This window comes from Spinacia oleracea, chromosome 6 (assembly GCF_020520425.1).
Source record: "Spinacia oleracea cultivar Varoflay chromosome 6, BTI_SOV_V1, whole genome shotgun sequence".
Lineage (NCBI taxonomy): Eukaryota > Viridiplantae > Streptophyta > Magnoliopsida > Caryophyllales > Amaranthaceae > Spinacia > Spinacia oleracea.
The window spans coordinates 106,611,250-106,681,073 of record NC_079492.1 but is presented as its reverse complement, the minus strand read 5'-3'; the positions used below and the strand labels follow the sequence as shown (position 1 = coordinate 106,681,073).

Below are 69,824 nucleotides of genomic sequence, written 5' to 3'. Positions count from 1 at the left end.
ATGAGGGATGACGGACGGAGCTTGGAGTCACTAAACCTGGTGTTGGCGATGTATCTTCGAGGTGCACTAACCGTTGATTTCCTGATCGGCACCAAGTGGCAGGACCAGTCGTATGCATAAGATAAGCTAAAGTTTAGGTCCCAAAGTTTCAAGTATTACTTAGTCTAGACTTCGACTCTCTCTATTGGTTTTTCACTCTTTCTTATGTTGGTACACTTTTTAGTTCTTTCTTTTGGTCATTCTTTGAATTTTCGAAACACTTACCCGTGTGACATTCATAATTATTAGCATGTTCGGTTTTGGTGCCGAGCATTGTCGTCGTAGGAGGCCTGACAACAACGTAAAGAGTTATTCTTTTTTATGAGTTGCTTTTAGAATCGAGTGCTTTTCTTACGCCCTCGCAGCAATTTTTTTACGAACGGTTTTTTGCTACGTGTTTTCTTTTTTCGCGGGCACCGAGGCTACTGCGCCTAACCAGAAGGTCAAACAGCAACTTCAGCGCCCAGCGTCGGGCGTGAGAAATTCTGGCGCCCAGCCAGGGGCGTTGAAAATGCGTCCCTGGCTGGTTCTCGTTTTCTGTTTGCGTCTACTTTTGTTTATGCGACTCCGATTTTGCGTGCTTTCCTAATAACGTCCTTTACGCGTTGTGCAGCGTTTGTGGGATTCGTTACAGGCCATCCCGAGCGTCGCTTATTTTTGTGGCGATCGTTCGGGTTTGCGGAACACGTATTTCGGTATAACTCTTTGGCAAATTGGTTTATGAATGTTTGGGCAATTTTTAAGGTCGTTGGTTTTTCTAGGATAGTTTGTCACACACAATCATATATTTTGCTACACATAACTAACATTCCATCATGAGGCATTAATAATATGTCATGTAGTTTATGATAGGCTTCTATGGGTAGTTATTTGCGCCTGGCTTGGTACCGCTTCTATCGCAGATCCAACACATGCCCCGGTCGGGGTAGTGCTTTCAACAGACGAATTTCGTCCCAGAAGGCCAACCCGCAAGTGCAAGCCAATGGGGCATGCAGGCGAGAGGGACCTAATGAGCGAGCGATTGGGTTTGGGACAGGTGTACTACTAGCGAAAGTGCCGAGTGGACCACATTCAAAGCGTATGCACCCCCCAGTTGGCGATGGGTATCCTTAGTCCCAACTCGCGAGATGAAACACCAAGGGAGCCAAGATTCGTTATGCGGTTCTGTCCGTTCACATTAATATGCTGATTTTCAGGTCGTCCCAACTTGATTGGGAAATAAACGCGGGGTAGGATCGTTTCACCCTTCGGCTATTTTGATTACCTACAAGCACGAGTATTTCCTTCACTATCCCCAGCGGAGTCGCCACTGTGAGGGGGTCGAAAAAGCACGAGGCTAATGCGTGACCTCGTCCCTCGTGGGTGTGACGCTTCAAGTGTAATTGGATTTCCTGTGAGTTTACACCCCATTGACTAGTAATATAGGAGTCGCCATTCAATTTTTAACGACAATGAGAAAAACTGACAAAACCCTTTTATCGTGACATAAAGGGAGTGCAATTATGTTTGACCACGACGGCCGTAGGTTCCCTTGTGATCCCTGGTGGTGGGGATCGCTCAACGTACACCCGCAGGGTAGAGATTGGGGGTTCGGGGGACTGTAACTACCGAGAGGAGTACTCGATCTTTGATAACTCCAGAGGCAGGATATCCTTACTAGCTCAGCATAAATAATTGAAGGGACATGCGTTAACTATTAAACTAATCTGAGTTGATTTTATCAATATGCAACATATAGTACTAGATCGAGCGCGATTATCTGATTTAGATTGTTTTAAGGGACCTAGCATGATAATCCAATTTCCCAAAAATATCATATTTATTAGGCATGATCGAACAATCAGATTTTAGTTAGTTTAATAGATCATAAAAGGGCGAGGAAAGCAATTAAACCATGGAAAAGGGACACATTACGACGCACCCTTGAGAGGTGCGTCACGGTTCTCAGAAAACTAACCACTTTGACTTTGCTATTTCTCCTTTTATTTAACGAATCTCAAATTATGGGACGGGATACGTTCTGTTCGATTTATGGATCGATTGCGACAGAACGCGTGATCAGTTTTGCAGCGTGAGGCTTAGGCTTAGGGGTTTAGAGTCAATACTCAGAATAATAATGGTGTGTTGTGTCCTTTTCACGTCGAACTTAAGGCCCTATTTATAGAAAAGAGTTCGTGGAAAGATAGAATTGCAGAACTCTAATCCACGAGGAATTAGGAAAAAACACGTACCAGGTATTTTCAGCGCCCAGGCCTGGGCGCCGAAGATTTCGGCGCCCAAAGCCAGGCGTTGAAAATAGGATCTGGGCTGTTTTTCTTAGTCAGATTCAGATTCCTAGAATCCGTAGTATTTGAGATTTAATTGAGGCTTTTAGTGCGTATTAACCTTGTGACGGGATGCGTCTGGGCCCGTGACGAACTCTAGGCTCGTTAGGATTTTAATTAATACGTAACTCTTATTTTCGAATCATATTAGGAATAGGATTCTCTCGCAATTTCTATCTCATTTAGGATTTATGTTGGAGTGCAACTCCTAATTCTGACAGGCTTCTATCTTTTATGACTTGCCACTTTTAACAACTACCCATTACGACAGTTACTATTTTTAACAGGTTTCCATAAATAGCAGGTTTCTATAAATAGCAGCTTCGGGTGAAATGAAAAGGAGAATTAAGATTCGTTATTTTATAGGAGATGCGTTGTCAAGTGGAGATTTACGCTTTCATCATCGAACCTTCCCTTTCGGGAATGGGGACAAAAGTAGGTGTCTACAGACGTTGTTGTAGAATTTGAATATTGGCTTCAGCATGGATAGCCTAAGCGTTGGTGTAGGACTTGAATACCTTCTTTAGCATGGATAGCCTAGGCGTTGGTGTAGAACTTGAATACCTGCTTCGGCATGGATAGCCTAGGCGTTGGTGTAGAACTTGAATACCTGCTTCGGCATGGATAGCCTAGGCGTTGGTGTAGAACTTGAATACCTGCTTCGGCATGGATAGCCTAGGCGTTGGTGTAGAATTCTTCTTTGAAGTAGAGGTCCTTGGCTAAACCTGTATTGACACTGGGGATTTTTTGAACTTTGATTATTTTTGTATGGGCTAGTATAAGATAGCCCCCAGGCTTGTATGTTGATTTTATTTCGAATGCTTTAGCATGCCTCGTTATACTCGCGGGAAGCTCGCCAAACGACAGTTCGAGTGGCTATGGAGGATGCTTCGGATAATGAGGCGGCGGCGACGGACGTGCCAGCGCCGGGCATGGTACCACGGGAAATACCCACCTTTGAGGGCACCGGGTGGCAACCCTCGGATCTCGCATTTCGACCAGAGTTCAATTTGTCCCAGCGGCCACGCGCTGGCTTTGTGAGTTTTATACTGTATTTTGAACTTGTTTCTTGAACTTGTATAGATCTGAACTGATCCACCCACTTGTAGGCTGACGGGGAGGCGATGCGTGCCTATTTATCTTTGAGGGATCTTTGTACCGTTTACCCAATTGTCTACGACGTCGAGGAGACTCGAGCGATCTGGACTCAAACGGGTTTGGTTCCTTTCTGGGAGGCTTTGAAAGGCGTCTAAGGGAAGACAGGCGTCAAAGCCCGACTGCAGGCCCTGTTGGAGCGGTGGTGGGATACCACCAACACTTTTCATATGGTATAGGGGGAGATCACCATCACCCCTTTCGAGTTTGCTATGATCATGTGCCTCCCTTTTTCCGAGAGGGAGGTGACTTTTGATTCCGACTTGAAATGGAAGTCGGAGGACGTCAGGGATTTGATTGGCCATGTCGCTGATTTGATTATAGATAGCGGGTCTTCCGCTTCCGTGGAGGTGATTTTGGTTGGGATTTGCAGGACAGACATTTCCGCGGAGCAGAGGGTTCGTCTCTTCCTCCTGGCCCTTGTGAGTAGAGTGATGGCTCCTTGCAGGAATAGTCGTGTGCTGGTTGGCTTCCTGGGGCCTTTGAGCGAATGGAGGGCTGTTTCAAGGCCTCAACTGGGGTGGTCTGGCATATAGCCACCTTTTGTATGAAATGAAGAACGCCTTGCGGACTGCATCGGAGAGCAAGGCGAGTGTAGCTGCTTTGTGGAGCGTGCTAGAGGTATTTGGAACTCCTTGTATTTTGTATTAGGTACTTGTATGTTTGTATCTTAAATTTTGTAAGCATAGGACTTGACTTATGCCTTTGCTTGTTTTTGAAGATTTGGGCGTACGAGCATTTTCCAAGCTTGGCGTCGGCTCGCCCTAGGGGTGCGGCTTAGCTGTTTGCTACCTCTTAGGAAGGAGCGGTGCGTAGAGATGTGTCTTTGGTGACCTTCCGCAGAGCTTTGCGGGTCTTGCCTATTGGACAGGTATGCTTTTGTACTGTTCCGGATCTTTGTATTTGTTGTATTTGTATACTTGCCTGAGCTGTATGTCTTGTAGGTGATTTGGCGTCCTTTTGATGATGCGCCTACACCCGCTTCGGCCATGCGGGCATATTACTTGTCTGGACGGCGAGTCTTGCTCCTGGGGGTATATCGCCATATGTGGTATTTGGGGAGCGGGTGTCTCTTCAGCATAGTGCGAGAGACAGGCTCGTCCCTACAGATCCTCCGGAGACCATGCTGGCGAAGGTTGAGGATGTTGCCAAGCTCTATTCGGATGCTAAGGAGACTGGAGGCGAGTCTATTTGTCTCCCTTGGGAGAGTTTTGTAGATAGGAGGGGCCGTTATGATGACCTTTTGACGAGACTCGCTCCACCCGTACGCTTCGTACCGCCGGTGAGCTTTGAATTTGAATCTTGTATTCTTGTATTCTTGTATTCTTGTATAATCGGATCATTGTATGAGTGCTTGTAGGAGGAGGAGATCGACCCAGAGGATGTTCCCTATGCTGACAGGGTTATGCATTATGTTGACTCGGATGGAGAGCAGGTGGAGGTTACTATTCCGGTAGCTTCTCCTCCATATCGGATGGCGTACGATGCTGTATCGGAGTATTATGCAGCTGTAAGTACCTTTGTTTTTTCTTGAAATTGATTGTAGTCTTGTATCTGGAAATTGATTTTGAATTTTGTATGTAGGCGCCTCGGGTGAGAGTGCGTCGCTGGATGCTTGTGATTCATTCCCTGAAGAGGCATTGCGATAATCTGACCAAGAAGCTTACTGCCCGGGATAGAGAGGTGCATTCATTGACCGTGAGGGTTTTGTATTCTTGAAACTTGTACATGGATATCTGATGCTTGAATTTTGAATCTTGTATAGGAGCGTCGTCGAGGTCGCAGGAATTCCGTGGATAGAGGTCCCCCGGTGGATACTCCGAGAGAGCAGTTCGGGCGGAGCTTAGGTCAGGGCCCGTGTACTAGTGCTGGTGCCCACCAGAGGCATTCGGATGTTGATAGGGGAGCTATTCCCTTTACATATGCTGAGCCTACTAGGCATTCGTACTCTGCTGGAGGTATGGGCATCCAGGTGCCTTTCACACCTCCCCCTGGTTCTTATTTTGGAGCGAGTATCTCCCAGCCATGGAGTGCAGAATCTTGGGCTTACTGGCATGGGATGGAACGGATGCGCCAGGCCTATGATTTCGAGATGCAGCGCCGGTTTATGGCGATTCCACAGCCTTATCAGTATCCTCCCTATCAGCAGGGAACTCAGCGGCCTTCCGGTACCCTTCGCATTTAAGAGCAGGAGCCAGCTACCCCAAGGACAGAGCTAGACCAGGATCTGGAGGGCTATATGAGCCGGAGCAGGAACAAGGAGCATGTGATTGACAATGTTGCTGATGATGACCAGGACTGATCCAGCATGGCAGCGAGTTCCAGCTTTTCCTTGATTGGATTTTTGTATGAGGATGTTTGTATGGATATTTGTAGCTTGTATTTGTATTTGGATTTGTATGGTTGGATTTTGTATGATTCGAATTTGGATTTTGCATGATTTGAACTGGTATAATTTGAATTGGTATGGTTTGTATTTGTGTGGGTTTGTATTTGTATGGTTTGAATTGAATTTCGTACGCGTTGTGTGTGCTTTTGAAATTTGTGGCTATATGTACGCATGCAAAATGAAAAAAAAATTCCCATTTTTTCGGGTGTACATACCCACTATAAGCCCCCACTTTGACTGAGGTTTTTTGGTTAGAAAAAGCGTAAGTCAAAGTATATTCAACTCTTGCTTATACACATGCTGAATCTAGCAAAAATTTGCCTATTTTTTCGGGTGTACATACCCACTATAAGCCCCCACTTTGACTGAGGTTTTGTGGTAAGAAAAAGCGCAAGTCAAAGTATATTCAACTTTTGCTTATGCATATGCTGACTCAACTTAGGACGCCGATCAAGGACTAGAATGCTTTAAATTTTGAACAAATTGACCCAAAATTGACCCGAAATGACCTGAGATGACCCGAGATGACCCGGGAGCTGATTCGGACTGCTGGAATTTGCGCGGCTTGCGGCTTTTTGGAATCTTCTAAATGAATTATTGGGGCAGCACTTAGCTGTCCTAAGCTATAAAGAGCGCGTACTTGGAATCATAAAGGGGACGTTGAGCTCGTCCTTGTTGTAGGCCATGCGCCTGGTGCAGGCCATGGCGCCTGTTAGGGGGGAAAATACCCTCTTGGTGACGTGGATAGACATGGCAAGAGAAGCCTATGTGGCTGCCAGCAAGGCGTGTGGTAGCATCTTTCAGACTCGCCCCCAACAGATGGGATCAATACAGCGGTTACAAACCGTTGATGAGCAGATCATCATTACGCATTCATTGCTCAATTATGTGTAATTAAGTACGAACTTTACATTCTTCTTACGAAAGCCTATAAAATGGCTTAATTATGTCAGTTTGTATATACGAATGCTAAGCAATAACAATACTCTCATTCCATGCTCTTACAACTTGCTCTCGTTACTCTAAATTATCTTGCTCAAACTGATTGTCAGCACCATCATCAAGGCAAATTCGTCTCTAAGTAGAATTTGCCCAAAACAATTTGGCGCCCACCGTGGGGCTGACAATCAAAAGCAACTTGATAATACCATTCCAATCACCATGGCCGAAAATGCTAGCTCATCCGACGATATCACTCGTCGCTTTGAGGCCATAGAGCAGCGCATCAACATCCTCCAAAAGGAAAACGAAGCGTTGCACTCCAAGGTCAGATCCACCGCCTCCATCGCCACCGGGTCAAGGTTACAGTATCGGCGAGACACCTCTGGTCTAAACAGCCGCTTAGATCTCGACGCTGCTCCGGACCATCCCCTTCATGTACCCTTTGGCGGGCCAAAAGGCCCAATCCTCGAACAGATCCGCGAGTTCGACCCACTGCCAAATCAGCCCGCTCTAACCCGAGTTGGCTTCCCCCGCCTCCAACTCAATCATCTTCTACAGGTACATCGGTGGCCGCCGTCGCTACAACGGTTGTCCGGGTCGCCCCATCTCAAGTCGGCATGACGAGATCTACCATGATGTCGGCTCCCGCCTCCAATCCGGTATCTTGTGCGTTACAGCCCCCAATGGTAACCATGTCGATGCCCCTACCCGGCGCAAGGACCGACACCGACGACTTAAATACCATGGGATCAACTCTTCTCTCAGCAAGTCGTTCAGCATGTTGTCAACCTAGTCACTTCGGCACCATGAGCGCCACCCCAGATGATGACGGTCCCTTTAGCCAGCCAGGCGCCGCAAGCAGTGTTCCCGAGCACCCTAATGCGCCCAGACTCTTCTCGAAACTATTCTCCATGCACTCTTCTTAACAGGTCAGTCGTTCCAGTTAGTCATGGCTTCGTAACTCCTTTCCCTTACGTTGCAGGTACCCATGCTACCCAAGGAACTCCCCCTTACATACAACAAGTGGTGCCGCAGTTCACTCCTCACCAACCTCACAGCATATACCCACAAAACACCTACTACTAACACCTCCAAGCCAGCCTCCCCGAAACATTCAGTCCCCTCGTCCCAGTGCTCAACAGCATCTGTGAAAACACTAATTATCAACTTTAACAAATTATGACCATGATAAACAAAATCCCAGGAGTAGCAACACCAATCAAAGAAGCCAGCCTAGATAGCTATGCCGACTCACCGTATGCCGACCCCATCGATGTAATCAACATCCCGAAGCGATTTTGCCTACCTAATATGCCCATGTATGACGGAACGACCGACCCAAGGGAACATATCTTGACCTACAAGAAGCGGATGATGACAATTCCAGTTCCCAAGCACATGAGGGAAGCTAATCTCTGTAAAGGGTTCGGTTGACACTGGTTGGACCCGCTTTGAAGTGGTTAACTAGCCTGCCGAATGGATGCATCACCTCCTTTGCTCATCTCGACAACATTTTTAATCAGCAGTTCGCCAGCAGCAGGTGTTTGGAGAAGCATACAAGCGACCTGTATCGTGTGGTTCAACGACCAGATGAACCTCTGAAGGATTATATAGCTCGATTCATCAGAGAGAAGGTAACTGTACCTGAGTGCGACGTCCCAACAGCAATCGAAGCGTTCAGACAAGGATTGTATGGTGAAACGATCTTTGGAGGGATTTGATCAAATACCCCTGCAAGACGTTTGAGGACGCTCAAGCCAAAGCAATGGCCCAAGTCAGGTTGGAAGAAACTCTCTATTCCCGGAAAGGAGCTAATGACTACACACTACTACAAAAACACCTTTTCATGTCGCCTCTAAATTGCCTTTAGTGTCGCCTATGGCGCGACTCTGAAGCTAGGGACTCTAAAACTTTTTGGTGTTTTGGAGTCGCCCCTTTGAGGCGACACGAATGTTATTATACGTGTCGCCTGTTATGGAAGAGGCGACACTGAAGATATATTTTTCAAAAAATTTAATTTATTAATTAATCATTCAGAGTCGCCTATTATAATAAGAGGCGACACGAAAGGTACTTTTTAATTATTTTGAAAGAATTAATTAACCTTTAATGTCGCCTCTAATCTCTATAGGCGACACGGAAAATAATTTCCGGAATAATTTTTTAAATTTTTTAAGTATACGAGTCGCCTCTAAAGTTTGTAGGCGACACGAAAACATATTTTTCGGACATTTTTATTAAATTTGTTAATAATCGAGTCGCCTAATATACTAAGAGGCGACACGAAAGATGTTCTGCACAATTATTTTTATTAAGCTAATTACCTTTAGAGTCGCCTCTTAATGTTACAGGCGACACGAAAAGTAATTATAGGAGGCGACACCTAAAGTGTGTATTATGTTTTTTGTTTATTTTTATTTTATTCTCGCTAATTTAAATTATTTCTACGTACGTTATAAATTCACAAAAATAATTAGAGCTGAGAATCGCATAATTCCGAAAATATTTTTGTATTAATTCAAACAAGAAAGTTGGTTTAACAATTGTAAATAATGGTATTCCAAAAAATAACCTACAATTTTTTATAGTTTAATTTCTATCTTTGAAAACTAGAAAATGACTACAAACAACTACTAATAAAATATCTACTCCTTTTTTCTCGAACATCATCGATCTCCTCTTGAGTGTACGGGTTTGGAGAAAATATCTGCACTTCAACAAAATAATGTATTAATTAGTAATGTTTAGATAAAAGCTAGCGCATACATAGTAACAACTGAGATAAAATAATAATACATGTACACATATCTCTTCCACATTACTAATACTTTGTAATCCAAGTAAAACTATTTGATACATGTACTTCATGACGAAATAGCCACATTCAAGCATTTCCGGTTCGCGAGAACACTAAGATACAAATATAATACCACATTAAATTAAAGAATAACATGTATATGAATAAATTACGGTAAAAATAATAATCAAACTAATTAAATCTTACTATAATTTCTTTCCATCTTAGAGACTTTCGAGATCCTTTGTTGTTGGCTTGCCAAGTCCGATAACTCCTAAACATGAGCACAATTAATTTGTCACTAACAATAGCAAGTAGCAGGTACATGGTACAGTTACAGAAATCAAATTTTGAGGAAAAACAGAGTAGCAACACATCTGCCAACAGGGCAACAGGTCTGCCAACATGTACTACTTGTGTAATAAGAAAGAAAGAAAGCTTATGCTTGAAGAAAGAAAGAATAAGTCTGTCAACAGGTACTACTTGTGTTTAAGAGTAGCAACAGGCCGGTATGCCAACAGGTACCGATATGCTAACAGGTACAAATACTATTTCTAAAAGTCTAGAATTTATAGTTTCTTCTGGTTGTATATAATTTGAGAATCAAGTTTTGTGTACATATGCTTATCAACTTTGACATTGCAGGACACTGGTTTTTAACCTAAAATTCATTTTGAGAGCTATACAACTGCAAACTCAGCTCAAAGTAACTATCTCTAGCATATAATTTACTGTTGATGAATGTCAATTTCTTCTAGCAATTTTATAGAAATTTTGCATGTCTGGTATTCTTGTCACTAAACAATTATGTGCCCAGATTTCTCTAGTTTTGTGGTTTTAAATCATGTTTTACCATTTTCATGCAACTCTTGTACAATTCAACACGACCTTGTGTAAATACCTGCGGGAACTGATATCCATCTATTCTCTTTTGTAGAAGTTGACACAATCGAATGGTAATCTTACCGTTACAAAGGGCCTGTGAGTTTTTTCTTAGTGTTTCCTTTACCTTAAAGCCATAGGGTAACATAATATCAACTTAATTTCAAGTTTTTACTAATGAAGCGCTAAATTTGGTCAGTGTGAAATTCGATACTTCCTACAGTAGTACATAATTTGACAGCAATTCAACTCTTGTATAAATGAAGTGAGGTCATATTATTTCACAATTGCGCCTCAGAAGGTTTAAACTAAGCAACATTCTAAGTTCAGTCAGTGAATTTGTAGATAACTGGATACTCGTAAAGTTTGACAGCAATTAAAACAATCCTCCAAATGCAATAAATGAGATAGTCAGAGATGCTAATTACATGATAGTACGCTTAGTAGCATATCATCACAGCCTTCAAATACTTAAAGGCAAACAGGCACACTATTGAACTGTACAAGAACACCCTTCTTATATCAGAGCAATCCTATTAAAATTATAGCTTTTTGAGCGGAGAGGAGTAGAATTCACATATTCAGTAGAATTGTCTTGATAAGGAAAGCAGTAACACTGCACTTAAGGATAGTGCTAGAATAGTGGATGGACGATAAGTCAAGAATTGAGAAAGATGGAAATCCTCGAGTGAGGACATAAAAGATTGAACTGGTGATCTCTCGCCCTAAAGGTGGGTCATCCACTAAGGCTTTCTCCGCTTCTTTTTGGTTGCCAGAATACATAGAATCGAAACAGAAGCAACACATAGCAGCGGGGGAATATATATAGTTGCAGAAGCCTATCTAAACTAGAGACTTAGTCTACTCTCTTAGCTATCATGTATGAGAAATACTTACTATAGCCATCATGTAGGGAAGGTAAGCCACCAGAAAAATAACAACAATTTCACGATCACTGGAGTGCCTGATGTTTAGCCAATTATCACGAGTTTAGCAGTTCATATACCAGAAAATGAAGTCAGAAGATTGACAACTGACAAGCAAAATCAATTTATTTTATTCAGTATGAAACAGGGGCTCTATATATGACTCTATGAGCATACTAGATTTCGATGCAGGGAAAAGTAGTACTGATACCAGCCACAAACATTTCAGTTTCAGTCTCCACTCTATAAAATATTTGGACTTGTGTGTTAGGAAGATAATCTAAGAAAGTCAACTTACAGTGAAAATTAAACTGGCTGCTATGTACACGAGAAAATCAGGCAGTGCATCACCTTCAGCAATATATGTATCCCAAAGTAGTTGACGAGGGAGAATGGGATCTAACAACAAATGTATTCCGTTAATTCACACCAGAAAGCCTGGACATTGTCAAGATTAAGGTTAGATTACTCAGGTAACATGATTTCGAACAGTGTCAAGATTAAGGTTAGATTACTCAGACAACATGATTTCTGAAATACAACTCTACCTTTGTCTCCTTAAAACTTAATCCATGAAAAAATTGTATTATCAGACTCATCTCTTTAACGGTATATGTTCATATCAAAAGTAGCTTTACAATCTACCTTTTTAGTAGCTGAAAAACAACACAGTAAATCCATGCATTTCCCTAGCATAAACCATTTCAGTGATTGTGGATAAGTAGGAGACTCGGGCATTGGACAATAAAGAACACAACAAGCATTTTATGATAGCTAAGTTGCTTCTAAATATATTTCACCTCAGGCAAGAATCTATCTCCCATGTGCTCAATGTCAAACTTAGACCTCAACCGGTATCTACATGATTACGGCAACACAAAATGTCAGACGGTACAAACTAGAGCTAGAAAGAAGAAAGTTCTGAACCAGAGGCAACAACTTCTAAATAAAAACTGATCCATAAAGTCGCAAACCCAATCAAATGACACTATATAGATTTTTGTTATGACAATAATCTTGTAGTCTTGTTTCTTCTGATTAGAATCAGTTATTTGAATAACCATAGCTTTAGTAATAGACCATACTAATTCATTGATTAATTCCTAAGTCATAACTCTTTCCCTGATACAAGCTCCAGAATGCATAACCAGAAGAAATGATTAACCTGCTCCTTCGAGCCTTCAACAACTTTTAGACATCAATTACTAAAGCTCTGTTGTAACACCCCCGATTTACTAACTATAAATAAATAAGAATATAAAAGACTTTATAATAACATTGCGGAAGCTTACACCTAAATCGGAGGTATCACCGCCACACTTGACCACATTGTCAAGTGCTAAGGCTTACAAAACTTAAACTATTACAACTCGGTTACTAGGTGGTCTATTTACAACTGAAAAACACTAAACTGTCATACAAGAATAAACGATAATACTGGAACTCCTTTAACTTGTAACTGCATCCTTCACGATCAATCTGCTCCAGTCAATCTTGACTGCTCACCATAGAGGACAAATTCCAAAAGGATCATCGCAGGGCCACCATAAGAAAAAGACATGGCCGCAAACACACATAACAAATAAACACACACGTCAGCAAAAGCTGAGTAATCATCGCTTATTGAATAACCAGACATATAATAATAATAATAATAATAATAATAATAATAATAATAATAATAATAATAATAATAATAATAATAATAATAATAATTTAACAAACACATAAGTACAAATTGATGAACAATTCTTATAAAACTAGTACCTATAACCATAAGTAACAAGGGTTTATTGTTAATTTCTTATAAGTTTACCATTATAGAGATGTGGATCGAGTCCACCACCCAATAGTATATATTGAACTATTGGATGTAACCACCAGAAAAATGTGGATCTAGTCCACCACCCAATAATATTGGACTATTGGATGTAACCACCAAATAGGTCTTAGTCCTTAAGTGTGCACACCCTCCCAGTGAGTGTTTTTAACTCAAAGGAGTAGAATAAGCCTAGGTCGTGCTAGTTAGCTCCGACTAAAATAATAAGCACATTGTGCTATTCCACCGAATATCAACACCTTAGAGGATCCTTCCTAAGACGATTTACCAACCAATAATTTTAATAGTTTTATAATGATCACCTGTTTAACCATGTACACGCCACAATCGAATCTTATGACCCTCTACCAAATTGAACCCGACAAGTCAAAAATAGTATTCGAATGAATGATGCTCAAGCTACATAAATTGCTTACTGCATGAAATCAATTGACAAAATTTATCATCAGTAAAACTCAAGGCTCGGTCAAATAACTATATGAAATCAAATAACATGGAAAGCTAATTAGGAAAACAATTAACAAACAAATTATAAGTTTTACTATCTATTCTAATAAGATAACATCTATGATTAATATATAATACAATATGATTTAAAGAAACCAAATCAACAATGTGAGCAATGGTTAATACGCAACGCAATATCGTCACATAGTAATACAATATAAAACTTAGAATCCATACAAGATGCAACAAACAACTCCAAGAAATCAATGACGTTTGACTACACATGATAACTACGGTCTACGGAGTAATATAACGAATAATTAGTAGGTCTTAGTGCACGTGATTACAACTAATAATATACACAAACAATTAAGAGGGACTAAGCGTGATTACCATCCGACGTGATAATACTAATATCACAAATTCACAATACATCGCCACCCACGACACACGATAGTTGGAAGAGCTGATTAGATACGAACGGCGGTGGTGGATACGCAATGTTGACAAGAAGTAATGAAGTATATGGGTTTGACAAAAGCATTAACAAATTTGAGATGATGAGATCATCCCATGGAACATGATGGAATATTTTTATAAAAGGCTTATGGAGATTAACAATCGAAAACAAAAATGGATTTGATAAAGAAGATTAGTGGGTCTTACATGAATATCATATGTACAGTGATATTGGAGAAAAGATCAAAACTTGATTTGATCTAAAAGTCTACACGTAGAACCATAGAAACGAGAAGGCGGAAGAAGCAAAGATAGAATAGGACGGCCAGATATTTAGGGTTAATGGGTTATATATAGGTACTCGTAATAAGAGTCCTACTAATTTTAAAATAGCGTTTTTAAACTTCTGAAAATATTAAAAGAGACTAGCTAAAAACGGATATAATTATAGTTTGACTATAAAATATATTTTACAAAATTATAAAATATTGGGGTATTACAATCTATCCCCCTTAAAAGAAGTTTCGTCCCGAAACTTAAAATTAGAAAGATATAGATTATTAAATATACCCTCTTTAAAAGAAGTTTTTCCCGGAACTTAAGTTAGAAAAACTTTGTGACTTTAATTTCAAACGCTAATTAAAGACTTTTTTTTTTTTTAAAAAAACGAAAATATATACTAAACTTTACTACATAAAATATTCGGGATATTACATTCTATCCCCCTTAAAAAGGAGTTCGTCCCCGAACTCTAAACTAGTCACATAATCACATCACAAGTAGCACATAACTAACACATAGAAAGAGAGACTCTCTTAAAACGGCTTGTCCTACATCTTTTAAGCTTAACTCTTGATTAGTCATTTTAATCCTAAAACTCAAACCAGACACTGGGATATGAAGATCCCTGTGTAAATCCAAGACCGAAAATATATACCAAACTTTACTACATAAAATATTCGGGATATTACATCTGTCACCTCTATTAGATATAAACATTAGTTATAGTTAACACAAAAAGAAATAGTGCTGAAATTCCGTTGTAATACTCTTCATGTCATTGCAGTCACTAAATTACTTGTGCTCCACTATCAGCCACCCAGACAAAATGTCATTGTACTCCGTAAAAGCAAGTATCCTACCAGGCACTACCATAACTCTTCTACTCATGTCAATAGGTCTACATTCTAAAGCAATGCACAACTAGCACTTACACAAATCTTCCCCTAAAAATGAGCATTTATTAACCAAAATCTAATCTCCAGATACCAATCCTATTACTACAACATCTGGAAGTTTTGATGGAAATATTATTACTCTTTCCATCCAGAATTAGTTGTCACCAACGCTTTTTCAAGGTGTCCAAGACACAAACTTTGGGCATTAATTATAGAACAAATCAATGTTATACAAACTTCCACAGGATCAAATGTATCAACAACAAAAAGAAACACGAAACCTCTCACAAGAATTTCATCAAACACCTTTTGAACACCAAACAAAATCGAAAAGAAGGCAGATTCTTCACCTCTTAAGGGTCTCAATTAGCTCATCCACCATCGACCCATCAACACCTATACACCCATCGTATACAAGTCTATTCTAATCTAAAACTTAATTTAATCATATCAATTCAATAATTTTTAGATAAAAAAACAGTTGATGAAAAAAATACCCAATTTAATCATATAAATTCATAATTTTTAGATAATAAACACAGACAATAAAGATGAATACTTCAATTTTATAGAAGTTTTACGAATTAAAGAAGTCCCTTACCTTTTTTGTTGTGTTTGCTTTCCGTAGAAAACCAGAAGTTATTGCGCGCTTGTGAGATGATGAACATACTGCTCGAATTGATCTTGAGGGAGGATGACCGGTTGTGACCTTGTGAGAACTGCGGGATTACGAGAGGTTTTAGGAGAGAAAAATTGTTGTGAGATGATGAATTACGAGAGAAAGATTATTTGGGGAAGGAAGATGATGACTGGGGTTTGTGTGAGAACGACGGGATTATTAGGAGAGGATTGAGAGTAGGTTAAGCCCGAGTTCAATTCCTTATAAAATTTTAGGAAATCTTTAGTTTTGTTGATGGGAAAATGTTTAGTAAATATTCGCTCCGCAAAAAATTAATTTTTTAATTAGTTTCTCGGGTTTTAATCCCCCAATTTTATTTTTTAATTGTTTTTTTTTAATGTAATGTATGCTAGAAATTCTAATATATTATTGTTTATTATTTCTTAGAATAATTAACAGGCGGCACTAAAACTATTTCGTATGAATTTTTAAGAAGAAAAAAAAATTAAATTAAGGAGGGATAGTTGTCGCTTGTTTTAAAGTGAGACAGCAACACTTTTAGAGTCCCATTTTATATCACAAGCGACACTAGAAGTATTTCATTTCATTATTAAAAATTAAATAGGTGTCGCCTGTTATCAATGTGCGACACCAAAACTTTTAGAGTCTAATTTTTGAACACAGGCGACACTGGAAGTATTTAATTTTATTTTAGAAAAAATGTGGAAAAGAGAATTTTTAAGAAATAGGTGTCGCCTGTTACTAATGTGCGACACCAAATCATTTAGAGTCCCATTTTAAAACACGCGCGACACGCTAGTCCCTTTGGAATATCTGCTAGCAACTTTATGTGTCGCCTGTTATATAAAATGGGACTCTAAATGTTTTGGTGTCGCACATTAATTTGAGGCGACTCTAAAAGGGCGACTTATAAAGGTGATTTTGTAGTAGTGACACCAAGACGGACAGGCGATTGCCCTACCCCAAGAGAAACAGTGATCGTGCTGCCCCTTATTCTCGACCTCAACATTTAGGAGTGGTGGAAGAAGACGACGACTCCGACTGGAAGAAAGCCCAGACTTGCCTCCAAGGATTAACGATTTTTTTTTTTGTTGACACTGTAGGGCTGATGAACCACCTCTCGAAGATGGAGAAAGCGGTGCAGTTGCCACCAAAGTCCAGCAAACCCGAATCAAAGAAGGATCCCTCAAAATGGTGTGGTTTCCATGCCAACATCGGTCACACCACCAACGACTGCGTTGTATTAAGGAGAGAAGTAGCCTACTTATTGAAGAACGGATACCTCAAAGACTTCATGTCAGACAAAGCCCGTGGTATCGTCAACAAAGACAACTCTAACTCTCCATCTCGACCTCCTCCACCTCCTCCTCATACTAAAACTGTAAATTTCATTGCTGGAGGTTCTGACATTTGTGGTTTGACTTATTCTGCAGCGAAGAGGCATGCTCAAGAGAATGAGATAGACAGACCGGCCTGAGCCATAGCCGCGAAGTATCTAACCCCTATATCTTTTGATGAATCTGATGCAGGGGACATCTCGGACAAACATCACGATGGCTTGGTGATATCCATTCCTATTGGAAACTGCATGATCAAGCGAGTCCTAGTCGACAATGGCAGCTCAACCAATGTGATGATGCTCGACGCCCTCAAAGAGATGGGGCTCAACCCAGATACAGATGTCGTCAAAAAATTCACCGTGCTGATAGGATTTAGCGGCGAGGCAAAGACCACCTTCGGAGAAGTCACCTTACCTGTTTACGCTCAAGGAATCAACCAACAGGTAAAGTTTTGTCTTATTGATTGCCCTTCGTCTTACAACATTATCTTGGGCAGGCCCTGGATCCACGACATGAAAGCCATCCCCTCGACATACCATCAAACCATCAAATTCCCAACTCGATGGGGGGTTCAGGAAATCAAAGGAGATCAGCAAGAGTCCAAAGAATGTGACAAGGCAGCTTTAAAGCCCTCAGCCACCAATAAATCCTCATTATAGAAACTACAGTCCAGTTCTGACCCAGCAGGCTACAAAGAGCCCAAGTCCGAGCAGCTTGACGAAGTCATCTTAGATCCTGCGAAACCAGAAGAAGTCGTTTTTATTGGATGCGACGTGCCCGACGACATCAGGTCGGAACTCATCACATTTCTCAAAGCCAACGCAGATTGCTTCGCATGGTCCCACGATGATATGCCAGGCATCAGTCCAGACGTCATCATTCACAAACTAAGTGTTGACCCACATCACAAGCCCGTTAAACAGAAACGGCGGAAGTTCGCTCCAGAACGCAACCAAATCATCAACGACGAAGTTCAGCAACTATTGGATACCGGAAAAAATCAGAGAAGTCAAATATACCGATTGGTTGGCCAATGTCGTCGTAGTCAGAAAGAAGAACGGGAAATGGCGTGTCTGCATAGATTTCACCGACATCAACAAAGCATTCCCCAAGGATTCCTTTCCCTTACCCCATATCGACGCCATGGTTGATGCTACCGCAGGGCATGAAATGCTCACATTTATGGATGCGTTCAATGGGTACAACCAGATTCTGATGCACCCGGAAGATCAGGAGAAAAATGCCTTCATCACGGAGCGAGGAACCTATTGTTACAAAGTCATGCCGTTCGGATTAAGAAACGCTGGTGTCACCTACCAACGCCTAGTTAACAAAATGTTCAGAAAACAGCTAGGCGACACGATGGAAGTCTACATTGACGACATGTTGGTAAAGTCTAAGAAATCCTCAGATCACATCTCACATCTCCAACAAGCCTTCGACGTACTACGAGAATACAACATGAAGCTCAACCCCACCAAGTGCTCGTTCGGAGTCTCCTCTGGGAAGTTCTTAGGTTACATGGTTACTCAAAGAGGCATCGAAGCAAGTCTTGACCAGATCTGTGCCATCATCAACCTATAATCACCTCGAAATCAAAAGAATGTACAAAGGTTAGCAGGCAGAGTGGCTGCTCTCAACCGCTTCATCTCCTGGTCGTCCGACAAGTGCAAATTATTCTACGACATCCTCAGGAAGAACGAGAAGTTCAGTTGGACCGATCGACATAAAGCTGCATTACAACAACTCAAGCAGTACCTGTCGAACCCTCCGCTACTGTCCAAGCCAAAAGACAATGAAGAACTACAGATATACCTTGCAGTCACAGAGTCGACCATCAGCGCAGTACTAGTACTAGAAGAAGACGACAGACAGGTACCTGTTTACTACATCAGTAAGTCTCTACTTAGCGCCGAAATGAGGTACTCCCATCTTGAAAAACTTCTCCTTGCATTACTTGTTGCTTCCGTTAAATTGCGCCCTTATTTTGAATGTCTTCCTATAACTGTTAGAACTAACTATCCCATGAAGTCAATCATGAGGAAACCCTAGTTATCTGGCAGGATGTCCAAATGGACAATACAATTAGGTTGTTACGATAACAAGTACGAACCTCACACAGCCATCAAGTCACAAGCTCTAGCAGATTTTGTGGTTAACTTCAACCCAAGCCTCCAACACGAAGTCGGCCAAGAAATCAACATACTAACCGATGGTGGACTCTCATCGACATGGACTCTGCATACTGATGGCTCCTCCAACATACGGGGGACAGGCCTAGGCATTGTGCTAAAGTCGCCACAAGGGGACACCATAGTACAGTCTGTCTGTTGCGAGTTCAAAGCTACCAACAACGAGGCGGAATACGAAGCCTTGATCCTGGGATTATCACTAGCACTCGACATGAGTATCCGCCGACTCGAGGTACGTTGTGATTCATTATTGATTATCAGTCAGATTAACGGTTCGTATGCAGCAAAGGACTCAAAGATGCAAGCTTACTTGGAAATAGCGAAAAGGCTCGTCAACAAGTTCGACTCATGCACCCTACAACAAATACCAAGAGATCAGAACACCCAGGCTGACGCCTTAGCCAACCTTGGCTCAAATATCAAACCCAAGTTCACCACCATCCCCGTAGTCCATTTAATGTACCCAACCATCACCAAAGATAACCTACCCATCACCGAACAAGCTCCACTAACTCAAGTGCCTTCATGGCGCGACCCCTACATACACTGGCTCAAACACCATACCATCCCACCTGGAGTCACCCACGAAAAATCCTTCTGCATGAAAGCTTCTAGATTCATCTTAATCCATGGGATACGAGATCGAGTCGACATTGTGCAACATACATGATGGCGAATGTGGAAACCACGCCGGAGGAAGAAGCTTAGCCCACAAAACTCTTACCATGGGATATTATTGGCCCACCATGAAGAAAGACGCAATTGCCTTTGCCAGGAAATGCGACTCTTACCAGCGGTTCGCATCCATCTCTCACCAACCTTGTGACATCTTGTCCCCTTGGCCCTTCATGAAGTGGGGGATGGACATAGTGGGACCCTTACCACAAGCATCAGGGTAGCGCGTCTTCATGTTGGCAATGACTGATTACTTCTCCAAGTGGATCGAAGCGGAAGCATTCAAACGAGTTCGAGATACTGAGGTCATCTCATTCATAAAGCGAAATGTCCTTAGTCGGTTCGGTATCCCTTCCGAGATCGTCTACGACAACGGTTCTCAGTTCATCAGCAACAAAACCAAAGAATTTTGCAGGAGGTACAACATCACCTTGCACACCTCAACACCAAGGTACCCTCAAGAAAATGGCCAAGACGAGTCTAGCAAAAATCATCATCAACAACCTCAAGAAGCGCCTTGACGACGCCAAAGGAAGATGGGCAGACGAATTACCTATGATCCTTTGGGCTGACAGGACAACACCCAAGACGGCGACTAATCATACTCCTTTCTCCTTAGTCTTTGGTTGTGAGGCAGTCATCCCTCCCGAAGTCGAGTTCCCCACAACAAGAAGCAGTTTCATGGCACCAGGAATGAACGATTCAGTCTTGGCCTACGACATCGATACCGTCGACGAACTCAGAGAAGCGGCATTGGTCAGAATGACTTCCTACCAACAAGCAGTCGCGAATAGTTACAACAAGAATGTGAGAGTTCGAGTATTTCAGCAAGGAGATTGGGTTCTGCGCAAAGTCTTTCCAAATAAGAAGGATCCTCGACACGGCAAGTTGGCTCCGACATGGGAAGGTCCTTACCAGATCATAAGACGAACAGGTCATGGCGCATACGAGCTGGTTGATAAAGACGGTACATCTATCCCAAGGAGCTGTAACGCGACGCACTTGAAACTGTACCATTTCTGAACACTTGAATCTTTTCTTTTTCTAGTTTTTCCTAACACACAGGAACTCTAGCACCCATCGCTATTATGTCGACACCCCTATAAACGGTGTGGGAATGACGTATTACGAACCTGAGAGCATCTCAGATGTTACCATGGTAAAATGCAATTACGAAAAACAAAAGAAGTTCAGTCCCTCATCTCTGTCTTTTTTACTTCTTCCTTTTTCGAATCGTATTATTATCATTACTAACTTAGGCATCAGAGGGCCGTTGGCTCCACCAACGGCCAACCTTCACGTCATCATCTCGTTTTGCAGGTAACGACACTATGCCAGCATGAACACGCATCTAGAAGGAATGGCGAACACATGTATACGTCTCGACGTCGTCTAGTACTCCTTCTGAACCTGTTTTCCTTTCTCCTCCTTGTCGCAATTTCGTTTCATTTCATGTTACTCTACACTGACTTAAGCATCGGAGGGCCGTTGGCTCCACCAACGGCCAACCCTCACGCTCTGCTATCTTGACAGTATGATGTTCACATGATGACGAGTTTGAAGGAAATAGTGCCCTTGGTCCAAGTATGCATATAATATTAAGTCTAATAAATGCCTAGCTAGTGAGCTGAATGCCTAGCTAGAGGTCGCTTCAGTTCAAGTGGAATTAATTATATTAATCCACAACTTACTCTTGACTGAACCCGTAGGGTCACACAAATAGTACGTAAACGGATCAAGTATTTAATGGAATTAAATACTCCATCTATGGATATTCGGAATCGACGGAGCTTGGTTTCAGTGGGAGCTGAGATCGTCACAAGCAAGAAATGAATACTCCGGAAACGATAATATTGCCGGAAACGGAAATATGGATCGTATCGGAAATATAAATATTATCCAAGTTGTAGATGTTGCCGGAAACGGAAACATGGTACGTATCGGAAAATATTATCGGAAATGGAAATATTGCCGGAATCGGAAATATTGCCGGAAACGGAAATATTGTCAGAATCGGAAATATTATCGGAATCGGAAAATAATTCCGGAAACGGAAATATTAAATATTTGTTCGAAACGGAAATTAATTCCGGAATCAGAAATATTAAATATTGTTCGTATCAGAAATGAATTCCGGAACCGGGAATTTAATCGGAAGCGCATCGTACGAATTAGCATCGGACGAGGCTTGCTAGACGAAGGCTCAGCACGAAGCCAGGCCCACGCCCAGCAAGCCGAGCGCCCAACACGAAGGCCACAAGCCTGGCCAGGCCCAACAAGGTTGCTGGCGCGCGCGGTGAGCGTGCTCGTGGGCTGCGAGGCAGCGCTCATGCGTGTGGGCCGCAAGGCCTGCGCGGTGTGTGCTTCCCTCGTGGTCGTGCGACGCTCGTGTTCGTAACGAATCCTAATCCTATCGGAATTCGTGCATTGATTAAATCCTAATCCTAAAAGATTAAATTTAGAGTTCTAATAGGATTCTAATTAATAAATCCATATCCTAGTAGGATTATAATTCCTTTCCATAAACTCTATAAATAGGTGCCTAGGGTCACATATTTACATCAAGATTTGAAGTATTCAAAAGGTATGATTTTCAAGCAAAAATCAGCCAAACACTTGCAACCCAAATAGCCGAAATTCCTAGTAACCTTAAGGGCGATTCTAGTTGGTCAAGCTTAAGGCGGATCCGGACGTGCTGTGGACTATCTACGGAGGGACGACACTTGGAGTCCTAAAGACTTGTTCTTGTTCGGTTCGGGCGCAGCTAGGGAGGGCACGCTACAAAGTGTATGCATCTGAATTATGCTAAATGATTATGTGTAAATAATATGTTTCCTGGCTTTATGGTTTTTCCGCATGATTTATGTTTATTCATATGTATCATAACCTGACAGTGGTATCACGAGCCTCTTATTATTTACATAATTTAAATTGCATGAACATGGTTAAATTTTACAAATTTGCAAAGAATTAAAGGGGTGATTAATTTTCGTAATTAATTGCAAATTGCGTTTATTTAATTATATGTATGCAGTTTTTTGGCAGTTTCTTCGTTACTCATCCAAATCAAGTGATTTTTGTGTCAATTCCGAACCCAGAATTCCCAAATTCGAAGCCTAACTATGACTTTTCGGAGGTTTTAGTTTTTCGAACGCAAAAGTTTGTAAATTTAAGATGTTAAATTAAGTATTTGCGATTCTTGTTGATAAATCTTGAGTTTTTGATTGACCTACTGTATATGTTTAACAATTATGAATGCCTAGACTTGTTAAATATACAACCTAATTTGTAATTATGATTAATTTGTTGAAATTCGAATAATTTAGAATTGATTTGATTTTCATAATTAATTAATAATTTAATTAGGTATCCATGATTAAAATCCACCATAAAAATTGTTAATTTATGTTAAATTTTTAATTTTTATGACCTAGATTTGAATCCATGTTAATCGGAAATTAATTGATTAATAAATTTTCGATTTTTCACCCCAAAATTATGAAATTAATATGTTTTATTAATTTTTCATTAATTTTGAATTAAAAAATTTTAAATTTTATGAAAACGCTCATGAATGTAGCACGCACAAAGCAATGGAAGCTACGTGTTATCCTTAAGGGGTGTTGTATAGTGCGGGCACGCGACGACGAGAAAGGGAGCTCGTCGCCCGTGCGGTACGAATGCAGCGAGTAACCTAGCGCATGGCGCGCGCACGAGGCAAGGGAGCCTGTGCGTGTGTGCTGTGTGCTATGGGCGATGGGCGAAGGGCGATGGCGTGGCACATGGAGAGGCGCGCGCGCGAGGGTGAGAGCTGGGTCGCCCAGCGATCGCTGCTCCGCGCACCAACACGCGATGCCTCGAGGGCTTGCTTGCGCGCGAGCGAGGGAGCACTCCTTCCGTAGCTGCTGCGATGCATGCGGGCAAGAAGGCTGCGCGCAAGCGTGGCTTGGCTTGCTGCGTTTGCGCGTGGCTGCTGCTGCGATTTGCCATGGGCCAGCGATTGGTCGTGCACTCGACGAGGCTTGGGCGCAAGCCCAAGTGCTCGTCGTGTTACGATTGTCGCGTTTTAAATTTTAATTTGAGATTTTAAGTTCATGTAATTTTAATTAATTTTAAAATTAATAATTTAAATTATTTTCTTGGATTTTAATTTTGAATATTTTAATTATTATAAATTTTAATTTATTCTAATTATTTTACTAAAATTAAAAACCTTGATTTAATTTAAATCCAACTGAAAAATAAATTAAATAAGTGGATTCAATTATAAATTTATATGAGATTTAAATTTTAATTAAATTTGTATGTTTCCGGTTAGACTAGAAATACATTTTTATGTTTAAAATTAGCAAAGCATATGAATTTATTGGTTTAAGTGGGAGCAATTTTATTCATAAACTCTTGATTAGGTCTACAAATCCTTTAAGGTTAAAACAACTTGATTTGAATTAATAAGGACTGAATAATTGGTAGATTATTGGTGCCCTTAATTAATTGCTGCAAATATTTATGTGATGCATACAATGTGTTTTCACTAACCAATTATGTGGGCCATTCATGATAATGAATGGATGAATGGTATATATTGTATATGTACTGTTTTGCAGGTTATGAAGTGACTAGTATGGCCCAAATAGGATAGAAAATATGGTCTGCGTACCATTAATTTGAATGTAATTGGTCTAAAGCACCAAATTTATTTTTTCAATTCAAATATGGTCTGCGTACCATCAAATAGTTGTAATTAGTTTAATTATAGCTTATCCTATTTGAAGAAAATGGCGCCTCCCACGGTGAAATTCAAGACGAAGTTTCCAATCCATTTTCAAGACAGACTTTGAAGTTGAAGCTTCAAGATGAAGTCGGGCCATACTAGATCACATTTATCTTATGCATGTTTTAGGTTATTTATTGCTTTTAAATATGTCTTAAATATGCATGAGATCAAAGCTTGATTATGTTGCATGATTAAGGATTTTAGTTCACTTAAAATCTAACCAACATAGTAAGAGCCTTAAGTTCCAAACTTAAAAATTGAGTTAAAAGGTGCCATGCCAAAATAACACTTACTTGGATATCCTTTACATCGATCTTAGTAATAGTTTTCCGCCATAGCGAGGTGTTACTTATCGATACTAAAGGGGTAAGGTACACAAATAATTGTGAGTACATGTTAGTTTTGGTGAAACTCAACGATATAAGTAAGGAGTCCTTTTATGTCGTGGCAAAATCGATAGGTTTACCTAATAAGTTCTTAGACGTACCTATCAACCAAGAGTAGTTTCTAGACTATTAGCAAAAGGCTTTTGCTTACCTAAAAGATTTTAGAATTGAGTCTAAATAAATAATGTGCTTAATTCTTCAATGGTTTTTAGGATCTTGGAATAATTTTATTCACACCTGCCGGAACAATAAATTCGAATAAAATGCTAATAACTTGTTTGAATTGCATGATTGCTTTAATTTTCAAGTTATTATTCATGATAAATGTTTAGACTTTGCATGCTTCAATGTATATTTTAATTATTGTTTATAATTAAATATCTTGCACTGCAATAAATCCTTTTAGAAAGGTAATAGTAAATTTCCTCGATTGGTAGTGAATCCAAGAACGATTCACGGAAATGAGAGAAAATGAGCAATTTAAAATATATGTTTCTTTTAGCGACTTTTATGGTTGTTTTCGAGTATCAAAGTCGAACGGCGAACCGATTGGTGCTTGTGAATTCAAAATACACTGTAGTTTTGAGATCATAAAGCATTGAGTTTAAAAGCTCAGCTTTACCAATGGTTAACAGCCTAATATCTTTGTCCATTTAATTCTCGAATGAGTCTAGTCCCTAGACATTCGAATAGATTGATGCTTAGAGAACTTTAGAAGCTTCTGGTAAGATCATCTAGATGAAACTTAATATTCAACATAAAATGGTAAGAACTTTGTTGAAGTGACATTGGACTTGTCTAAACAAGGTATAAAAGTTAACACTAGAGAATTTAATTCTTAAGGCTATTGGAAAGGGTACAAGAAATAGGAAAACAAAGGAACAAATGAAAGGAATTTACAATTCCGTTTCTACCTATATGTTTATGTTTAAAGAGAAGTGACCTAGCGATCAAACTTCCTTGGTATCATATACCGCTTGAGGTTCTTACTTCGGTAATAACTCAAACAATGGAAGCTAGAATACACTAATGACCTACAAGTGGGAAATAAAGCATGGCAATGCTACATTAGTTGTAGGGTCATCTAGTTTGTTTTAAGTCCTTTCAAAGGCTGGAACTTAATGGCTATTTTGTTCCATAATCAGCATACCTAAATTTCTGCTTCAAACACAGAAAGACTCACATTCAGAAGAACGAAAACAATGTTTGTTTGTTTGTTTATTTGAATGAAATGGTCATTTACGGTTTGAGTCAATATGCTTGATTAAAACAAACAACTCTTTAACAATAAAAACTTTACTAGGTTCAAATCAACCCCTTGATTTGAGTTCTACTAATCTTTGGCATTATTGCTTAGACCATATCAACAAGTTAACATTCAAAAGCTCTATTTTGATGGACTTTTGAAAGTTGATTGATTTCTAGATCAATTCAAGACAAGCTAGTCTTACTTGTTGAAAGTAACAAAAGATATGAACTATTGTTAGAACGCCTAGACAATAGAGTTCAAAGCTAAAGAAAGGTTTTATGACTTTATTATTTCACACAGATTTGAGTGAATATAGGTTTATTTACTCAAATGTGATATAAGTTTGAATCTGTTTGGCTAGTTCAAAGATTCAAAAGTATAAATCCCACTTGGTAAGAAATCATAAAGATCTAGGATAGATCATGTTAATGATTGCTTGAGACCAAAAATGATCTTCAATGATTGTGTGTTGTAATTTCACAATCTAGCTCCATGAGATATGGCATATCTAAGTGGAATGATCGAAGTCAATTAGTACTTGATTCGATCAATGATGAATCATAAAGACTTTTACTATAATTTCTAAACAAAATGCTCAACTACCACCAAACTAAACCAAATTCGTCAAAGCTATTGAAAAGAAATTTCAGAATATCTTTTCATAATTATATATCTAAAGAGTTGCTAACACTACAAAAAAACGCGGCACATTGTGACGCTTTTTGGGACAAATTGTGACGCTCTACAGTGTCGCTATTTCACATAGCGACGCTTTGGGAGAGGGTCGCTATTTTCATTGCCGCTATTTACCGACGCTTTAGAGCGTCACAATTTGCAAAATATCGACATATTTCTCCGTCGCTATTTGGGATATAGTGACTCTATAGAGAGTCGCAATATTTAGACTGTATAAAGCGTCACTATTTGCACGTTTATAGACACATTTTTCCGCCACTATAAACCACATAGAGACGCTTTAGACACCCGAAATATATAGACTCTTATTAGAGTCACTATATGTTCACTTTCGTGCGAGGTCCCCCCATTCCCTCCAAAATAATTTAGACCCTTTGGAGCGTCACAATTTGCATCATATTATTTTTCATATATACATAATAATTTAGACGTTTTGGAGCGTCACAATTTGCATCATATTTTTTTCATATATATATATATATATATATATATATATATATATATATATATATATATATATATATATGTCGACCATAGATAATTAATCATAATCAAATACATTAACTTACTACGTACGTACACTATATATCTTAAAGCAACATATTAACTTGCTATGATTCATATATACTTAAGTAGTTAATTTAGGAAAAGTGATAAAAATCATCTATACATTAAATTAATTCGCAGAGTCTAGTCAAACTGAAATAAAAGCGATATTTTAAAACAAAAATAACTTTCTAACTAGCATTATCATTTTTTCTACAAGATAGTCCAAAACTAAATAAAAACAACTTCCTGACTACGAACAAGTAAACATATCGTTATGCTAGCTTAGCTTCAAGATAACTTGTTCATCTCTTGATCTACATTTACTATTACCACTTGAATCATCAATAATCTGCAAAGAAAATTTAATGTCAAATATAGTATGATGAACATTCCATAAAATCAAGGGAAAATTAACAGTAATTCTAACCAGCTTGATCCTAACTACTAGTCGTCTTCTCAAAATAATATCAACTATTAATCAAGGGAAAAATGCATGACTATTAGAAATATAGACATGAACAATGAATATATATATATATATATATATATATATATATATATATATATATATATATATATATATATATATTATTGGTAAATTAGCTAACTTAATTACCAAAGGAAGAAACCCAAACAACAACCAACAGAAAACAACAAGGGAAACAAAAGCTAAGGGAGCACAGCCCGCACCCAAGCAAAAACAAAAAACACTAAAACATTCTACAACGACACCAGCCAAACTCGCAAAATTTGATTTATAAAAGGTCATTTTTTACAAATTTGCAATGCTTGTATAATAACACTTTAAACATTAATATTTGATTTTTGCCTTGTTTTTTCCCTGTATGAATTAAAGGTTAGTTCCTACTTCCTAATCAATGGCGAAGAGACAAAAGTTAAAAGTGCTAAGTGTACTTGACGTAGCAAAGACACAATGGTACCACTTGAAAGTTTTCATGATTCTTGGTATGGGCTTCTTTACTAATGTCTATGAGCTTTTCTCCATATCTGTGGTGACCAAAATCTTAGGCCGTCTCTATTACACTGAGCCAAATCCAACTAGCCCAGGGTTTATACCCATGAATGTGGCCTTGTGTGGTACCTTTGCTGGGCAACTCATCTTTGGGTGGTTAGGTGACAAGTTAGGAAGGAAAAAGGTATATAGTCTTACCTTAGTCATAATGGCTTTCTTATCCTTAGCCTCTGATGTTCATTAACTTGCTGCTTAAACTGTGACTTTCTTTAATTATCAGGCTTGCCCATTTGAAAACCAAAAAAAAAAAAAACAAGACACCAGCCCAACAAGCTACACAGCAGAACCAGACTGAACAACACAAGGTTTGCACAAAAGAACTGCACAACAGCAAGCCAGCCTGAGCAGAACAGTATGCCTGACTGACTGCAAACCTGCAAAACTACGCAACACCAAGACTGAGCAGTAGCAGCAGCTACAACAGCAGGACCTCAAGAACTTTCAGTTTTCAGATTCAGTAGCAGTAGCAGGACCTCAACATCAGGACCCCAACAACAGTAGCAGTAGCAGCAGATTCAGTTTTCTCATGTTATCAAAGCTGTAGATTCTTAATCTTTCGAGTTTAGTTCCTCTTGTCAGTTATAGATTTAGATTAAGACCCCAAGAACTTTCTTTTTTCCTTTGATATAATATTCAGGCGTGATGAGAAGCAAAGCAAGTGATGCTTACAAGTACAATAGCTAAAGAATTTGTACTTGGTATTCATTTATTGGTAATTGGTATTCATTTCTTATGATTTTCTTTTTACTGGTGATATTAGATGGATGAGGAAATGCTAGAGGAGGAAGTTGGGGAAACAGAAGAAGAGACAAGTACCAAGAATATGTGGGAAAGTGTGGAAACTCTCACTAAATATTATAAGGAGGCTGTTTAACTGAGGATTATCAGACCATTACAGAATAGAGATCGCTGTTTACCGACTAGAAACAGAAAAGAACGAGTTGGTTGAGAAATTATCAACTTTGACAGAAGAGATAACTTCTGGAAAGGATAGATTTATCCGCCTGCAAGCTGACTTTGATAACTTTAGAAGGAGATCAGGTAAAGAGAGACTATCAGTTCGAAGCGATGCACAGGGAGAAGTAATTGAGAGTCTTCTTCCAATGGTGGACAACTTTGAGAGGGCGAAGCAACAGTTACAACCAGAAACGGATAAGGAAAAACAGATTGATACGATTTTTCTAAGATAGTACTATGAGTGAACAGACCAAAAATGAAACAGACTATAGAAGTCAATCAAACAGAAAACAAGCTTATACTATGAGCAATTTCTATGGCAACTAAAACTTTTTATAGTAGTTGATTTCAGACTTATCTCTCACTCATGGTCAGAGTTCGAATGAGGTTTTATCAGGAGAGTAAGTCGGAGTCGCTGCTGTCTTGGATTGACATTTAACACTGTGTTTTCTTTACGCGTTACAGAAGGAGCATCATAAATTAACTAACAGAAACCATAGTTTGTTAACAACCCAGACCTAACACCAAACTCGTGTTTCAGCTAATATCAACATAATACCTTATTATGATAATACTAAATCTAAACATCTACCTTCTAATCTCACCATCATCCATAAATAATCGACAACTATAAAGCTTGTTTCAGCTATAAGTTTATCTATAAAGCATGAAATGCAGTTAATTAATTCCATATGAAATTACCTTGCATTTGGCAATAGTGTCAAAGTCTCATTTCTCGGCCTGGTTGTCACCATTGCCACCAGAATCATCAGTAATCTACAAAAAGCATTTTAATATGTAAATTAGATATGCCACATTTCAGGTAATGATACATGATGCTCAATCAGAATATTTTCCAGAAATAACTAACCATATTTATTGCTGATTCCGCACCATCTAAAAGGTTCGATGAAACATTCCCTTTGCGTACTTCCTTCAAAACTTGTCCCAAAAAAGAAGCAATCATTTTAAATGATTGTGTTGTTTCTTCAAACTTGGTGTTTAGAACTTGATTTTGTTGCGCAAGGTCCTCATTTTGCTTCTTGACAACTGATATTTCACCTTTCATGTTCTCCACTTCCATAGCATTGTTGTTAACATAGCTTGACCCTTCTTTCCTCAGCAAACCTTCCACTCCAAAGATGTCGCTTTGCTTCACTCCAAATCCATAATTCAGAGGACGTTTAGGTACTTCACCTTTATACATGAGCTCATTAAAGACTGCATTCTCAATTTCAATTACGGGCTTTGAAGAAGAGGAACTCGCAAGATTTTCTTGGACCTTTTTGTTGGCATCCTCCTGTTATATAATATGAAAAGATCACTCAAAATCTATTAACCAAGAATACTATGTACAAGCAAAGAAAAAAATAAATAGACTTCAAGAGACAAGATTGATTTATAGAATTAGCTCAATGCAATGATACCACAAATTGATGAGGAAGTGTGCCCTCTTTAAAGCTTCCATCTTCTTTGGCGTAAACTGATTTGAAAAATGCCAATTCGCTAAACACTCCTTTCTTCTCTTTCTGCAATTTCAGGAAAAAAATAAATTGAAAACTAAAATTTTGAAGTTCTTAAACCGACTATCACTATATTTGTTTAACACTTTGAGTTGTTATCCCCGTAGTAGGGTTGCTGGGTGCATTGCCACTTTGCAAGGGGTGACAGAGTCGGCAACAGAGGCAGTGACATCAGCAAGCTCTCTGCTAATTGTGTCAGGCTAAGGGGAATTCAGGAGTACGTTTCCTTGTAGATGCAGGGAAGATAATAAACAGAAGAAATATCAGCCAATAGTTGCTTTATACCTGTATTCAGTTTGTTTTGTTTCTGTAACAAGTGGCAAATATTAGTTCTAGTTATTAAGATATTAGGTAAATAAGTTTTTGCAAACTTGTTTGCAGGTACATTTTCTTTGCATTGTTTTTAGTTTATCTTACATGATCCAATAATTAAAATCAATATGGACATTGATGAATCCCATGATCTCAGCTGGCCTCTATGCTTTTGACAGAGGACTAACAGATAATCTGTCGATTCTTATAATCTGATAATGTAAACATTGACAGATAATTTGACTACTAAGTGAGTAAATAAAATGAAAACCCAGACCAATTGGACGACTTCGACGCTGTCCCACGGGCACCATAGGGTTCCGATTTCCCCTCATAAGAAGGAGAAGGAGAAGGAAAAGCCTAACTCTTTGAAGGTTGTGAGGGCAGCGCCGAAGGCAGAGTCGAATACCGATGCTAAGAGTGGAGTTCAGAAGTTTAGGGTCAAGCTGTTGCCTGAAAGTGGTGGCCAAGAGTGTCATGGATGTTCTCTGTATGGTATGTTGTTCTTGCAGCCGTTTACATACGTTTTATTCTGTTATTGTTGTGTTTATTGATTTTGGCTTCTGTATATCCTTTAGCGAGCTTGGATTTCCTGTTGGTTTTCAGTTCTAGAACAATGTATTGTCATCATGAAGGGGATTAGAATTTCCTGGAACATATATGGTTTCCTGAATGAATACTTTATTGGTTTCGAGTCAGATGTTTGGGAAAGAACCGGATTAGTTGGTTGTTAACTTTTTATGTCAGCTAGAATTTAGCTAAATTAGTGAGTTTTAGTGCTGAATGGCTTGATCAATTATCAAAAGTTCTAGAACAATGTATGTCATCATGAAGGGGATTAGAATTTCCTGGAACATATATGGTTTGCTGAATGAATACTTAATTGGTTTCGAGTGAGATGTTTAGGAAAGAACCATATTAGTTAGTTGGTTGTTAACTTCTGATGTCAGCTAGAATTTAGCTAAATTAGTGAGTTTTAGTGCTGAATGGCTTGACCAATTATCAAAAACTCATTTTAAAGGATCAAAGACATTATTTCGGGAATAAATTATATGGTGGACTGGTGGTGGTGAGGTGAAGCTTTGTTATTTTGGTTGAAATGTTAATAGAGAAAGGAATGTTGTTGGTTGTTTGTTGATTGGATAGGTTTGAATTTGTGTAATTGATTTACTCTTGAATTAGTCATGTTTAGGCTGTTGTGCTTGATTAATCTCAAATTAGAAATAATAATGGTGTTGATTTGCAACATTTGCAGCTCACAAGGCCGCACTTCACATCATCTCTAATTTTATTTACATTATGCTATGCTCTTATTAATGCTGGTTTTGATGTCTCAGCCTTACTTCAATAGCTGGGAATATCATCAACTGAAACAAGTGAGAAAGTTGGGACATTTTCACTTGCATATGCAGCTCACAAGGCCGCATCTCCGATAAAGTTTCTGCCTACAGTTGCCCTAACTCCATTGTTGCTTCCTGGATTTCAAGAAAGTAGATAAAGATAACTAATCCCAGAATATATGACTACTCTGTATATGACTTTTCTTCCATTTGTGTAATACCAGAATATGTTATTGGATACGTAGCAGAATCAACTCTTTGTTATTTCATTGTGAATTTGCATTTTAGTGTGTTCAGAGCAAATGCAAGAACCATTAATTGCTGGCCTATCTCAAACATAGATCTCCATAACAATTTATCTGTTAACAGCTACTTACTTGATCTGTTCTCACTAAGACCAACAATGTAATTTACAGGCTACACCTACAGACTAACAGCTAAACATGTTTCGTTCACAATTAATTGATTATCATTGCAGGGTTTTTGTTGTAAAAATGCAGATCGAATAATGATTAGTTATGCTTAATTATGCATAATTTTTATTCTTTGTTATTGAGTTTTAGTTAGAACTTTGTGAACAATTTTTTATCGCCTTAAGTTTATGGGGATAATGTAATAGAATGAAATACTGCCTTTGTTGTTTAAATTGAATAGTTTTTGCAGCTTCATGCACTGCAGATGGACTTCATTGCCTCTGCTTTATGATTTTTTCTACTTTAAACTTGGAGTAGCCACGCACACCCGCTCCCATCCCCAGACCACCCTCCAGAATCATACTTCTTAGTTCCTGTTAAAAAGTTGACTCTATTTGACAGTAATAGTGTCAGGTAACCCCGTTTCCTGATCCTAAAAGCTCTAAGTTCATGAGAATCTAGGACAACTATCTCCAAAACGTTTGAAGAGTCACATAATGTATACTTCTGCAACATGGTTTATAACAGAAACGGAAAGTAGGAAGATTTTCCCAGCTGCTGCTTTCAATTCCATTTGCCCGCATAGCCAACTTTTCTACATTTCTCTACTTTAACATTAGAAAACTAAAGAATGTCCTTATGTGTGAGATTAGATATGCATATACGAGTAAATATTACTCTTATTTGTTTATGAATTTTAGACTTTTATATCACTCTTATTTGTTTATGAATTTTAGACTTAGCACCTATAGCAATTGAAATGCTACAAACCAAATAGCTAGGTTGAAAAGCATACCATATCAACTCTTCGATTAGCAAAGCTTGTAGCACCACTGTTGTGCTTATTTCCTTGTAAAGCTCGAGCATTTTTTCCCATTTCAGATTTTTCCTAGTTTCATGAAACCAATGTTAGCATATATAGGTGAAACAAATAAAACTTACTAAATTTAGGATATTTTGGGGTCACAAACCATGGCCTCTGGTAAAAGCCAATAATCTACCAATTCCGTCCAACTCCTAGTGGACACTCCATCAGGCACGTTGGCATAGTTCTCTTCTCGAGATTTATTCACTGGAGCGAAAAAATCCCTCTTCAATTTGTATCGATGATTGTTCCATGGTTTGTCAATACGCATCACTAGTGCCTTGTTAACTAGAGGTCCATCAGGTAACACAAAATGTTTCTTCAAAAAAAAAAAGGAAAAATTAAGTTACAATGTTAACAAAATAATTTGCCTAGCTAGTTCTGATCAGATCAGATCAGACTGATCTGTCTGATCTGATCAGCACTGATCTGATCAGAACTAGCTAGGTGAACTTAGTGATTCTGCAGAAACTTAACCCGGGGTCGGAACCCCCATGACCAAATAAAAACCTGAAAAACGGGCAACTGATTGATGAACATAGATGGAAACAGAATAAATTTAAAGCTAATTACACAGTTAACCAAGCTAAAATAAAACTACAATTAACATAAGTGTTAAGAACAATAAATCCACATACCCGAATCATTGTAACAACATTAGTTTTTAACTGATTGTTCACAGCACGCCAACTTGGGACTCCCACTGGACAAAGTGAATCATTTTTTGCAATATCTCCAAGGAAGCTCACAAGGATCTTCCCACCTTTTCGAATAGGTTGGTTGAATTCATTGAGCTTGACAATGTATCTGAACCCCTTTGCATCATGCCAAACGTCTCGAGGCAGAACTGGTCCCTTTACCAGATGTCGTATTCCATCAGCATCTGTCACAGGAGCTAAATCAGACTAAAAAATCACCAAGATCGATAATTTACAGTTTGCATATTTGATATAGAGACATGTTTACCTATAGCTATAGCCTCCACCTTCTCATCAAACTCCCTCGATTCTGGCCAATTTGGAATAATGATTCGATGTCGAAGTGTTGCTTTCTTCACAGCAGTATCACTTCCTTCTCCTTGATCAAATTCATTTTCACTCTCAGAAGCCGATTCTTCAAATTCGTCCCAGTTGTAGTTTGGCATAACTTCACTCTCAACCTGATTGGATGGAGGAGATCGCAGAGGTTGAAATGCATTCTCACTCACATGCATGTATGTTGGAGGCAACTGACCTTCTTGCTTCCCGGTTCTCTTTTTCATAGCCATGGTGTCTGGTGGTGTAGGAGATTGTGACATCACATGTTTTGTTGCTCCCAAAGGTGCAACAAATGCTCTTTTCTCTAAATGTGGTTTGACACTTGTAAAAGAAGATACCGGCTGTTGTGTAGCTTTTTGAGGCTGTTGTGTAGCTTTGTGAAGCTGATGGGTAGTTTTTTGAGGCTGATTGGTAGCTGTTTGAGGCTGTTGGGAAGCTTTGAAAGGCTGCAAAGAAGGCTGCAAGGTAGCTTTGAAAGGCTGCAACACAGGCTGCATAGTAGGCTGGTGTGGATTCGGTGTTGACGCTTTTTGTGTTGCAATTTCAGTCAGATTGGGAAACGTAGGTCCTTTATACCATCTACTTTGTGTTGTTCCTGTAAGAGTGGGCGGAATTGGTTGTTGTAATCGGTTAGAGGATGGTTTTGTCTGGGTAAAGGATGGTTTTGATAATGCCTTCAGTTGTGGCTTTGAAACCATGGAAGTAGGCCGAGGCAAGGATGATTGTGGTGCAACCATGGTTTTTTTAGCAGCTACTGGTTGCTTAATGGGTTGTGATACCGTCCCAAATGTCTGTGACACTCCAAGTGTTGGAGGACTGAACGGTCCCCAGTTTTGGGTGGATGGATCAGAAGATTTTGGGGACTTGGATGCAGCAATGCTCGACCCTTCGTCAATAGCTACCAATGTTCTTTTAGTCCTGTAACTCATATTTTAGTTCCTGTTCAGAAAGTAAGAAACACAATCAGCCATGAATAAAAAGGTCATTAAACCAACTCAATTGCTACAAGAATGAATCACTAAATAGGATAATAGGTATTCACTCAAAGTGACAATCATACACGTTAAATCAGTTTAACATTTTCACATAAACAAGAATTACAATGAGCAGAAAACTCCGTAAATATAGAAGCAAAGTACAAATCTGATTGAGAAAAAGAAATTCATCCTGGCTCTAATTGGTCGTTAGCTCACTGAGTGATCTAGAGTCTAGAATATACAAGTCATAGACTCAAAAGTCTGAAACCTTCAAGGAACTTGAAAACTTTATATTGGAAGGCCTTTTGCTCCGTTCATCCCTTTATTAAGTTTCATTATAACCTGTCACATTACAAGCATAAGCACGAAACAAGATAGAGAAGGCAAACCAGAAAGGAAACAACTAACGGAAATGCACTGAAGATATTATCAGAAAGTGAAGATATTAGCACTATGGAAACAACCAACCTCCAGGTGGCTACCAAATCTCCCTGGAGGTCGAATTAGCACTATGGCCCCTACGAATGTGGATGCGAATGAGTGTGTAGCAGCTTGGTGGAATGAGGAGGGTGATGGATGGCATTTGGAGGGATTGATCTCACATCTTTGGGTGCACGAACAGGAAGCTATCAAGATAATGAGGGTAGCAAGAATTTTGTTTATCTCCCTTGAACTCAAATTATCCCTTTATTGGTTTTAACATGTATTTTGTTTCTGCAGAGATACTTGAAATTTGAAGAATCTGCAGGTGACCCTGCGCGTGTTCAGATTCTATATGAACGTGCTATCACTGAGTTTCCTATATCTAGTGATTTGTGGACTGACTATGCACGCTATATAGAAAAGAAGCTCAAGGTACTTTCTCAATTTCTGATTTTAACTGTTTTGGTTGAGAAATCTGCTAGCTAGCTTATTGTCAGTTGCCAAAAAACAATTTTTTCAGTTCCGATGGATCAAAGAGATGATCTCATAGCTGGCACACTTCCTTTTTTTTGGGTGTAGTTTAGACTGAAGTTATAAGCAATATTTTAGTTGGCCTACACTCATTTACTACACTTTTGCTCTACAGTTATGAGGGAAAGGGCAAGATGAACCTGCTACACCCTCCTTTTCTGAGATTCAGACTACAGTGAAAACTCTCAATTTTTATATTATCATGGCACCAGGAAGAAGCTAAAGAACAATCTAAAACAAGTCATCAAACAAATCAGGAAGCTGTGAACCAGCAAAACAACATCAAGCAACAGTTGCATGTCTGACTTGTATTAACAAAATGATTTGGCTACCTTATTAGTTATTCCCCATTCTGTTTTGAAAAGAAAGGAGGGGAACCATACCTAGAATAAAGATCTTTGCTGCTTGATTCAGAGAGCCTAAATCAGTAATATCCTGAGCCTGTAGTTTTAAGAAAATGATTATCAAGAGAGTTATACATTCCATAGGAGAGAAAACAGGCGATAAAAGGATCAATATTACAATACAAATGAGCTTAGAGAAGCTTGAAAAAAGCTAGCTATAATTATATAAAGTCGGTGGTCACATATGATTCTCAAAGTCAAAAGACATAGAAAGAGGATCCAATGGGTGATCCAGCAGCTTAGTATAGTAGTAAATGGCAGCTTTGAAGAGGTGGATGCACATTGTTAATTGTTAACATGAATCAAATCAAATACAAAAGGGGGAAATCACAAAAAATAAAGATAAATTGCCCCCTTTTCACGGAATAACGGTATAAAAATATCTGTATCACCATCAAAGAAACTAGTAGTAGGGTACTTGGACATTAGTAGACAATAAAATAAGTGAGTATAGATTAAGTATATAACTCATTATTCAACCAGATTAAACAATATGACTCACAACGTCATGAACAAATACAAATCCAAAGCAAAACAATAAATAATAAGCATGATCAATTGGTCCCACCCTCTTCCTCTACTGGTAAAGAATCCCCTAAATCAAACACATCTCTAGGCTTGTTCTTAACAACATGCAACCATCCCTTTTGTATCTCATCTTCTATGTAAAAAACTTGTTTTGCTTGAGATGAGAATACAAATGGATCATCTTGCAACAATCGTCCAGAATGCATCAATTTAGAGAAATTGACACATACTCCGCCATTTGGATATGCTTTTACACCCCTATGAATGTCTACCCAATCACAACGAAACAATACAACTTTGTAATCTCCGTAATAATCAAATTCATAGATATCTTTCACTTTTCCATAGTAGGCATCTCCATCCGCTTCGACCATAATTCCAGAATTTTGTGTCAAAAGACGAGAATCGCGATCCGTGGAAAGGAATTTGTATCCATTGATTATGTATCCTTTTAATTTTCTACCATAAGAATGCAAACCACCCGCCAAAGCTTTTCTTAGTTTCCCATCTTCGGTGGTTGCATCTATGTAATGTACCTACGATGATACATCATTAAATCAAATACATTTTTTTTTAAAAGAAGTATGTATTCACATTAAAAGAACTTAAGTAACCTTATTTTGCAGCCACCCTCCAAACTCATTGATGATCCAGTTACTTTCATCACTCTCCGTGACAGGATTTTGTAAGTTCATTTGACGTTTCTCGGTTAAAAATTCACTTCATGGAAGAAGAACAAAATTAAAAATCATCTATTATAACAATTGATAATTCAAAAGAAAACCAACATAATACTTACTCCAGATCCCCTTTTATCTCATCAGAGTGAAGCAAAATGTAGCGATGAGCTTGTTTTAAGCTTTTGTCATCAAGGCGAATGCTGACCTCCTTCCCAATAACTCGACCACCAGAATTAAACAAGTAATCATTGGGATTTGGAATGTCATCATCCATCCTTTTAGGTATGTTGAAAATGGTCTTAACACCTTGAAGATATCTCGAACAAAACCTAATTGTCTCCTCTAAAAGGAAGCCTTCTGCAATAGATCCTTCAGGTTGGGCTTTATTGGTTACATGTGATTTCAAATGGGACAAGTACCTTTCAAATAAAACATTTGTACTTAATATATGATAAATGTGAAATATTAAATAAAAAGAATATAATTTAGACGTGTAAGATATTAACCTTTCAATGGGATACATCCATCTGTATTGCACTGGTCCACCAAGTTTAACCTCCTCCACTAAGTGAATCAACAAATGGACCATGATTGTGAAAAATGAAGGCAGAAACTCCTTTTCCAACTCACAAAGAGTTAAAATAATTTCATTTTGAAGACCATCTAAATCATCTGGATCAATAGTTGTAGAGCACAACTTCTTGAAAAAGGAAGACAATCTAGCCAACAAGTCAATTACTTTTGTAGCTTTCGAGGCCCTTAAGGCAACGGGAAGGATATCCTGCATTAGAACATGGTTGTCATGACTTTTGAGGTTAATCAACTTCCTTTGCTTCATATTCACACAACTAGAAAGGTTGGATCCATATCCATCAGGAACTTTAATTTTCTGCAAAACATTTAGGAACCTCTCCTTCTCCTCCGTAGACATAGAATAGGAAGCCGGAGGCATGCATTCACCTCCGTTAGGATTAGTACTCAGCCAAAGGTGAGACTTTATTCTCCATGCTTCAAGGGCTTCTCGATCATTCCTACTATCTCTACTCTTATCCATGCTAAGAAGAGTTCCCAAAATATTCTCAGACACGTTTTTCTCAATGTGCATCACATCTAAATTATGCCTTAGAAGATTATGCTCCCAATACACCAAATCAAAGAATATGCTTCTCTTGGTACCAAAGTCACTTTCATCTTGGACATCATCGTCATCATCGTGTCCTCTTTGCCTCTTTTTCGGTGGTGCCTTCGACTTTCCGTAAACATGCTTCACCTTTTCTTGCTGCCTCAATATATCAGTGCCGCTAGGACGAGATGGGGCTTTACCCCACTCATTAGTTCCAAACTTCTCACAAAACTTGTCACCTTGACATCGATATGGGTGATCTGCAGGTAACCATTTTCTATAGCTACAATAGCAAATCTTGCTCCCAAATCTATCAGAAGGCGTGGAATCTAAGCATATAGGACATGCATTGTAACCTTTTGTGCTCAAACCAGAGAGCATTGCATAGCCGGGAAAGTCATTAATAGTCCAAAGCAAAGCCGCACGCAAATTAAATTTCTCTCCGGCAAAAGCATCAAAAGCTTCAACCCCTGTCCACAGCAATTTCAATTCATGCACTAATGGCTGCAGATACACGTCAATATCATTTCCGGGACCTGATTTTCCAGGAATAAGCGTGGACAGAATGAAAGAAGACGGTTTCATACATAACCATGGTGGAAGATTATAAGGAATCAACATCACTGGCCACGTACTATAAGTGGTGTTCATTAAACGGTAAGGATTAAAACCATCACTCGCAAGACCTAATCGAACACTACGAGGGTCTAATGCAAAATCACTGTGACGCTCATCAAATGCCTTCCATGCTAAGCCATCTGAAGGATGCCTTAAAATCTTCTTATCATCTTCACCCAATCGCTCTGTATCATGCCATCTCATATCTTCTGCTGTTGATGATGACATGTAGATTCTTTTTAGTCTCGGTATAAGAGGGAAATATCGCATTACCTTAGCTGGCACACCTTTCTTACAAGTATCCGTACCTTGATCACTTACAACGTTGCCCCTATCCTTAGTTTTCTTCCACCTCGATGTACCACAAACATGACACTTGTCTTTCTTTAAAAATTCACCCCAATACAACATGCAATTATTCGGACAAGCATCAATCTTTTCATACCCAAGGCCCAAGTCTTTTATCATTTTCTTACTGTAATAATAAGAAGAGGGAAAATCAAGTATTTGAGGAAATGCATCTAGAATTAGCTTCAACAACATATTGAAAGATTCTATGGACCAGTGATTCATACACTTCAAGTGAAACAAGTGTAACAGAAAAGATAACTTTGAAAAATTGATACACCCCTCGTACAATTTCTCCTCAGAAGCTTCAAGCAACTTCTTATATGTCACATCTTCTTCTATTGTAGAATAATCATATTCTACATCTGTGTCATAGGCCAAGGGCTCCTCAATCCATTCATCATCCTCTCGTGCTTCTAAATTTGGGCAATTGGGAGGCATATTAACACTAAATGCTGATCTTAATAGCCCTCCCATATTATCTCGACCTACAAACCCACTTTGGTTATCAAGGGATCCTTCACTAGTAATCCCTCCATCACTCTCAAACATACGCTGAAACGTATCCCCTTTACCATGAAAAATCCAATCCTTATATGGCTTATAAAATCCCTTAAACAAAATATGCCTCTCCACTTCATTTACGGAGAACCATTTCTCTACCTTACAGTTCTTACATGGACATCTAATTTTTCCTTCGAATAGATCTTGCTTGGCAAACTCAATAAATTCCATACAACCGTCGATATATTCATGATGACCAGTGGGTAGATCGATCCAACTTTTATCCATATCTATACGAAATTAGTTGAGTAATTAGTAATATACGTCGGTCGCAGAATAGGAAATTTTTATATGTACTTATTAAAATATTATAATCATTCTTAGAACCTTGATATATCACACGAGATTAATTTAAGTCACATAACACCTCCGTACACAACTCTTCTTAATTCATACCATAACTTATGGTTTTTTGTTTAATCTTTCTTCCTTAGTGACTAATATTTGTGATCTATCTTCATCTTCTAAAAGTTATTACCCTATATCACTTCCATATTATATTTTCTTTTTGCGTACAAGATCATACTTTCAACTTCACATGAATTTGCAAGGAAAATAAAGCATGTGATTTTAGCGCACAAGGTGATATTTTCAACTTCACACGAAGACAACAATATAAATCCATTTTTTAAAAAGAGTAAGAGTACCTTAAGTAACGTGGCATCACATAATCAGAATTTATGGTAAAATTTCTTGGATTAAATGTAATTAAGCTAAGCAAAATTATGTAGTGGGGATAATGTAATTAGACAAACAATACCAACACAAAATGCCAAAGCTAACAAAAATACGTACTTACAAATTGAAAGCTATTATATCAAAACATTTGAAATTAAATCAACAAGAATACAATAGAAAGATCCAACTTTTGCATGATTGACGTAAGTTATGATAGCACAATAAACGTCGGTATATGCTCATTGTATATATATTGGACATCGAGGAAATGTAAAGCCACGGAAATTATATTCTAACACTTAACAAACCTAACTTGCAGAGTTGTAGCCCACCCTTGTCCATACAAAATTAGGGAAATAACAATTGTCCAATAAAAAACCTAAAAGGGACTTTATAGTATACATACCTCTAGTATCAAAGAGCATATGCAACGTACGAACCGATGCAGAACCTACGAACAACGCTAAAGACTTGCAGGAAACCTTGAACCGGTGTAGCAACGTACGAACTGATGCACGAACCTACGAACAACGCTAAAGAATCACAGGAAACCTTGAACCGGTGTGGTCGGCGAAACCTGATAATGTTGATAAATTATGGTCAAAATATAAGGACAACAACATTATCAGGAATTTAAAATCTAAAAAATATAGTAGATGAAGTTATCAACTTAAACAGAAAACACTACAAACATATCAATTCATGACCATGAATGCTCCATGAAAATGAACAAATGTAGGGAAGCAATGTGCTAAGCGCAGGTCAAAGAAGGGTATTTTTTCTACATGGAAAGTAAAAGCAAATATTATCTGCAATCTACTCCGCGATAAGGGGATCAAGCAATTGAGTTTACGAAAGTCGTTATTGTGGGGCGACAAAAATACCAGAGGAGAGAGAAAGGAGATAGTGGTGAACGTAGAGGGACAGGAGAAGAAGTGAACTGATCAGAAGTGAACTGATCAGAAGTGAACTGATCAGAAGTGAACTGATCAGAAGTGAACTGATCAGAAGTGAACTGATCAGAAGTGAACTGATCAGAAATGAACTGATCAGAAGTGAACTGATCAGAAGTGAACTGATCAGAAGTGAACTGATCAGGACTGATCAGGATTGATCAGTAAGGACTTTTCAGAACTGATCTGATCAGGACTGATCTGGACTGATCTGATCAGGACTGATCTGATCAGGACTGATCTATTTTCTATGTCGTCTGAGAGTGCAAGTGTCACAGTCCATAGAAAGCTAGCTATTCCATTTATTACTCAAAAGTGATCACCATACTCCGTATTAAGCAGCCATATTATCTCATATTTAAGGAAGTTGACAGAACACAACACATAATTAAAAAGACTCCCAAAAGTTTTATAATAATATTAATCCTACCTTGTTATGTCTAATCTAAATATTAGTCATTATAGATTACTCTTCTATTACGACTCATCAATTCCACGATCAATTATTTATAACTTGTACACCGTAGCAATCAGTATGTATTACTCCACTTCTTAAGCTCTTAGATAGTGTTTGTTTGAATAATGAAATAAGAATAGTAATCACAATTTTGGATTAGATTCTATTAATTTGTTAAGAATAGAGTTATTCAAATAGAACGATAATCTTATGATTGAGCTTGAACTGATTTAGTGAAACACTCCTATCCGGTGCAATTGCATAGCCTCTAAAATGTTTTCTGTTAATGTTTCCCATTTTTTCCCGGTTATGCGCAACACATGATGTATATAGTTAAGGTTCGATAGTTATATTAGCAAACCAACATAAATTGGGATGTTTTCCAATTCCAATTACATTATTTATGTGTGGGATAAAGTAATTAAACCTAAACAACACCAACACAAATCAGGAGAAGAAGTGAACTGATCAGAAGTGAACTGATCAGAACTGATCAGGATGGATCAGTAAGGATTGATTAGGACTGATTTGATCAGGAATGATCCGATCAGGACTGATCTGATCAGGATTGATCAGAGCAGGACTGATCTATTTTCTATGTCGTAAATAGCCTAGGACTGATCTATTGTCATGTAATGCATGATCTATTGTCATGTAATGCATGATCTATTTTCTAAAATCAATAGAGATAAAAAGTTCAGGTATGTAATAAAAAATATTCTAAACAGCTCTATAGAGAAGCACTAAAAAAAGCTAGGTAACGACTCTTTACCATAATTCCATAAACCCTTACTCGCAAGTTCAAAATAATTCAACAGAAGAATACAATGTCGTTCTTTCTAACAATAGAACCTAAAGTGTAGCCAAACCATCCATCTCAAAAATTTGCTACTGTTACTTTTAACTCGATACATGTTGAAACTAACTGATATGTTATTATCAAAGCTCGTAGTCATAAAAACCATTTATGCATGCTGCAGTTTATTGGGGCAAAGATGGGGGCCTCAGGACTACAAATACAAACAGAAAGTGGCCTAATTAGCATCCCTAGTAATATCTGATGTGTTGTTGTGAAATATCTTCCTAGAGGTGCCCTAAAGAAATACCTCATTGATAATCGAAGGAAGAAGCTAGCTTTTAAGGTTGTCCACCAGTTGGCGCTTGATCTTTCTAGAGTGACAAATAATTTTGCAAACTCAGATAAATAATACCGGATGATAAGCTATAGTTCAAAGCTACTCTCAACTTGGCATGATAAACCCAGATAAACAATAAGCTAGTGCTGATAAGATAATATTTGGTTAGCTATGACAGTTCAAAACCGGATGATAGAAACTCAGAAATGGTTATCTGAGTTTATCATCCCAGCTATGACAGTTCAAAAATCAAAACCGGATGTTCTATCCCTTAACTCGGTTAAGCTATAGTTCAAAGCTACTCTCACTTCTCTGTGTTTTGAACTGCATATATTCAGATTAGGGTGCTTACTGCATAGGTTTATTCCTTACTCCATACAACTGGTAGTCAAACCTATATTTGGTGCCAACTAAAGCAGGGAAAGGCAAAGAAATTTATAATAAAGACAAGCAAAGTGCTGATAAGATAAGATATTTAACACTGCGATACACTGCCACTACCTAATACTACAGTTATGACATATAGAAAGCATGCAGTAGCTTAACATAACGATGACAGACAGACAATGAGCTTATCAGTCGCCTAATACTAAGTTCTGCTTTGTAAAGCTCAGTTCTGTTTTGTGCAAAGTTTGTTCAGTTCTTTTCTACTTACAGTCAGTCCATCGGTCACACATTTCACATAATCAGTCACAGAAAACAGTGTAGCCTCAAAAGAAGTTATAGATAACAGTAGAAAATGCTAAGTGAAAGGGTTCAAATAATTAGTATAAGTTTTATAGCGACAAATAATTTTGCAAACTCATCCAACATGCTCATTTGATGCACCAAGTTTCTCACTAAAGACAACCTAAACTAACCAAGTACAGCTAGGTGTCTTAAAGATTGACAACAGATTTTTCATACTAAGTACCAGATATCTTGGTCAGAGATTATCACCTAAATCTCACTAAATGTCTGTGTGTCTTTATACAAAGCATTGCCATGTATCCAAATTTCAAAGATTCTAGGCCAACTAAAAGTTGCAAATTTAAAACTATGAAAATTAGAAATAGATAGACAATACCTACAGTAGTAACAACACGGAAGAAGAAGTCAGACGTTCACCACTTTCCAACTATCGTCCAAATTACCAACTATCTGCAATTGAAAACTAAAATAAATGAAATAGCAAACACTCTGTAAGCGGTATATAGAAAATCACAGAAACTAAGAAGACCCATTCTAGTTTTTTTTCTTGAATTAAGGATGCAATATAACATGGAAAACTTAAAGGCATATGATTGACATTAGAAATTGACATGAAAAAACGTGAATTAACAATATATGACGGAAATTAAAATAGTGAATCAAACCTAAACATTGTTATATGATAAAAATCAAATAGTGAAGGCGTGAAGCAGACCAAAAATACCTGGCGAATATATCCGGCAACACCGAGGATGAAGCAGCAATTAAGAAACCAGAGTATGCTTGAATTTCTCCAATTAAAAACCAGAGAGAGCAACGAATTTATCTTGAATTTGTTGAGCGAATTGTGAATTCAATAATTGGGATTTTTCATGAATTTATAGGATGAGGAGTGAGATAGCTTATACTGGGAGATTTGACTTTGCTAACGTAAAGGTTGAAGACGGAATTCATGGAATTCGTTAATGGCCGGTGCTGAAGGTGAGGAGGAGAGATACGAATTCATCGGAAATCTGACGAGGGTGGTTAGTTTCAGCAAGGTATGTCGGTGGGAGGAGGTTGAGAGAAACGTGGGAGGTGGGTTGAGAGTTAGGCGGGATTCTGCGAAAAAAACAGAGAGTTAGGCGGGATTTTTTGCCCAAAAATTCAGTTGCATTGCTGCCTCACAAACACGTGCAACACACGTGTCTTTTTTTTTGTAAATAGCGACGCTTTAGAACGTCGAAATATTTTGCGGCTCTCTAAAGCGTCGCAATTTACAAATTAATATTCGCGCCCCAATTTCCTTGCGACTCTTTGTTAGACCGTCACAATAATTCCGTCTCAATATGTACCTCTTTTTTGTAGTGTAAACTCAGTGGGAGCTTCGTGTTTGTTATTCAACAAACTAAGGCCCAAGTATAGATGTATGTTTGATTGTGATTTGTTCAAATGAGACACAAGGGTATTGTTTCTACCACGAATTTTTCATAACATAATGTTTGTTTGCTCGAAATGATGTCCTTTTGGAGATTCGTTTCCAAAATGATAAGTGGGAGAAAATAGACCTCGAAAGTCTTCGAGGCGAACAAAAAACATAAACGGACATTCCGGAGGCTTTTCGAAGTTCTTCGGAAAATCCGAACACTTATTCTTAAGGACTTTAGAAGTGGCTTTAAAGAATAGACATCTCTTAGAAGACTTTACAAGTGGTTCAAGGAGAGCAGAATATTCAAAGGACTTTCAAGTGGCTATTGATATTCTATTGTTTGATGTTCTATACCCAAGTAGGCATAGAATTCAAGTCACTAAAACTATGAGATTCTTCTATTAGATAGTGAAGAAACATGGAGTTCATGTCACTGAAGCTATGCGATTCTTCTATTAGATAGTAAAGAAACCTACAACTTGCAGTCAAACTATTATCATGTAGATTAATGAGTTTGTGACCTGTAAGAAAGCTATGACGAAACCCAGATTCCCTAAAATGGTTAGAGGCCATATATAGACTCAAATGTTTTAAATGGTTAGAGGCCATAAAACATACTCAATGTTTTGATGACAAAATTGAAATTTTGTTGATTTGCAAGAATAGTTTTACAACTATTGGTTGCAAGTTTGTTTTAAGGATAAAAACCATCAAACATGAAATTGTGTTCACACACAAAGCTAGATTAGTTGCTAAAGGTTACAAGCAAATTCACGGTGTGGATTGTGTTGAAACCTCATGCAAAATCGTAATGCTTAAGTCTATAATTCAAGCAATGATTGCATATTGGTACATATGGCAATTGGATAACAAAACTTATTCCTCAATCAAATGTTGGAATAACTATGTACATGGTATGTCATAGGATTTGTGGATCCAAATAAATATTTGAAAAGGAAAGCTAGCTTATGAAATCTAAGTACAGATTTAAGCAAGCAAATTGGGAATTAAAACTGTATTTTAGTGAAGCTAATAAGTATTTTAGTTTCATAAAATGTACATGATTCTTATAGATATATAAGAAGTTTAGTTGGAGTATATAAAAACTTAATTGGTCCTATGTGTATCACACACATATCTCTCTATTGTTAAATAACATTCAAATGCTAATAACTTAGGTTTGAAATTATTCATCAATGATGGACCAAGGCGAAACTTAGTGCATACTGGGTATTAAGATCCATTCACAAAGATCTTATAATATTGTTCTGGATTAAGTAATGGCATTTACTAAATCAAACACGAAAGACTCCATTGGAGATATTCGACCCATATGAATAAATCTAAGTAAAAGATGTTTGAACTATGTATAAGCGTTTACTAAGTTAAACATCAAAGGATCTAAGTAAGATTCTTAACCTATATTATATGTCAAAGAATTTAGCTGGATTTAGTATCTACTGAAACTAGATGAGCTAAAGTTACATGAATAGAATTCAATTGGGAATTATTCTGCAAAAGAATTTATCATGTATGATATAATATGAGGATCGCCAAAAACGTATCGTATGACTTTAGGCATGACGAACATATACCAATCTCTATTGATCTAAGTGAAGATCAACTAGATTGAGATCAAGAAAAACTTATGGTGCTTGAAAAGGTACATAAGAGTAATTCTTGATTCAAAGAAATAAAGATATGCTAAATATTGATGCTACACGCATAAACACTGGCAAAGGATCGAGAAAGATTCCTTTGGAGTTAACCATTGACAAGGACGAGCTAAAGAGCATCGTGTTTTGAAATGGCAACATGGATTGGAGACCATGAGTTGTTGCGTGGGAAATTAAAAATAATAATTTCTATGTTCAAAATATAGTTGGAAAGTCTTCCGCATATCTGTGAACTGCTTGGATAAGCAAATCCAAACAAAGCATCACTAGAAACCTAAACAGTTGAAGTAAAAGTAATTATTGCCTAAGAAGCAATAAAACAGGGTTGTTTAAAGAGTTCTTCACTGAACTTGGGTAGATCACATGTCTGTTGGATTAATGGTTCTTCATTGCAAAATGCGTAGAACCACTATGGTAACAAGAAAGACTAGATCACAAAATAAACATACTCAAAAGATCTTATCATCATATCTCGAAGAACATTCGATGAAAAGGATATTAAGATTGGCAAAGCATGATAACTAAACCTATGCAATAAGTGAGAAGCAACACTCACGTTGTAGCACTGGAAATCAAGCATAGCTTTGAATTCCATGAACTGTTTTAAAAATGGGTTTGAGGCCCATGGTTGTAAAACATTGGGGTTGAACATTTATCATATATGAAATGTATTTTCATATTCCATTTAATCTTGGTTTAGTATTAAATGATGAGTCCCTTCAATTTGACAATATATTCAAGATAGACTGTCAGGACCAGTCCTGTGACTAAGAAATGTCTATCAAGTGAACCTGAATGTCAAAAGTTGAAAATGGTCCCTGGTTGGAGTTTTCTATAAAGTTGGACGCATAGAAAACGTTAGACGACTAGAATGCAAGATGACTAGTAGTTCTGTTTCTTGAACTATGTGGACATGGCAATGTCATAATCATTTCCATAGATACTTAATTTGGGAAGACTAGTATCGGACAGACCTATGAAACTTTACTGTAAGAGATGAAAATCTGTAAAAAGTAAATTTCATTAAAATTATTAGACACTAAATCCTCAATACCTGAGTGATTTGAGATTACTTGTTTGAGAACTGGTTACTTTGACGTTGACCAACCGTCGCACCGTAAAAGGAGGCTATAAAGGCAACGCTTAGGTAATCACCTATCAAACAAAGTCTAATCTCAAGATCACCAGATTGGGATTGTCCTCCCATAAATCGGAATGAGATGCTTAAAATTTGTACAAGGCCACTCGGAGAGCTAGAAACTGTAAAATGTATGGCCGTGCTCGGATGAATCATAGGCTATGATTATCTGTTTATTTGATCAGTTGAACTCTGAAACCGAGAAACACCTCTGGACATAATAAGGATGACAACTCTTACCTTATGTTCAAGAGCAAGCATCGAGCGACAAAGGAATTAGGAAATGCACACTTGTCCCTAAGGACAAGTGGGAGACTGAAGGAAATAGTGCCCTTGGTCCAAGTATGCATATAATATTAAGTCTAATAAATGCGGTTCAGTATTAATTAACAAGTTAATAATTCAGTGAGATCAAGTGAGCTGAATGCCTAGCTAGAGTCCGCTTAAGTTCAAGTGGAATTAATTATATTAATCCACAACTTACTCTTGATTGAACCCGTAGGGTCACACAAATAGTACGTAAACGGATCAAGTATTTAATGGAATTAAATACTCCATCTATGGATATTCGGAATCGACGGATCTTGGTTTCAGTGGGAGATGAGATCATCACAACCAAGAATGAATACTCCGGAAACGATGATATTGCCGGAAACGGAAATATGGATCGTATCGGAAATATAAATATTATCCAAGTTGTAGATGTTGCCGGAAACGGAAACATGGTACGTATCGGAAAATATTATCGAAAATGGAAATATTGGCGGAATCGGAAATATTGCCGGAAACGGAAATATTGTCAGAATCGGAAATATTATCGGAATCGGAAAATAATTCCGGAAACGGAAATATTAAATATTTGTTCGAAACGGAAATTAATTCCGAAATCGGAAATATAAATATTGTTTGTAACGGAAATGAATTCTGGAACCCGGAATTTAATCGGAAGCGCATCGTACGAATTAGCATCGGACGAGGCTTGCTAGACGAAGGCCCAGCACGAAGCCAGGCCCAGGCCCAGCAAGCTGAGCGCCCAACACGAAGGCCACAAGCCTCGCCAGGCCCAGCGCAAAGCGTGCTCGTGGGCCGCGAGGCAGCGCTCATGCGTGTGGGCCGCAAGGCCTGCGCGGTGCGTGCTTCCCTCGTGGTCGTGCGACGCTCGTGTTCGTAACGAATCCTAATCCTATCGGAATTCGTGCATTGATTAAATCCTAATCCTAAAAGATTAAATTTATTATTTAGAGTTCTAATAGGATTCTAATTAATAAATCCATATCCTAGTAGGATTATAATTCCTTTCCATAAACTCTATAAATAGGTGCCCAGGGTCACATATTTACATCAAGATTTGAAGTATTCAAAAGGTAAGATTTTCAAGCAAAAATCAGCCAATACTTGCAACCCAAATAGCCGAAATTCCTAGTAACCTTAAGGGCGATTCTAGTTGGGCAAGCTTAAGGCGGATCCGGACGTGCTGTGGACTATCTACGGAGGGACGACACTTGGAGTCCTAAAGACTTGTTCTTGTTCGGTTTGGGCGCAGCTAGGGAGGGCACGCTACAAAGTGTATGCATCTGAATTATGCTAAATGATTATGTGTAAATAATATGTTTCCTGGCTTTATGGTTTTTCCGCATGATTTATGTTTATTCATATGTATCATAACCTGACAGAGTTCGACAAGGAGAAGATGGATGAATTGAAGTATACAACACAGATTACAGAAGAGCAAAAACTCGAAATCATACACACATGTTCAAGGAAACAAATGCAAAGAAACATTGTCAACTTTATTTCATTCAAACATACTCGTATACATTACATATTACAATTTTACAAACTACAAAACACAATTTAGGCCATGACAAAAACGCCTGGTACACTACAATGTACATTACATACATAAATGGAATACAGATCCAGACTTTTTGTTTACAGTATACATTTCGCAGCATCTTGCCGACAGGCTGGAGGCGTCGCCAAAGTCAAACTCGAGGTATGTGCCCAACTTGCAAAACAAAACACAAAACCAAACACATTTTTTCCAAACACAAGCCATTCACACACACCAAACCTGGAAATTAAAAGTCCACAAATATTTACACGACTTGCCCCCTTGTACAAGCCCAAAACACACACAAAAGACTGCCGCCATTAAGGCGAAACACAGCCACTATTTTTCGACCTCTCCAAAGGCCAAACACAAAAAACATTGTTTAAACGAACCATTGTTGAAAAAAAACACCATTGAAATTTTTAAATTTTTAAGGAGGGGGGACATATCTACTCCTGAGGATCTGCTGGACCTGCATTCTCCCCTTGTTCGCCATCGCCTGGTGCCGCCACCGTCTCGGCATTGGGGCTGGTTGTTGTTCCACCCTCCTCAACGTCTTCCTCATCGCTCACGGCACCAGGGGGGATATAGTCCTCGGGGAATGCAGCGTTGAACTGAGCAATATCTTCATCAGGAGTCCAGCTCACATGTTTGCCCGCCTTGAAGTCCTCCATCATCTCAGCTTTCATCTTCCAAGTGTAGTAACCAGCACACTCGAAAATCCTCGCCTTGACTTTGGAGAGAGACGTCTTCAGCTCGTCGACCTCAGCAACCAGCGTCTCCTTCTCGGCATTCAACGTTGCAATCTCAGCAGCCCCATTTTCTTGCGCCACCTGCAGCGCCTCAGCTCTGGCCGTCGCCTCCTTGGCCACGCCGCCAAGACGACCAACCTCCTGCTTTGCTTTCTTCATGTCGTTTTTCATTTTTACTATTTGATCCTCTAACATTATGACATGATGGCGTGTAGCCAAAGCAGATTGCAGGGCCTATTTAAACAGGGAAAGAAAATTCTAAGTCATTGAATGACGAGACGATGATGGCATGCAACAAAATAAAGAAACAAAGAGTAAGCAAAGCAGGTCATACCTTCCATGCATCCGAGACGCTTTCAACAGTTGCAGCAACTGGGGACAGGGACTCCTGACGCTCTCGGCTGGCTGGCATCCACAGGCGATCGACCTCAGGCCAAAGCTGGACTCGTAGCGCATCTGCCGACCCATAGTCGTTAGGAAACTCCACTTTAAGCTTCCTCTTCCGAGAAGGAGGCGGCAGCTTTTTCTCAGCAGGCATGGACGGACCGGTCTCCCTAGTCACCGTGGAATCAATGGAAGCCTTTGGCGGCCTCGGAGGTGATAACACAGTGATGGGTTTAGGTCGAGACACACTTCCCAGTGTCTCCAACCTTTTCCTCAGCAACGTGTCCGCAGAGGGATCCTTACCAGAGCGTGTCGACGGGCCAGTTCCTGTGCAAAGCATTTTTGACAACACAATCTCGTCACAACAGTTGTAATTTATATTTGTTTTGAAGAGGGCTACGAACCCAAAGTTGTAAACTAACCCTAACACATGTTTACCTGTTGATGTCGGCATATTTGCAGGCTCAGAGATCTCTTCTTCTTGAGAAGGTTCTTCACGTTCGAACTTGATGCCAATGAAAGCTCTGTCCTTTAGAGGGACTCCAACAGCAAGGCAGTTTTTTTCTACAGCCTCAGCACTGACTCCAACTGTGTCGAATGATGCACCTACAAAAACAAGCGAGTGAGACAAAGTCAAATCAGCAAGCCCAAAAACACAAAAAGCAAACAAAAATACCTCTAGCCATCCATTCCCCCGTCTGGAAGTCGGAGTCGGGCCCTAAACTAGCAACCTCCAAAAAAAAGAACCGACCCATCCACCCACGATCGTTCGACTTGTCCGCACCAAGAAGAGCCTCCCTGTCATCTTTGACATGCAGCAAGTACCTTCCAGCCCCATAGTTCTGGACTTTGTAAGTATAAACCAGGTCTTCAACCCGGAACTCCATGTCCAGTTGGCCAACCAAATGGTCGACCAGATGCATATATTACTCTCCAGACTTGCGGCATTAACTACGCCGGCGGCACCGCCAGGGCCTTCAAAACTCCCCGCACCAGTGGCGAGAAGGGGTAAGTGTACCCAATTCTGAAGGGGTACTCATAAAAGCACACCCAACCGTCCGATGTCCAATCGGCCCGTTCATCGGGCTGCGGCAACCAAATTACCGCCGACGGAGGGAAGCCACACTCTTCCCTGAGCGCCTCCACATCTTGTTTCCCCCAAGTGGCCGACCGAGCATTCTTGTTGTCCAATATGTGAGTAGGGCTGAAAACCGGCCCTTGATCCAGATCGCACTCCATAATCACCTTTTTGTTCTTCGCGCGGGTGGATTTTGTTCCCATTCGTTGCGACATAGAAGAAATTGAAGAAAGAAAAGAGAAGGAAAGAAGATGGAAGGGAAGCGGTTACCTGAGGAAAGGAGAGAGAAAGACGCCGATTGTTTTTCTGGGAAAGAGAATAGAGAGAATGCAGAAGTGTGTGGGAGTGGTTAGGCGGACAAGCCTATTTATGGGAGCAGTTGAGCGGTTGATCTCTCCACGAAAAATCATCATTGCATTAACGCCGTCAGTGTTGGGAGGATCAAGGGGCAGTTTCCACCCTTTTTCTCGTAAAAACCCATTTCTCCTTTTGAACTTCCCGGAATATATTCGAAATGGGTTTTGGGGACAATTGTTAGGGGGGAAAATACCCTCTTACTGACGTGGATAGACGTGGAAAGAGAAGCCTATGTGGCTGCCAGCAAGGCGTGTGGTAGCATCTTTCAGACTCGCCCCCAACGGCTGAGATCAATACAACGGTTACAAACGTTGATGAGCAGACCATCATTACGCATTCATTTCTCAATTATGTGTAATTAAGTACGAACGTTACATTCTTCTTACAAAAGCCTATTAAATGGCTTACTTATATCAGTTTGTATATACGAATGCTAAGCAATAACAATACTCTAATTCCATGCTCTTACAACTTGCTCTCGATACTCTAAATTATCTTGCTCAATCGATTGTTAGCACCATCATCAAGGCAAGTTCATCTCTAAGTAGAATTTGCCCAAAACAGCGCCCAGCGCAGGTGGTCATTTCGAGTACCACCATGAATGCTAGTTTTGTATAAAAAGGGAGCTTTTCGGATCATATTTCTTGCACCAATCCTTCTTATCTCTTCTTCACCTTCTACTTCTTCACAAAAAGAAAGAAAATGGCTATATCATTTGAAAATGCCTTGAACACTTGGCTTGGTTCGTTAGGAAAACTGGAGAAAAGGGAGCTGGATGGCATGCATCTAGGGGTGCTTGCCTCTTTCCGGTTTTTAAAACTTGACATGCATTTCATTCTTGCTGCTATGGAGGCCTGGGATACGATCCACCACGTTTTCTGCTTTGGAAACAACAAGGTATGTCCCCTCCCTGAAGAGATCAGTGCTATATTGGGGTGGCCCCTTATGATAGAGCCTTGCATGCCTAGTGTTGAATAACACTTTTTCATGGCTATTGAGAGGTATTTGGGCTTGAAGCCCCCACTTTTGAGTGTTGTTGTATATGGCCGAGGTGTGGATTTGTCCCTCCTTGTCACTCACTTTGTTGGGCTTGACGTCCCCAAGATTTTCCGCTTGAGGGCCTTGAGTTTTTGTATTTTTGCTCGCTTCCTCTTTTCGAAGCAGGGGCTTGGAAATGGTGATGCCTCCCTAATAGAGATTGTGGAGCAGTTTGTTGGTGGTAGGGACCCAATTCCGCTCGTGATTGGCGAGACATTGACGAGCCTTGATATGCTGAAGCCAGACCCCTCTTCCTTGTCGTCGGGAAGTCCGGTATTACTCCAAGTAAGGATCTAGAGATTTCTCGTATTATTTGAATGTTGAATTTTTAAATGCTTTTCTTGTATTTTCTCCAAGGTTTGGCTTATGGAGAGACTTGTGTTGGTGGCACCACCGGAGAACATGGAAAGCTATAATAGGAAGGGATTCACTGTGCGGCCCATGATGTATGGCCGGCTTTCATTGGATGAGTGGCTCTGCGCACTCTCGAGGGTTGAATCTTGTATCAGGTGGGTAGTTCCTTGGTGGGGAATTGCTGCTATGAGATATGCTCCTGGCTCTATTGTTTTGAGGTTGCCTAGCCTTACCATGTTAGTCTTCTACTCTCCTGCTAGAGTGATGAGACAATATGGCTTGAAGCAAGAAATCCCGGATTATGCTGAGGAGAATCCGAAACCTGTTGTACTGAATGCTAATCGTCTTGAAGTTTGGAGGCGGTATTGGGTCGCCAAACCATTCTTGAATATTCAATTCCCACATGAGCATGTTACTCTGTCTGCGGGGTATATTGTATGGATGAAAGGTCCAAGCCAAAGGGACATTTCTCTCTCCGGCCCAGCGGGAGCCCGAGGTTCTAGAGCTAGACGCCCTACAACAACTGATTATGAAGAAGGTGACGGGAGTGTGGCCCGTCTGGTACTTGACCGTTCTGGGTCCAAAGGAGGTTCGTCATTCTCCTGTCTTGGAAGATTAGCAAGTTCCTTCTCCACCCTCTTTGGCAAGGGGAAGATTGATGAATGATTGCGGGAAGACCCAGGGGATTGTACTCAAGGTGTCAAGACTCAAGGGCATAGTCGCCCGACTCCAGATCTTTGTGGGCTAAATGTGTTTGAAGTTGTATTAGTAGAAAGTATGTTTTAGAGTGTGTTTAGAAGATGTGTTTAGAAATTGTGTTTAGTGGAAGTGAAAAGGCTTTGAACTTTGCTTCACTTGATTTTAACCTTGTACTCGAATTAGCTTTCATGGAGGCTTTAAAGCCAAATAAAAGTTATTGTGCTAAATTCCACTTGAACATGCTTTATATTTCGTTTGCACATTTGGAATAAGAACAATACAATAATTGGATTGAGGTTGCCTACGTGTCCCGTTAAGGAATCAGGCCGAACGTAGTTCTAACATACAGAAGTTTTTGAATTTGACTTTGAATTTTGAATTTAGAACTTAGACATAGAACTTCTTGAGCTGATCGAGGTTTGTCAAAGAACAGAACTCGATCCCATCGACATCTGTTAACTGAAGGAAATAATGCCCTTGGTCCAAGTATGCATTCTATGTTAAGTCTAATAAATGCGGTTCAGTATTAATTAACAAGTTAATAATTCAGTGAGATCAAGTGAGCTGAATGCCTAGCTAGAGGCCGCTTCAGTTCAAGTGGAATTAATGATATTAATCCACAGCTTACTCTTGACTGAACCCGTAGGGTCACACAAATAGTACGTAAACGGATCAAGTATTTAATGGCATTAAATACTCCATCTATGAATATTCGGAACCGACGGATCTTGGTTTCAGTGGGAGCTAAGATCGTCACAGGCAAGAAATGAATACTCCGGAAACGATGATATTGCCGGAAACGGAAATATGGATCGTATCGGAAATATGAATATTATCCAAGTCGTAGATGTTGCCGGAAACGGAAACATGGTACGTATCGGAAAATATTATTGGAAATGGAAATATTACCAGAATCGGAAATATTACCGGAAACGGAAATATTGTCAGAATCGGAAATATTGCCGGAATCGGAAAATAATTTCGGAAACGGAAATATTAAATATTTGTTCGAAACGGAAATTAATTCCGGAATCGGAAATGTTAAATATTGTTCGTATCGGAAATAGATTCCGGAAATGGAAATTTAATCGGAAGCGTATCGTACGAATTAGCATCGGACGAGGCTTGCCGGACGAAGGCCCAGCACGAAGCCGGGGCCATCGCCCAGCAAGCATGCGCGCCACAAAGCCCAGCCAAGGCAGCGGCCAGGCCTACCGCAAGGCAGGCCCAGCGCGCGCCAAGAGGCCGCGGCTGCGTGGGCCGTGCTACGCGGGCTGCTGCTCGCACGCGCATGGGCAGCCCTTGTGGCTGCCGTGTGTGTGTGAGTTTGTGCTCATGCGTGATTCCTGAATCTACAAGAGTCAGTGTATGATTAAATTTCTATTCCTAATTGGATAAATTAATTAAATAGAATTCATGTAGGATTCTAATTCCAATTAATTCGCATCCTACTAGGATTACGATTCCTTTTCCATAACTCTATAAATAAAGGCCTAGGGGTCATAATTTATACATAAGTTTCAAAGTATTCAAAAGTGAGTTTTTTGAGAGAAAATTAAAACACACATCTTGCTCATAAAGTGCCGAAATTTTCTAGTACCTTAAGGGCGATTCTAGTTGGTCAATCTTAAGGCGGATCCGGACGTGCTGTGGACTATCTACGGAGGGACGACACTTGGAGTCCTAAAGACTTGTTCTTGTTCGGTTCGGGCGCAGCTAGGGAGGGCACGCAACAAAGAGTATGCATCTAAATTATGCTATATGATTATGTGTAAATAATATGTTGTCCTGGGTTAATGGTTGTTTCCGCATGATCTATGTAATGTCATATGTATCATAACCTGACAGTGGTATCACGAGCCCCTTATTATTTTCATAATCTAAATTGCATGAACATGGTTAAATATTACAAATTTGCAAGAATTAAAAGGGGTGATTAATTTTCGTAATTGTTAATTAATTGCAAATTGCGTTTATTTAATTATACGTACGCAGTTTTTTCGGCAGTTTCTTCGTTACTCATCCGAATTGAGTGATTTTTGTGTCAATTCCGCATGTAAAAGGCATTCTAAAATTTTGACAAAAATAGTCTTTTTCTGCCGAACCCAGAATTCTCAAATTCGAAGCCTAACTATGACTTTTCGAAGGTTTTAGTTTTTCGAATGCAAAATTTCGTAAATTTAAGATGTTAAATTAAATATTTGCGATTCTTGTTGATAAATCTTGAATTTTTGATTGACCTACTGCATATGTTTAACAAGTTTGAATGCCTAGTCTTGTTAATTATGCAATCTAATTTGTAATTATGATTAATTTGTTGAAAATTAGAATAATTTAGAATTAATTTGATTTTCATAATTAATTGTAATTTAATTAGAAACCTATGATTAAAAACCACCATAAAAATTGTAAATTTACGATAAATTTTAAATTTTTATGACCTAGACTTGAATCCATAACAATCGGAAATCAATTGGATAATAAATTTTCGATTTTTCGCCCTAAAATTATGAAATTAATAATATTTATTAATTTGTCATTAATTTTAAATATAAATTTTAAATTTTTATGCGATTCGTTCATATAACTTGCACGCACGAAGCAATGGACGCTTCGTGTTACCCTTAAGGGGTGTTGTATAATGCGGGCATGCGACGACGAGCAAGGGAGCTCGTCGCCCGTGCGGCACGAATGCAATGAGCAAGGGCGTAGTGCACGAGCACAAGGCAGCAGCCCTGCCTTGTGTCGTGTGCCACGAGCAATGAACGAATGGGCATGGGCGAAGAGCGAGCCAAGGCAGTCGCGTGTGGGCAGCAAGCGAGCTGCGCCACAGCGCGCGCTGCCTCGCACAAGAGCGCGCAGCCTCGCGCGCAGCGAGCGCAAGCTCGCGTGCCACGAGCGCTGCGCCCAGCATCACTCGCGCGCACAGCGCGCGATGTCGCGCGCCAGCGAGCGATGGCTCGCGCCAGCGAGCGATGGCTCGCGCCAGCGAGCGATGGCTCGCGCGCACAGCGAGCGATGTCGCGCGCCCAGCGAGCGATGTCGCGCGCCCAGCGAGCGATGGCTCGCGCGCCCAGCGAGCGATGTCGCGCGCGCGCACTGCGAGCGATAGCTCGCGTGCGATGAGCGCTGGCGCGCGCAGCGAGCACGATGTGTGCGGAGGCTTGCGATAGGGAAGCAGCAGCTATGCGACGAGCGCATGGGCTGCGCGCACATGGCCAGCAATGGCTGTGTGCGTACGGTCCATGGGCGTGCAACGCGTAGGGTGTTTGCGTTACGATTAGATCGTTTTGAATGTTTAATTTGAAAATTTCAGTTCACGTAATTTTAATTAATTTTAAAATTAATAATTTGAATTATTTTCTTGGATTTTAATTTTGAATATTATAATTATAATAAATGTTATTTATTCTAATTATTTCACTAAAATTAAAATCATGAATTAATTTAAATACGACTGAAATTAAATTAAATTTTTGGATTCAATTATAAATTGATATGAGCTTTAAATTTTAATTAAATTTGTATGTTTCCGGTTGGATTAGAAATACATTTTTATGTTTAAAATTAGTAAAGCATATGAATTTATTGGTTTAAGTGGGAGCGCTTTTTAGTCATAAACTCTTGATTAGGTCTACAAATCCTTAAGGTTAAAACAACTTGATTAGAATTAATAAGGACTGAATAATTGGTAGATTATTGGTGCCCTTGATTAATTGCTGCAAATGTTTACGTGATGCATAATGTGTTTTACTAACCAGCTATGTGGGCCATTCATGATAATGAATGGGTGAATGGTATATATTGTATATGTACTGTTTTGCAGGTTATGAAGTGACTAGTATGGCCCAAATAGGATAGAAAATATGGTCTGCGTACCATTAATTTGAATGTAATTGGTCTAAAGTACCAAAGTTATTTTTCAATTCAAATATGGTCTACGAACCATCAAATAGTTGTAATTAGTTATAGCTTATCCTATTTGAAGAAAATGGTGCCTCCCACGGAGATTTTCAAGACGGACTTTGAAGTCAAAGCTTCAAGATGAAGTCGGGCCATACTAGATCACAAATATCTTATGCATGTTTTAAGTTATTTATTGCTTTAAATATGTCTTAAAATGCATGAGATCAAAAGCTTGATTATGTTGCATGATTAAGGATTTTAGTTCACTTAAAATCTAACCAACATAGTAAGAGCTTAAGTTCCAAACTTAAAAATTGAGTTAAAAGGTGCCATGCCAAAATATACACTTGCTTGGATATCCTTTACATCAATCTAGTAATAGTTTTCGCTCAGCGAGGTGTTACTTATTGGTCCTAAAGGGGCAAGGTACACAAATAATTGTGAGTACATGTTAGTTTTGGTGAAACTCAACGATATAAGTAAGGAGTCCTTTTATGTCGTGGCAAATTCGATAGGTTTACCTAATAAGTTCTTAGACGTACCTATCAACCAAGAATAGTTTCTAGACTATTAGCAAAAGGCTTTTGCTTACCTAAGATGTTCTAGGATTAAGTCGACAAACTGTGCTTAGTTCTTCAATGATTTTAGGATCTTGGAATCATTTTATTCACACCTGCCGGAACAATAAAATCGAATAAAATGCTAATAACTTGTTTGAATTGCATGGTTGCTTTAATTTCAAGTTATTATTCATGATAAATGTTTAGACTTTGCATGCTTCAATGTATGTTTTAATTATTGTTTATAATTAAATATCTTGCACTGCAATAAATCCTTTTAGAAAGGTAACAGTAAATTTCCTCGATTGGTAGTGAATCCAAGAACGATTCACGGAAAAGAGAGAAAGTGAGCAATTTAAAATGTACGTTTCTTATAGCGACTTTTATGGTTGTTTTCGAATATCAAAATCGAATGGCAAACCAATTGGTGCTTGTGAATTCAAAATACACTGTAGTTTTGAGATCATGAAGCATTGAGTTTAACACACTCAGCTTTACCAATGGTTAACAACCTAATATCTTTTTCCATTTAATTCTCGAATGAGTCTAGTCCCTAGACATTCGAATAGATCGATGCTTAGAGAACTTTAGAAGCTTCTGGTAAGATCATCTAGTTGAAACAAAATATTCAACATAAATGGTAAAGAACCTTGTTGGGGTGACATTGGACATGTCTAACAAAGTATAAAAGTCAACACTAAAGAATTCAATTCTTAAGACTATAAGAAAGGGTACAAGAAATAGGAAAACAAAGGAACAAATGAAAGGAATTTACGATTCCGGTTCTACCTATAAGTTTAAAGAGAAGTGACCTAGCAATCAAACTTCCTTGGTATCATATACCGCTTGAGGTTCTTACTTCGGTAATAACTCAAACAAATGAAGCTAGGATACACTAATGACCTACAAGAGGGAAATGAAGCATGGAAATGCTACATTAGTTGTAGGGTCATCTAGTTTGTTTTAAGTCCTTTCAAAGGCTGGAACTAAATGGCTATTTTATTCCATAATCAGCATACCTAAATTTCTGCTTCAAACACAGAAAGACTCACATTCAGAAGAACAAAAACAATGTTTGTTTGTTTATTTGAATGAAATGGTCAATTACAGGTTTAGTCAATATGCTTGATTAAAACAAACAACTCTTTAAAGAACTTTACTAAGGTTCAAATCAACCCCTTGATTTGAGTTCCACTAATCTTTGGCATTGTTGCTTAGACCATATCAACAAGTTAACATTCATAAGTTCTATTTTGATGAACTTTTGAAAGTTGGTTGATTTCTAGATCAACTTAAGACAAGCTAGTCTTACTTGTTGAAAGTAACAAAGAATACGAACTATTGTTAGAACGCCTAGACGATAGAGTTCAAAGCTAAAGAAAGGTTTTATGACTTTATTATTTCACATGGATTTGAGTGAATATAGGTTTATTTACTCAAATGTGATATAAGTTGAATCTGTTTGGCTAGTTCAAAGATTCAGAAGTATAAAATCCACTCGGCAAGAAATCATAAAGATCTAGGTTAGATCATGTTGATGATTACTTGAGACCAAATATGATCATCAATGATTGTGTGTTGTAATTTCACAATCTAGCTCCATAAGATATGGCATATCTACGTTGGAATGATCGAAGTCAATTAGTACTTGATTCGATCAATGATGAATCATAAAGACTTTTCCTATAATTTCTAAAACAAAATGCTCAACTACCACCAAACTAAACCAAATTCGTCAAAGCTATTGAAAAGTAATTTCAGAATATCTTTTCATAATATATCTAAAGAGTTCCTAAACTCAGTGGGAGCTTAGTGTTTGTTATTCAACAAACTAAGGCCCAAGCATAGATATATGTTTCATTGTGATTTATTCAAATGAGACACAAGGGTATTGTTTCTACCACGAATTTTTGAGAACATAATGTTTGTTTGCTCGAAATGATGTCCTTTTGGAGATTCGTTTCCAAAATGACAAGTGGGAGAAAATAGACCTCGAAAGTCTTCGAGGCGAACAACAAACATAAACGGACATTCCGGAGGCTTTTCGAAGTGCTTCAGAAAATCCGAACTTATTCTTTAAGACTTTAGAAGTGGCTTTAAAGAATAGACATCTCTTAGAAGACTTTACAAGTGCTTCAAGGAGAACAGAATATTCAAAGGACTTTAAGTGGCTATTGATATTCTAATGTTTGATGTTCTATACCCAAGTAGGCATAGAATTCAAGTCACTGAAACTATGAGATTCTTCTATTAGATAGTAAAGAAACATAGAGATCAGGTCAATGAAACTATGAGATTCTTCTATTAAATAGTGAAGAAACCTACAACTTGCAGTCAAACTATTATCATGTAGATTAATGAGTTTGTGACTTGTAAGAAAGCAATGACGAAACCTAGATTCCCTAAAATGGTTAGAGGCCATATATAGACTCAAATGTTTTAAATGGTTAGAGGCCATAAAACATACTCAATGTTTTGATGACAAAATTAAAATTTTGTTGATTTGCAAGAATAGTTTCACACCTATTGGTTGCAAGTTTGTTTTAAGGATAAAAACCATCAAACATGGAATTGTGTTCACACACAAAGCTAGATTAGTTGCTAAAGGTTACAAGCAAATTCATGGCATGGATTGTGTTGAAACCTCATGCAAAATCATAATGCTTAAATCTATAATTCAAGCAATGATTGCATATTGGTACATATGGCAATTGGATGACAAAACGTATTCCTCAATCAAATGTTGGAATAAACTATGTACATGGTATGTCATAGGATTTGTGGATCCAAATAAATGCTTGAAAAGGAAAGCTAGCTTATGAAATCTAAGTCCAGATTTAAGCAAGCAATTGGGAATTAGAACTGTATTTTAGTGAAGCTAATAAGTATTTTAGTTTCATAAAATATACATGATTCTTATAGATATATAAGAAGTTTAGTGGGAGTACATAAAACTTAATTGGTCCTATGTGTATTACACACATATCTCTCTATTGTGAAATAACATTCAAATGCTAATGACTTAGATTTGAAATAATTCATCAATGATGGACCATGGCGAAACTTAGTACATACTGGGTATTAAGATCTATTTACAAAGATCTTATGATATTGTTTTGGATTAAGTAATGGCATTTACTAAATCAAACACGAAAGACTCCATTGGAGATATTCGACCCATATGAATAAATCTAAGTAAAGAATGTTTGAACTATGTATAAGCATTTACTAAGTTAAACATCAAAGAGTCTAAATGAGATTCTTAACCTATATTATATGTCAAAGAATTTAGCTGGATTCAGTATCTACTAAAAATTGAATGAGCTAAAGTTACATGAATAGAATTCAATTGGGAATTATTCTGCAAAAGAATTTATCATGTATGATATAATATGAGGATCGCCAAAAACGTATCGTATGACTTTAGGCATGACGAACATATACCAATCTCTATTGATCTAAGTGAAGATCAACTAGATTGAGACCAAGAATACTTATGGTACTTGAAAAGGTACATAGGAATAGTTCTTGATTCAAGGAAATAAAGATACGCTAAATATTGATGCTACACGCATAAACACTGGCAAAGGATCAAGCAAGACCCTTTGGAGTTAACCATTGATAAGGACGAGCTATAAAGCATCGTGTTTTGAAATGGCAACATGGATTGGAGACCATGAGTTGTTGCGTGGGAAATTAAAATAATAATTTCTATGTTCTAAGATATAGTTGGAGAGTCTTCCACATATCTATGAACTGCTTGGATAGGTAAATCCAAACAAAGCATCACTAGCAACCTATACAGTTGAAGTAAAAGTAATTATTGCCTAAAGAACAATAAAACAGGGTTGTTTAAAGTTCTTCACTGAACTTGGGTAGATCACCTATCTGCTGGCTTGATGGTTCTTCATTGAAAAATGCGTAGAACCACTCTTGAAGCAAGAAAAACGTCTGCTAACTTGATGGTTCTTCATTGCAAAGTGAGTAAAACCACCATCGAAGTAAGAAAGACTAGATCACATAATAAACAAACTCGAAAAGATCTTATCATCATATCTCGAAGAACATTCGATGAAAAGGATATTAAGATTGGCAAAGCATGATAACTAAACCTATGCAACAAGTGAGAAGCAACACTCACATTGTAGCACTGGAAATCAAGCATAGCTTTGAATTCCATGAATTGTTTTAGAAGATGGGTTTGAGGCCCATGGTTATAAAACATTGGGGTTGAACATTTATCATATATGAAATGTATTTTCATATTCCATTTAATCTTGGTTTAGTATTAAATGATGAGTCCCTTCAAATTTGACGATATATTCAAGATAGACTGTCAGGACCAGTCCTGTGACTAAGAAATGTCTATCAAGTGAACTTGAATGTCAAAGGTTGAAAATGGTCCCTAATCGGAGTTTTCTATAAAATTGGACGCACAGAAAACGTTAGACGATTAGAATGCAAGATGACTAGTAGTTCTGTTTCTTGAACTATGTGGACATGGCAATGTCATAATCATTTGCATAGATACTTACTTTGGGAAGACTAGTATCGGACAAGACCTATGAAACTTTACTGTAAGAGATGAAAGTCTGTCATAAGTAAATTTCATTAAATTATTAGACACTAAATCCTCAATACCTGAGTGATTTGAGATTACTTGTTTGAGAACTGGTTGCTTTGACGTTGACCAACCGTCGCACCGTAAAAGGAGGCTATAAAGGCAACGCTCAGGTAATCACCTATCAAACGAAGTCTAATCTCAAGATCGCAAGATTGGGATTGTCCTCCCATAAATCGGGATGAGATGCTTAAAAGTTGTACAAGGCCACTCGGAGAGCTAGAAACTGTGAAATGCATGGCCGTGCTCGGATGAATCATAGGCTATGATTATCTGTTTATTTGATCAGTTGAACTCTGAAACCGAGGAACACCTCTGGACATAATAAGGATGACAACTCTTACCTTATGTTCAAGAGCAAGCATCGAGCGACAAAGGAATTAGGAAATGCACACTTGTCCCTAAGGATAAGTGGGAGACTGAAGGAAATAATGCCCTTGGTCCAAGTATGCATTCTATGTTAAGTCTAATAAATGCGGTTCAGTATTAATTAACAAGTTAATAATTCAGTGAGATCAAGTGAGCTGAATGTCTAGCTAGAGGCCGCTTCAGTTCAAGTGGAATTAATGATATTAATCCACAGCTTACTCTTGACTGAACCCGTAGGGTCACACAAATAGTACGTAAACGGATCAAGTATTTAATGGCATTAAATACTCCATCTATGAATATTCGGAACCGACGGATCTTGGTTTCAGTGGGAGCTAAGATCGTCACAGGCAAGAAATGAATACTCCGGAAACGATGATATTGCCGGAAACGGAAATATGGATCGTATCGGAAATATGAATATTATCCAAGTCGTAGATGTTGCCGGAAACGGAAACATGGTACGTATCGGAAAATATTATTGGAAATGGAAATATTACCAGAATCGGAAATATTACCGGAAACGGAAATATTTTCAGAATCGGAAATATTGCCGGAATCGGAAAATAATTCCGGAAACGGAAATATTAAATATTTGTTCGAAACGGAAATTAATTCCGGAATCGGAAATGTTAAATATTGTTCGTATCGGAAATAGATTCCGGAAATGGAAATTTAATCGGAAGCGTATCGTACGAATTAGCATCGGACGAGGCTTGCCGGACGAAGGCCCAGCACGAAGCCGGGGCCATCGCCCAGCAAGCATGCGCGCCACAAAGCCCAGCCAAGGCAGCGGCCAGGCCTACCGCAAGGCAGGCCCAGCGCGCGCCAAGAGGCCGCGGCTGCGTGGGCCGTGCTACGCGGGCTGCTGCTCGCACGCGCATGGGCAGCCCTTGTGGCTGCCGTGTGTGTGTGAGTTTGTGCTCATGCGTGATTCCTGAATCTACAAGAGTCAGTGTATGATTAAATTTCTATTCCTAATTGGATAAATTAATTAAATAGAATTCATGTAGGATTCTAATTCCAATTAATTCGCATCCTACTAGGATTACGATTCCTTTTCCATAACTCTATAAATAAAGGCCTAGGGGTCATAATTTATACATAAGTTTCAAAGTATTCAAAAGTGAGTTTTTTGAGAGAAAATTAAAACACACATCTTGCTCATAAAGTGCCGAAATTTTCTAGTACCTTAAGGGCGATTCTAGTTGGTCAATCTTAAGGCGGATCCGGACGTGCTGTGGACTATCTACGGAGGGACGACACTTGGAGTCCTAAAGACTTGTTCTTGTTCGGTTCGGGCGCAGCTAGGGAGGGCACGCAACAAAGAGTATGCATCTAAATTATGCTATATGATTATGTGTAAATAATATGTTGTCCTGGGTTAATGGTTGTTTCCGCATGATCTATGTAATGTCATATGTATCATAACCTGACATTAACTCGACTGCTCCCCCGGAGAGGATTTTCTTGACAATGTATGGCCCGGCCCAGTTGGGTTTGAATTTTCCCCTTGGGTCCATGACGCTCCTGCGAAGGGCGTTCAGGACAAGCTCGCCTTCCTTGATGTTTCGGGTTCTGACCCTCTTGTTGAAATGTCTGGCCACTCGGCGCTGATAGACTTGTACATGGTGAGCGGCTTGAAGCCGACGCTCATCGAGCATGACTAGCTCTTCATATCTTTCTTGTACCCATGCAGCTTCTGGGATTTTGCTTTCGAATAAACCCGGCCTCTAGCTGCTTAGAGACTTCTTCTTGAATTTTGAGGAAAACATCCGATTTCATGCGACGAAGTTTCTGCTTGATGGGCTTTGAACCTGGAATGAGGGGAATTGTATGCTGGCCGATGCTTGGATCAACCCCTGGCATATCATGATAGGACCATGCGAAGACGTCTATGTACTCTGAAAGTAGCTTGATAAGATTATCCCGCTCTGCTTGAGATATAGTCAAACCAATCTGAACTAGTTTTGGATAACTCATGTTAGAAAGATTAACTTTTTCTGTTTCCTCAATTATGGGTGTCCTGATTTCATGATTTTCGATAGCTTTTAAGATTTCAAGGTCAGTTTCTTGTGAAGCAAAGTTGTTTGGATTAGGAGTGTGTTTTGAATTTGGACTTGAAGAGTAGGAGGAAATTGAAGTATTATTGAAATTAGCAATCATTACATCGACATCTTTAACTTGAAGTTCGGCCTTTAGAGGCTCTTGATTGATGCAAGACTCTAGCCCTAGACTCTTAGACGCATTACTAGACTCATATCCAGACTCATCCTCTGACTCGGACTCGCTCATCATAGATCCTTCGCCCACAGTAATCTTTAACATTTTGCCATTTGGAGCGGTAATTTTTAGGGACTTCCTCCAGCCATTGACCATCTTCTCGCTAGGAGCAATAAGCTTATATGGGTCAAAATCTTCGATTTGAGTGATCATTTGAACCATAGAATCTTCAAAAATGACTGGTGTTACTTCTTGGCCGAACAAGAGACCAAAAGCTGATGAATCAAGGCATTCTGGGTAGCCTTGTTTTGTATGGGAGGGGGGGTCCTTGAGGAAGTGACAGTCTTGAAAAATCTCGAACCCAAGGTAAAGGATCCCTTTTGAAGTGTCGTAGAAAGGCTCTGGAAAGTCAAAGTACAGGTCATCCTCCCCTTCTTTTATGAATTGCCCGTTGAGTGTACGTTGATGAGGAGGGATTTTGAATTGGTCAATACCCGATCGACGGACTCTTAGCTTAGCCTCTTGTTGCTTGTTGTCATGCTTAGTCGATTTGTATCCTAGGCCACTGCAGTTAGTCTAACCATGGGTCTTGAAAGGAGATTCGGTAGGCGGTGGCAGAGTAGTGCCCAAGAAGTGCCCACGCTTAATCATTATACGCCTTGCCATGGGATTCATTCTGGACTCGATGGCTCCTACTTCAGCACTGAACCCCCAAAGGTCTTCATCATTGTCATCATGCTCTATTAATATCAGAGCTTTGTCAGTTATCTTGGTTCTTGGATGGGATGCATTCAGAGTAATGATATTTCCTTGAACCTCCATCCAAACTTTCTGGTGGAGTGAAGATGGTACAACTTTGAGGTCATGGATCCAAGGTATCCCCAAAAGGAGATTGAAGCTTGCTTTGATGTTGAGCACTTGAAAGCTCACCTTGCGCTCAATTGGGCTTGTTCAGAGTAGCAGTGTGAGAGTCCCCATTGCTTCCCGACGAGTGTTGTCGTAGGGGCGAACACCTTGGGAGGAGCTAGAAAAGTCACTAGGAGTGAAACCCAAATTTTCAGCAGTGCGGAGAGGACACACATTGATGGCTGACCCATTATCAACTAGAGTCATGGGGATGATTTTGTCTTTGTATTCAACAGTCTGATAGAGCGCCTTGTGATGGCTTGCCCCCTCGGGTGGGAGGTCTTCATTTGTAAAGGTAATGCCTTCTTCTAGATTGGTTAGTAACCCGACCAACTTGTCAAGAGTGACTTTCATGGTGACATTCAACTTGACAAGAGCATTGATTAGAGCAGTGCGATGTTCCACAGAGTAAGCCATGAGTTGCCAAATATCGACCTCTGCCTTGGTACGCTTCAATTGTTTGATCAAGGGATTTTCCTCGGTAGGTAGAGGGACATTAGTTGCTGATGATGTTCTGTTAGTTGGCTCTTGAATTCGACCAGATTGAGTCATGACCTGAACACTGTTCTCTGCCTTAGTGTCCAAGTACCAATCGGCATTCACAATTTCCTAACATTCATCGTCAGATATGTTCTAAGTGGGAGGGTCCTGGTATATGTTTTCATCGTCCCTGGCCCATATCCCACAAATGTCTTCTTGAGGTAATCTAGTAGCAAAACCGGACTCTGAATTTCATCTGCTTGTACAAGGTAGAGCACAGGCCTCTGGTTATGAAAGATTTCCTCTACCTCAAAAGGACCCACAGTATGGAAAAGAGTTTCCTGATTGTCTTCGAGAGCCCTTATGCGAGCCTAAGCTTCTTCAACACGTTCGTAGAGCTCTGCTACAGCCGTTGCCAATGAAGTCATCTTGAATTGGATTTTGAGAGAATGAGTCCGAGCACCTAGTTATCACATGACTTGGATTTAGAACTTGGACTTTCCGACACATGATATGATATGCATGCAATGAATGAGACCTAGACTTGATTCTAAGCGCCACTTCCAAGA

The 69,824-nt window shown here is 39.0% G+C and overlaps 5 protein-coding genes and 1 long non-coding RNA gene across 15 annotated transcripts; 2 read left to right on the top strand and 4 right to left on the bottom strand.

Moving 5' to 3' along the window:
* Window positions 1-9,335: 9,335 nt before the first annotated feature.
* LOC110781937 (uncharacterized) lies at window positions 9,336-16,285 on the bottom strand. Of its 10 annotated transcripts, XR_008922680.1 has the most exons (6): window positions 15,980-16,283; window positions 12,255-12,952; window positions 11,753-11,853; window positions 11,426-11,492; window positions 9,854-9,920; window positions 9,336-9,556 (listed from the first exon to the last, which is right to left on the bottom strand). XR_008922680.1 is itself a non-coding variant. In XM_021985983.2 (4 exons), the coding sequence occupies exons 1-4, from the start codon at window positions 16,044-16,046 to the stop codon at window positions 9,470-9,472; spliced, it is 327 nt and encodes a 108-aa protein (XP_021841675.2). In that variant the 5' UTR covers window positions 16,047-16,284; the 3' UTR covers window positions 9,336-9,469. The 10 variants fall into 10 exon arrangements, 2 of the variants coding, with proteins under 2 accessions (XP_021841675.2, XP_056686637.1); XR_008922681.1 differs by lacking the exon at window positions 12,255-12,952 and having other exon boundaries at window positions 15,980-16,285; XR_002531884.2 differs by lacking the exon at window positions 11,426-11,492 and having other exon boundaries at window positions 15,980-16,282.
* Window positions 16,286-28,049: 11,764 nt separating this feature from the next.
* On the bottom strand, window positions 28,050-35,983 carry LOC130463449 (uncharacterized). Its single transcript, XM_056832584.1, has 8 exons — window positions 35,292-35,983; window positions 34,964-35,208; window positions 34,432-34,644; window positions 34,257-34,349; window positions 31,300-31,401; window positions 30,744-31,172; window positions 30,575-30,649; window positions 28,050-28,231 (listed from the first exon to the last, which is right to left on the bottom strand). Exons 1-7 carry the CDS (start codon window positions 35,857-35,859, stop codon window positions 30,602-30,604), a joined length of 1,698 nt encoding a protein of 565 aa, XP_056688562.1. The 5' UTR covers window positions 35,860-35,983; the 3' UTR covers window positions 28,050-28,231; window positions 30,575-30,601.
* LOC130464347 (probable inorganic phosphate transporter 1-12) lies at window positions 28,705-29,632 on the top strand. Its single transcript, XM_056833881.1, has 2 exons — window positions 28,705-29,039; window positions 29,173-29,632. The coding sequence occupies exons 1-2, from the start codon at window positions 28,761-28,763 to the stop codon at window positions 29,257-29,259; spliced, it is 366 nt and encodes a 121-aa protein (XP_056689859.1). The 5' UTR covers window positions 28,705-28,760; the 3' UTR covers window positions 29,260-29,632.
* Window positions 29,676-30,105, top strand: LOC130463450 (uncharacterized). Its single transcript, XM_056832585.1, has 2 exons — window positions 29,676-29,748; window positions 29,804-30,105. Exons 1-2 carry the CDS (start codon window positions 29,676-29,678, stop codon window positions 30,103-30,105), a joined length of 375 nt encoding a protein of 124 aa, XP_056688563.1.
* A 2,268-nt stretch (window positions 35,984-38,251) lies between the features above and the next one.
* Window positions 38,252-41,786, bottom strand: LOC130463448 (uncharacterized). Its single transcript, XM_056832583.1, has 3 exons — window positions 39,025-41,786; window positions 38,840-38,945; window positions 38,252-38,761 (listed from the first exon to the last, which is right to left on the bottom strand). The coding sequence occupies exons 1-3, from the start codon at window positions 41,784-41,786 to the stop codon at window positions 38,252-38,254; spliced, it is 3,378 nt and encodes a 1,125-aa protein (XP_056688561.1).
* A 953-nt stretch (window positions 41,787-42,739) lies between these two features.
* Window positions 42,740-46,810, bottom strand: LOC110783527 (uncharacterized). Its single transcript, XR_008924747.1, has 3 exons — window positions 46,197-46,810; window positions 45,849-45,922; window positions 42,740-42,813 (listed from the first exon to the last, which is right to left on the bottom strand). It is a non-coding gene; the product is annotated as an uncharacterized lncRNA (long non-coding RNA).
* Window positions 46,811-69,824: the final 23,014 nt, after the last annotated feature.

Excerpts from the sequence above, each read along its gene's own strand:
- LOC110781937 (XM_021985983.2), bottom strand. The coding sequence starts at position 16,046 with ATGTTCATCATCTCACAAGCGCGCAATAACTTCTGGTTTTCTACGGAA. Across the intron at positions 11,854-15,979 it reads AAGCAAACACAACAAAAAAG|ATCCCATTCTCCCTCGTCAA; the intron begins GTAAGGGACTTC and ends ATTTGTTGTTAG. Across the intron at positions 9,921-11,752 it reads CAGCCAGTTTAATTTTCACT|GAGTTATCGGACTTGGCAAG; the intron begins GTAAGTTGACTT and ends GCTCATGTTTAG.
- LOC130464347 (XM_056833881.1), top strand. The coding sequence starts at position 28,761 with ATGGCGAAGAGACAAAAGTTAAAAGTGCTAAGTGTACTTGACGTAGCA. Across the intron at positions 29,040-29,172 it reads ACAAGTTAGGAAGGAAAAAG|ACACCAGCCCAACAAGCTAC; the intron begins GTATATAGTCTT and ends AAAAAAAACAAG.
- LOC130463450 (XM_056832585.1), top strand. The coding sequence starts at position 29,676 with ATGGATGAGGAAATGCTAGAGGAGGAAGTTGGGGAAACAGAAGAAGAG. Across the intron at positions 29,749-29,803 it reads TACCAAGAATATGTGGGAAA|ACCATTACAGAATAGAGATC; the intron begins GTGTGGAAACTC and ends GAGGATTATCAG.
- LOC130463449 (XM_056832584.1), bottom strand. The coding sequence starts at position 35,859 with ATGCAGCCTGTGTTGCAGCCTTTCAAAGCTACCTTGCAGCCTTCTTTG. Across the intron at positions 31,402-34,256 it reads CTAATCGAAGAGTTGATATG|AAAGAGAAGAAAGGAGTGTT; the intron begins GTATGCTTTTCA and ends CTGAAATTGCAG. Across the intron at positions 30,650-30,743 it reads CGGAATCAGCAATAAATATG|ATTACTGATGATTCTGGTGG; the intron begins GTTAGTTATTTC and ends TGCTTTTTGTAG.
- LOC130463448 (XM_056832583.1), bottom strand. The coding sequence starts at position 41,786 with ATGGATAAAAGTTGGATCGATCTACCCACTGGTCATCATGAATATATC. Across the intron at positions 38,946-39,024 it reads GAGATAAAAGGGGATCTGGA|TGAATTTTTAACCGAGAAAC; the intron begins GTAAGTATTATG and ends TCTTCCATGAAG. Across the intron at positions 38,762-38,839 it reads GAGGGTGGCTGCAAAATAAG|GTACATTACATAGATGCAAC; the intron begins GTTACTTAAGTT and ends GTATCATCGTAG.